The sequence below is a fragment of the Pyxicephalus adspersus genome, chromosome 2 (genome assembly GCF_032062135.1).
Source record: "Pyxicephalus adspersus chromosome 2, UCB_Pads_2.0, whole genome shotgun sequence".
NCBI lineage: Eukaryota > Metazoa > Chordata > Amphibia > Anura > Pyxicephalidae > Pyxicephalus > Pyxicephalus adspersus.
Window position 1 is genome coordinate 41,562,358 of NC_092859.1, and position 60,106 is coordinate 41,622,463.

General features: G+C 36.9%; 1 protein-coding gene across 1 annotated transcript; it reads right to left on the bottom strand.

Annotated features, from left to right (window-relative positions):
- Positions 1-6,217: 6,217 nt before the first annotated feature.
- Positions 6,218-40,907, bottom strand: LOC140325023 (neuropeptide Y receptor type 2-like). Its single transcript, XM_072403118.1, has 2 exons — positions 40,744-40,907; positions 6,218-8,967 (listed from the first exon to the last, which is right to left on the bottom strand). The coding sequence occupies exon 2, from the start codon at positions 8,956-8,958 to the stop codon at positions 7,807-7,809; it is 1,152 nt and encodes a 383-aa protein (XP_072259219.1). The 5' UTR covers positions 8,959-8,967; positions 40,744-40,907; the 3' UTR covers positions 6,218-7,806.
- Positions 40,908-60,106: the final 19,199 nt, after the last annotated feature.

The window sequence follows — 60,106 nt, forward strand, 5'->3', positions numbered from 1 at the left end:
TTTAATTTTATTAAAAGTAATTTTTTGTTTACATGATTGTGTGTTTCAAACATTTTTTATATTCATGATATCTACTAGAACCCTTGTTCGGACATATTGCTGTAAGTTACAGGTCTACAATTTAAAAAAAAAACAGAAATCTAGACCTCAGTATAACGCTCAGGTGGTTAATAAACATCAGGGTCTTTGGGGCAGGGTCCTCTCCTCCTCATTGTCACTGTCTTTATCTGTCTGCCATTTGCAACCCCTATTTAATGTACAGCACTGCAAAAAAATTGTCTCTATATAAATTCTGTTTATTTTTATTAATAACGATAATAAATCGTAACACGAGTTCTACTAAATATGATCAACATCAAGTAGGGCATGTCAGTAATCCAGGTAAGCAGTCAATATCAAGGAGAATAATTTTTAAAAAACTGAAGATTGAAAATAAAACTTGAGATGCACAGCCTACCTGCCTATTATATCAGTGTTTTATCCAATCTTCATTTCATGGTAATCTGGGAACCTTTTTAGCCTTTACAGTGCAAGACATGTATTTCCAGGAGGCCCCTTGCTATCTTTCACTTACAAATAAATAAAATATCTGCTATAAATAGTTACTTACAGTCACCAGATAGATTCCTATCTATCCCAGAAGCTTTGCTGTGAATGGTAATACAAGAAGCAGAAAGGGAGAGAAGTATATGTAACAAAAGTCACTACAAGGTACTCTCTGTGACCACAGGTTTAAACTGAGTAAATATTCTTATTTTAGCACAGATTTGCTGTGTAGTAGCTCACTGATTAGCTTTGTTTATAGTCTAGAATTGCACTTTAATTCTGATAATGATAAAGCCCATTTACTTAAACTATACTATTTAGAGAAAATATTAATCAGTGGGCATAAATCAGTGTTCTAAATAACTCCAGGCTCCGTATTAAAAAGAACAGATCTTCACAAGGATTATAAAATAATTCTTCCACTCCTCGAGGGAATGACTTTTTCTATGAAATTAAGTTTCTCTACTAGTTTAAGCCAAATAAATGTCATTGTTGTAATAATGAACTATTTATGTCTTTTTATGAGGTTCTACATATACGCACCCTTTAGCACATTCCTGCGTGGTCTGAAATGCTTCACCGCATTTCTAAGTGTAAATTGTAGAAAAGAGCAAGTTACAGAAACCATTTGCTGCCTGTGTTTGATAAAACTAATAATGAAAATAATTTGTTAACTCTGTACACGTCAGTGGAACATGAAAAATTTGTGTTTAATTTTACTCAGGGATTATGGCCTGACTGCTGAGCATCCCCAAATGTTTATCTTAAAATCTATCATACAGTTCCTTGCCCTGTAGGCTGTTTTACTTGTTAAATTGAAATTCATCTTCTTAAATGATACCAAATCTAGTAGTTTAAATGTTCAACCTTCACATACATTTTAAGGAATCTTGGACAAATAGAAGCAAACTTTTTAATAAATTTATTTTTATATTTTTGGTAAATAAAATGCTTATTTTTCCAAATTATTATCATAAACAACTGCTATATTTATTTCTTGTAGAAAAACCTGTTTTTCAGTATGAAGATAACAACAGTGTGGAATGAGTATTGGTATGGCTGCTCTTAGCCTCCACTGGAATCATATGTTATGAGGGACAACAGAGGACCACAAAAAACAGAAAAGTAAATAACACATTGGGCCTGATTTATTAAAGCTCTCCAAGACTGGAGAGGTTAGACAATCATGGGAGTACCTGAGCGATCCAGAAAACCTGGAACTTTTTCTTATAAATCATTTGCTCTTAGTTGGCAAATGTTTTAAATTTTGGATCAGATCAATACCCAGGTTCACCCATAGTCTATCTTCTCCAGTCTTGGTTCATTGTGTTCTCATTACAGTAAGTGCTTGAACAAGAATTGCCCAGCAGTATGTTACAGAAACTGAAAGTTACAGATTTATAAAAAATCATGACAACACCTTGACTGTTTCATATTAACAGTACTTTAGCAGTGTTGGGATGTGAATAATTTAATTTTATATCTTCCACTTTCTGAGATGAGAAAGAGGGACAACTTTTAGTATGAAAGTAAAGGACACACCACCTGCTACATCTCCGATGATATGGATAAAAATAATATTACACAAATGTAATTGGTTAAACACACAGATCTTCCTTTTGTACCCCATTTGTGCCTTATACTGGCCCTTTGAAATGACAAATCTGATAATTTAGAGGTTGGATAAAATGTTAGGTGCAGTACAACAATTTTGCTAGGTATACATTTTTTTGAGATATATACAGAAGATCAAAAAATGGATAACCAAGGTGGGAAGAGTGGGAAAGCGATTGGGCTTTAAAAGAAGGATTGTTCCTCCAAAGATATGTTATGTTTTTGCACGGTTTTAATGGACATTCAGTGCTCCCAGGTTCCAGGCACAGCTCTATCTAGTTCTTCAAAAAGGAAGTTCGACAATTTAGAATTGTGGGGTGGGAGGATGCAGGCCCACTCAGAAGTAAATAAATACACCTAAAAATAGATATAGAAAACTCAAAATCAATTTAAATCAAGTAAACTTTTTTTCTAAAATAATGCTAGCATTTTACTTTTAAACTTTTTAAGATTTAAGGATTACATAATCATAACAAATCCTTGCACTGTTCATCTAAAACTTTAATAGTTGTCCTTAGACTAGGCAGATTATTAATCTGAAGCCATGATAACTGTGCATGTTGCTCTCTGAATGATTACTTCATCTTTGTGATGTATGTTGACAGTTGTGACAGGTGAATTCTTGGACATTGTTGTAGTAAAACATTATGGTAAATCATGTTCCTAAAGTGACATCTCGCATACAAAAATCACCGGAGTGAAAGGTCCATTTCAGCAGCTTGTTCCAATCACTGTTCACTGAAGCCTGTTAAGACTTTAATAGACTCCATAATGATTGTTCTATTTCTGAAACCATTTATTGTATAGATAGAAGTCAGTTTCAGTGATGCTGCTGGTTTAAGTGGACCTGTCACCAACAAAAGCTGGAAGTCCTATTTCAAAACAATTTAAAAAGCAGTTTTAACCAACCAAACTACTGGTATACAGGTGAGCAAAGGGGTATATACATGATATATACATGAAAGTGTTCAATCCAGAACTTTTTTTAAGCTGGTTGGGAAGAAATTGTAGGTGGGTAGCAGCCCCTGTATTGTGACTCGACTCCTCGGTAACTACTTATAAACAGGGGGGGGGGGGGGGAACTGAAAAGTGCCAGGTGCTGTGCCCAGCTATGCACTACTGTACAATAAATTGGAATTGTAAACAACATAAAAGTCATCCACTTCTTTTGTGTGCCGCAATGCATTTGGCAGTCCATATAAATGTGACAATGCAAGGCATCCCATTGTACAAAGCAGATTGATGCAGCTGCTCTAATGAACTGGGCCTTGATCTGTTCAGTAAAAAAAAAATTTCCAAACATCTGTGACCTGCAAGGTATATACTGCCATTTAAATATGTGTATATTCTCTTTACTGTCAAAGTCTGGTTACAGCAGTGTGATAGAGCAGCAAAGCGTGTTAAAGCCCATTGCCAATCTATGTGCATTCTCCACATGTAGCAGCTATGTGGATAATTAAGCTCAGCATGACGAGAGAAGGTGTTGTTTGTAGATAGTACAGTTGTACTTCTTATCTGTCTGGGGTGTAGGTGTTGTGTGGGGGTTAATTCCAATGAATCAGACAATGTTCACCGTACACAATGTTCATGTGTGGTATATATACAAGGTAGACTTACCATGTAGCAACACTGTTAAAGTGAACCCGTCATTAGAATTTAGAGAACACGCTGACAGTAATTACAGGCTCCATAAGTGTAGCTAAACATTGCCTCCCTCTGCATCAAGAGAAGATTTGGCTAGGACTGCAATTGCTCCATGGGTGGATATTGCAGATATTTCACCATTCACACAACGATCCGATTGGTATCAGCAGTCAGTTACACATGTTGTGTAGTTAAACAGAGTATCTACCTAATCTGTGGGTGCAGACTCTTTAACTATCTTTTCAATGACTCCCTGGGTCTTTGTACACCCCTAGTGAACACAAGTTTCTTTCTCCCCAAGGAGCTCAGAAATGTGACACTTAATGAGCTAGTGATATCTGGGCACGTTGTCTCCAACCATATGAGTGGCTCTCTACCATCAAAACTGGCATGCAACTGGAAAGCCAAATAGCATGCAGCTTCATCAGAAGATCAAGCTACTGTTTGAAGTACATTTCCAGGAGAGCTTGATCTCCATCTGCAGGGGCGGACATAGGGAGGTGCGAAGTGTGCCACCCCATGAGGGCCCTGGACACTCCTTAGCCCCCAAGTCAATTTCGCACATTGGCCCACTGTTGGCAATGCCTGTCAATTTCCCTCTTCTAAGACAAACTTACAGTTTCACTTGGTCTCCCAGCTTTGTTTTGTGATGTGTGAGAAAAGTGCTTCTTAATCCTTAGCTGCTGGCCCCTGTCCCCATTATAGATTGGAGGAAGGAGACCAGGCCCATTGGTCACCCATATAGTCCATGGCAAATGTCCTTGTAGCTACTTTCTCCCCAATAAATAGCTAGTATATCAAGCTACCAGTATTAGAGATGAACAAAGGTAGATATATTGGAAGTCCAGTCTGTATGACAACCATGGCTTCTCCCATAGATGCCATGAAGAAATATGTGCTCATCAGGATGTTATGGATATACATGGAAAGACTATGGCCAGGAAAATGAAACTTAAAAAGTAATGCATTTGCCACAAGTTAAGCAGCAATGTCTTGACTGGAGGACTTTTTCCAGCCTTTTTATCCATCATTTCTGTCTTTGACCTGGTATTTTTATTCACTGTATAAAAGTTTGTCTTTATAGGTATGGAAAGGTTGTATTTAAGTTTTACATAAGCATGTGGGTTTGGGGACAGAAATCAGAGAAATCAGAGATTGCAGAATAGAAGAAGAATGCATGTAGGCTTCAAAATCAGGGTTTTGCATTTCTATAGTAATAAATTATATGTATTTTTTTAAATCAGTAACACAAGGTTAAAAATAGTCAGTAAAACTTTGTTTTATTAAAATTGACATATGACCCAGGACTTTTTGTTAAATGATCATCTGATATATATTTTTGTAAGATACACAAGTTAATTTAATATTTATACCAAAAATATTTTATACATGAAATGAAGAGATGATCAGACTGCACTTTTTTGAAACACACATTGTCAGTTTGCCTGAAAATAGGCATGAGCATGGGTAGACAATGTGCTAATCTTCTAAAAATGCTTGTTGCCTAGTTGTTATGCTTACCCATTCATTAGCAATGCCACTTTTTGTGTTATTGACTTGGAACAAGAATGTAGATCAGAAAAATCAGAAGTTCTTATATGTATCCTTGTTCAGTGTCTACTGGCACTGTCTGAGAGTCACAACCTCCATGTTTCTGAGAGTTTACTGGTATTTAGAGACAGAAAGTATGCAATGGGTAACTGCACTTTCACCCAATGGCACTTAATCTTTTTTTTACCTCTGTCCTACATCCCATGGCTCCAGCCCATGATAATTTTCTACAATCTAAGATTTTTGTGCTGGCTTGTTAGTGATTTCACTACTATGCTGCTCAGTGCATTGTGGTCTAACATACAGAAGCAAAATCCAACCTCAATCAAGATGGCTGTTTCACACAAAGTGCAGAACAAGTTATGGTAAGTAAGTAAGATATGTAAGTAAGTAAGTAAGGCAAACTGGGTAAAAAATTATTTGCCATCAGTCTGTCTTTTTGAACACAGCGTTCAGAGTTCAGTTTCTCTTTAATGTAATTATATAACACATTTTCTATTGCCACCGATGGGTGTACACAAGAGGCTTAATATCCCTGGCACGCTATCCTGCTATCAGTTCCCTGGGTTTTGCTGATAGTTATCCTAAGTCTAAAATTTCAGGCTGGCAAAAGGCCACCAAACATCTCAGCAATGGCACTGCTTCTATTACACCTAGTGGTCTATTTAGAAAACAGTAAATATAACATTCACTGAACCATTCCCTGGTGGAAAATCAATTACTGCCAACATGTGAATTGAAATATATATATATGTCAATGGCTCACCAGCTCATAGATGTGTTGGCTGCATTAAATTCTTATTTTTTAATAAAACATTGTTAGCATTTTGGGGGGGGGGGGGGGGTCAACCAAGAAAGGCAAAATAAAAAAAAATATTAAACCTTAGCTTTAAAACTCATACTTAGAAGGTTTCCTTTCATGTTCTGTAGATGCAACAGAAAATAGGAGGAGATCTCGACAAAGTGGAATGATTTCCATTGTCAAGAAATTGTCACAGAACCAGGTGCTTTGTTGAGGATTTTACCTTCAGCTCTTCTCTTGCTCTGAGGATAGGTGTACTTTAACAATTCAAACATGAATTGCACCTCAGATAACTATGTACTCCAATGATTGATCCAAGAACAGAAGTAGATTTGAATGAATTATTTAAATGCACTGTTTTTACTGACAAACATATTCACAGGTCATGTGTAGCGGTGGAAGTATGAACAGTATTCTTTTACAGGAGCTCTTTTTAACTAATACTAATTACTAATTTATAAAAGGATAGTATGTCTGCTTGCAGGCATAGACTTATTTCATATTGTTCTTGATTGATCTGCATTAAAGTGTGTTGGGAATAACTTGATTCTTTATAAAGAAAAAAAACCTATATAACAGTGAGTTTAATTTTATTTAAATGTGAAAATAGAGCAACTCTATCCAAGAACACATACAACTAGTAAAGGGCTGCAAGAGCAACTAGAGGAGCAGAGCTGACAGGTCCCAAAAATTCTCTTGCCGGCCAAATTTACAAAGGCCATTCTCGCCTACATGTTTGACAAGCGAGAACGGCCCAATTCGCTGCAAGACCGAATTTAATAAATTCACTCTCATCCCTAATTACCATCTGTCATGTCCAAATTTAAAGTGGAACTAAAGTCTCGCTTTGCAAAATATAGGCTCAGGCAGGTGGTTATTACAAAAAGGGACAGACGATGTCCCCTCTGCAATAATCTATTTTACCTGCCTGATCCCACTGGGGAACTGTCAAAAAACGCTGAGTATGCTCAGCACAACTCAGTTTAGCCTGGGATAGGTGAGTCTCATGAGTTTAGTTCCACTTTATTTCTCCATGCACATGCCACAAATCTTTTCCTCTGTTGCTGTCCAAAGAGGGAAAAGGATATTACGATGCTGTTAAGATCAACGTATTTTCTGTACTGTAAAAATGTTCTTAGCTTGAAAAATAAAAGCACATGAAGCAACCACATTAAAAGACTGGCAGGTTGCTATAACACATTTTTGTTCTTGGATTTAGTTATCCTTTAATGCTGTTTGTTCCGCTTAGAGCAAAAGTTGACATTCTCTATGAATTTTATAAATACAGTGAATGATCCACCAGCAAATGTTAAATGGTTTTAAAATACCAAATGTAAATGGTTTGTGACATATTTCCGGCTTTATTAATATGACCCTTAACCTTTATGTTGAGACAGATTTATTTCACTTTTACATTTAAAAAAAGTCTTATGTCATTTTGATATTTGATATGTCTTAAATATTGTAAGTTATATGAATTATTATATTCTTTTAACTTTTAAAATACTGTACCATTTTGGTAGGTATTACAAGTTTCCCATATTATATGCTATATACAAATACAGTGTAATACTTAAATGTGTACAGTACACGTATGTCAAAAATGTCCATCTTCCACTAAACAAAGAACTCCTTTCAACATGGACCACCTAGACATGTGTTGGCTGCTGTCCATTTTCTCCAGCATGACGAAAACTCCCATGATACGTTGTGGCACGAAAGGTATAGGAGTGGCCTCTCAGTGACCCATCGACTTGACTAGTTTGTAATTTGTCCTTACAGCCAAAAAACAAGAGAAATCCATTTCTGTAGTTCTTATTCATCCATCCATAAAGGAGAGGGTTGGCAAAGGTAGAGCACATAGCAATGACATGGAAGATGGAATAGAGAAGCTTGTACTCCTGGAAAACAAGGCCACATCCCAGGTCTATAGCCACCTGAAAGACATGGAATGGAAGCCAGAAGACTGCAAATACAACCACCATCATCACTAACATCTTAGTTGTGTTCTTTCTTCGTTGATGCGATTCATTTCTGGGTGTTGGGCTTATGTGATATTTCAGTTTTAGCCAGATCCTGATATAACAGTAACAGATTACCACCAAAGGCAGGACATATTGCAATAAAAGCATTGATATGCTATAAATGGCTGCATCTCTGCTGTTATTCGAGGGCCACTTTTCAGTACATACGGTTATTGTGAGATTGATGGTTGGTAATTCCTCGTATCTATACTCTCGGAAGATTGCAAGGGGAATAGCAAAGATGGAAGCTGTCACCCATGTAACAGTGATAATTAGAAAGCTAAACTTTTTAGAGATCCGACTACTGAGGTGGAAAACAATACACCAGTATCGATCCAAGGCTATGACCATTAAGGTGAGGGTGGAGACATTGACGCTCATAGCCTGGGCATAAGGAAACAGATGACAGAGTACTAAGCCAAATTTCCACTCATCCATCAGCGTGTAGACCAGAGTGAATGGCAGGCACAAACTGTCCACCATGAGATCCGCAACTGCTAAATTAGCTATAAAATAGTTTGTTACCGTCCTCATGTTTTTATATTTTACAATCATGTAAATGACCAAGGAATTGCCAACAAGTCCTAAGAGAATGATTAAGGAATATGCTGTTATGAGAATCACCTGAACTCCCAGGATATTGGTGCTGTCCATCATGATGTTGCTCCCATGCAAAGACTGTATGGGGTTAACTGTACTCTTTGAATGCCAGCTTTTTGAGACAAGCTTCTCTGTCATGTTGGTTTGCTTTAATGTTCCCATTTTTACCAAAAACATCCCTTGGTTCTACAAATAAAGAAAATAAGTTATTGTTAAACAACATATGAAAACCAAACAGTATTACCTTTCATTTCTACAAGTTTAACGTTGCATCTACTATGACAGCAAAACCTTTATTATTGTTTTTCACAGAAGTTTGGTTATAAATTGAACATCTAACCAAAGCTAACAAACAGCCATACAGATATGTCACAGACATGATGTTGAATTATGTAGAAGTGGTTGCATGTATTAACTATATATGTTGGCATATTTGGTTACTGTTTAACTAGATTTTCTTGAACACCAATGTGGCATCTGATTCTTGTTAACAAGTTGATTTTATTTTAAAATACTCATCAAAATGATATCAAACATTAAAACATGTCTGACCTGCAGGCTAATTAGGAATTGAGGGTAATCACTTTAGTGGGGAAACAGCAGTAGAAACCAAGAAGTTGAAGATACAAGGTTCTACTGGCCAGCAATCTAAGAGGCATTCTTCCCACTGACCACCACACTAATGTACTGTGAGTTGTGGATATAGTAATTATAGCAGAGGTCCCCTGAAGCCCTGAAAGGGGTTCCCCCTATGTTAAAAAGGTTGAGAAACACTGTGTTAAGGTCTCAAGGAACCAATTAAAAAAAATAAAATGTATAGAATTTGGTGCCCTTAGTATTTTTGCTCTTAAAGGCCACTTTATTTACAAAATACTTTTTCATTTAGTAAAGTAATTTAGGGTCTCCCACTAACAAATGTTCACTGTGCAAGAAATGATTTACTAAGCTTAGTAAATAAGATGCAGGTCTGCTGACTTCAGCTATCCAATTAGGTGCAAACAAAAAGTATTTTTGTTTACATTTACTTGATCCCAATTGGATGTTCTTTGTAAAAATGAATTTTCATCAAATCAAATTCCCCGACCTGAGTTTTGAAAGTGAACTATTTAAACTTTAATTTATCAGTCATATTTTGTAGAGTGGGAAAATGGGGGATATTGAACATGTTTTATTGTTATCTGTGCTTTTCTGTTTTGGCAAAGAATATCTTCACATACTACTTGCTGTCCTGCTCTCTTCATTTCTCTCTTGCACACACTACCTGTTGCCATTCCATCCATATTTATCTCCTGCATATGGTACCTGCTATCATACCATCTGCACTCCTCTCTTGCACATGCTACCTTCTGTCATATCCTCTACACTAGCATTCGCCAAACGATGGTCCTCGGCTCTGGCCAGTGCGCCCCACAGCGGGGTTAGGAGAAAGACCCTGGGGAGGCGCACCGGCCAGAGCCACAGACCATGTCTCTCATATGGATTGCAGGCTCCGGGCAGTGGGTGGGTTGTGTCCCTGGTGTTGTCCCACCCTGGGTAGTGGACAGGTTTTGGCATTATGGTGCCACTCTGGGGGAAGTGTCTTCCTGTTTGAGTGACACCCTCATATAGCTAACACTTCAGCTCACAACATGCTTTCTTTCCTTTCTTTTTTACTACAGCCTTAATACCCTCTACAATTCTTTACATTCTCTCTACATGCACCTAAACATCACTCAAGCTTCACCATTTTTCTCACCATGTACATGTCCACTTTGTACACTAATATCAGTTCACTACATTACTCACACTTTACAACTGATGCTATATATGTTTAATTCAGCCGCTCATATCATTCTCCCCTATCTGCACATGCGTGATCCTTAGCGCACAGGTTATCTACACTGCTCATGCATGATCCTTCACGCACACACTATCCATATTCTCCCATTAGGGGGCCAGTTCAAGGCGTCATCCACCTCCTATGCCCTAGAGCACATGCACTGCCTCCATTATTATCCCTGGCACTTTCATGGCGGATATCGCATTGCGGCTCGATCTGCACATGCACCATCCTTCGTGTATGCGCAACCCATACTTCCGGACGCCAACCATCCCCTTCTTAAAGCGCCATACCCACAACTCTATTTTAGCTGCATTTTCCAATACAGCAGCATCATCTGGCAATATACTTTTCTCTTTCTTCATACATCCACAGGGTAAGACACCTCTATGCCATTCCACCTGTCCATGACTTGCAGCAACATTATACTTACCAACCCACTTTACTTTTCTCTCCAGCTAACAAGCTTACCACCTTTGATGCTCCTCATTTCTCCAACCATTTATATAATTCTTTCAGCGCATACAGAACTGTAAGTACTAACCCATATGCCTGCACCTATGCTACTATATGTGATTAAAATGCAGTGTATTTCTATGAACCATTGTAGGTATGCACCCCACATGTGCAACCTGTTAACACCAGTTATACGATCTATATGCATATTTGTGCAAACTATTGTCATAAACACTTATAGTGTTTAATTACCTACACACTAAATCCTATTTTATACATACCTTATGTCAACTAATTAGCTCTCACTACTTCTCTCTATAGCATGTCAGATACATTACATCAGGCATGGCACTAACCTATGCCTAGCATCACTTTATTTCTACTATACCTATATCAATTATGACAAAATTTAGTTCTAATAAACAGCCTAATATATGGATGCATATCTGCCTAAATATATTAGTGTGTTAATTTTACCCCACACAATATCTCTCATAATGGGTAATAGTCAAAACTTCATTATTTTTTATTTTTCAACTAATGATTTACTTTGTTTATTCATTATTGTACTCTTTGGTCTATATTACTATTTCATTATTGGATACAAATCACATTGTCAATTTAGATTTATAAATTTATGTTTTTGACTATCTACTACCAGTGATCGTACAATCACTTTATTACTATATTTGAATGTTGTATTGTTTAGCATATATGCATTATCTTTACATACACTAACTGTTTGTGATACCTAAAATCCCCTGAAGAAGCCAATAAGGGCAAAATGCGTCGGGCAGTTTTACTCAAGCATTCCAAGTCATAGGATCATCATTGCAGAGAGCATCAGTCCCCCTTCCATTCTATCCTTCCACCTTCTGTGTGGAAGACTGGGACAATTTCGCCTGTAATTCTTCTATTATGATTACATTTTCAATGTTATATATTGTATGTTATATGACTCAAATATATTATACCCACAATATACATGTATATTATGCCAAAAAAACCCTGCCTTCTCTCGTTTTGTTATATTGGGGTTGGCAACACCAAAGATCTCTTTAAATAATGCTTGGTAATTCGCACGTCTATCAAATACTCTTGCACATACTCCATGCAGTATTTTCACATTCAGCATTTTTATAAAGAAGTAAAGCTTCAATCTTTTTAACTTCGGCTCTCTACTTTTTTACTAGGAGTTTCAAACAGCAATAGACAGATTTTATATAAATGGTAAGAAGATATAAAACAGTTCCTAAACTTGCAAACTTTATAACTTTAAAAAATAATAAAGAACTGAACTGACCCTAAACCCTTCCATTTTCTATTGATTTTCCATTTGCAATGTATAGCCGGGTACCCTACATTGCACTAATCAAAGCAGCCACCTAAGTAAAGATGTCTAAAGAATTCTGTCAGTATTCAGTCTAGTAGTTGTATTCATTTTGTATGCTTCCCCTTCCTCTGGTCTATTCTGGTAGTGTTTATTTTATTTTTGCTATTACTGCCTCTGTCCCCTCCATACCTTTTCTCATGTATTCTCTGTCTGTCACTTTTTAGGTGTCTACACTCAATCAACAAGTCCTAGTGTAATATTTATGTGTTGTTTGTTCTTATTTCCAAACATTCTTGTTTTGCAACTGATATATCTTTATGATGGATTTTGGCACTGCTAGTACCTCTACCTTGATAAAGATGAGAGCTTCTGCACAACTATCTCTATCTCTAATGGTTTGCAGTGATACAAAACTTCATTCTAGTTACTGTGTTTGCACTCCACCAGATGGGGCACGGTACGTGTTCGCCCCACTACACCCCTGCTTGTGTCACTCAATGTGGAAGACACTTTCCCCAGAGTGACGTCATGATACCAGACCCCGGCCACTCTCCCATCGCAGGTCTGAGCATGCGATGGGGGAGTGGGCGGGTTGTATTTAGAGAGACAACCTGCCACCGCCCGGAGCCTGCGATCAGTACAGGGGACATGGTCCAAGGCTCTGGCCAGTGTGCCCTCCAGCGGGGTCTTTATCCTCACTTCGCAGAGGGGGGGGGCGAAACGGCCAAGCGTGCCCACTCCCCAAAAAAGTGAGTGCATGGAATTCCCACCCCTACCCGCCCAACTACATCCTTGGTCATCCCTGAACTCAACACCACCCCCTGCGTTGTATCTCTGTTTTTTGATCCCCAGACACCTATCCAAGGAAATATACTATGGTTTTTTAGCTTGGTTCCTCAAATGATTAAAAGCCTCAGATATATCCTAATGCACAAAACAAAGATCCAGGAAATAAATGTGTAAAGACATCGTCACTTTTCACTCTAAATCACCTAAGGTTAGCTGCCAGAGGCAACAATCTCACATTGCAGGTACTATACCTATCTGTAGGCATCAGAGTGCCTTGGTACGCCAGGACATGCACTGCTGCTTTTCAGGACGAATACAAGATAAAAAGTTAGATGTTCAGAGTACTACTTAGACACAAACTTCTTCCCAATAACATAGTAAGTCCTCAACTTTAAATATCCACTTTAATATCATTTCATTAAGTGTGATGAAACTCTAGAGCTGTTTAGGCTGTTCTGCAATTTTTCTAATTTTCACATTTAATAGATCTGTGGACTAGGTGCTATTTTAGCTTTGAGCTATTAGGAGATATCAACGGTAGGAGATTGACCCATATATCTCATGGGGAAAGTAAAACCTTAGCCTTCTGGCTAAATATGCATTATTAAACCTATCTTCAAACATTAAAACCACCTGCCTATTTGTGTAGTTCTCTTTGTTCCACCAAAGCAGCTGTGTCCTAACATAGATATATATTCTATAACACCTCTAAAGGTATTCTGCGGTATCTGGCACCAAAATATTAGCACCAGAAGTCACAATACTCTGCCCCCCCCCATGAGCTTTATTAGTAAGGACCCTGTATCCAATTCACCAATTGTCCTTCCTTGGTCTTATTTAGGTAGCAGCTAACCACCGCATTTCAGAAAAAACCCACATGACTTGCTGCTTGGACATGCTTTGACTGAGATTTAACAATCTGCCTGTCAAAGTTGCTCAGATTATTATACCTATATATGTCTGCTTCTACATCACTTCACATCACATATATACTGTATATATACTGTCCATTATATTTCACCTTTTGCCGGGTGCCATTGCAACATAATAATCAATCAATGGCATTTACTTACCAGTGTAGTTTAACATATGGGATTGGCTAAGTGTAAAATAATATTGGTCCAATATCGAATTACAATAGATCCATCAGCTTAAGGTGCGTACACACTTCCAATTTTTATCGTTCAAAACGAACGACGAACGATCGATTGGGCAAAAAACGTTCGTAAAAAAAGTAACCAACGACGCCGACGAACGAGGAAAGTCGTTGGAAACGAACGACCGGACCGGCGGATCGGATTGGACGACGATCGTTGACCATCGTTCGTGTGTACGGTCGTTCGTTGATCGTCCATGGTCTGAGCATGCGTAATGAACGAACGTTCGTTCACTTTCCTGTCGTGCACATAGTTCCTCTATCGTTCAAACGATCGTATCTATTGTGTGTACAATATCTACGAACGATCGTGTCGTTATCTGTATGTACAGGATCGGTGCTATACGATCGTTCGTAGATATCGTGCAGGATCGTTCGTCGTTCGTTTTCCAACGATAATAATTGGAAGTGTGTACGTAGCTTTAGTCAAACTGCACAATCTGTACTTCTTCTCATTGGGATCAGATTCCTTACTACTGTCCAACTTCCCATGTGGCTCCCAGTGTTTGCAGATTTGACAATTGGCGGCAAGAAAAACAAACATTTGGGTTGCTCTGCTCACAGTTTGGTTCTAGTTGTTTAGACTTTGTAGAAGACTTTCAACTGAAAGACAGCAGGGCAGCAGTTTGGCATCTTTTATTATACAATTACCCCCCCACTCGCACACACACACACACACCTTATACCTTTTTTATGAAGCCACAGCGCCTCTCCTACAGTGGTCATGGCTATGGTCCCTACTTCACATCACATAGTCTGTTTCTGCTATAGTAGAGGGCTGTTACCTAAGCAATCTCTTTTACCCATCTTTCCGCATCATCTGTTACTATTGCTCCCCTCCTTCATTGTCTGTTAGCTCTTGTTTGTCTAATATTTATCCTGCCTTTGATGCAGACATACCACAACCCTACCCTCTCTAACCTCTTGTTTCTGAGCCTCCGCCATTGTCCTGTAGAGCACTCCCATGGCCCTTACCTTTTATCTTAAAAACTACCTAACTGCCAGGTCACAACCAAAACTTCCCTCCCTCAGTCTTTAGCCTACCTTCATGTATGTTATGTCATCCACACCCATCTCATTTTTAAAGTTTTAAACCAATCTTCCTACACTGAGAAGTCCATCTATTAACCTTATGTTTGTACATTTTTCCATTTTGTCCACTGAGCCACAGACAGAGGTGTGGGCATTGGTAGACATAGAACCTGGTACAAGGACTAGGAACAATTTCTAGTATTTTTCTGAACAACTTTTAAAAGGATAAAACATTAAAAATAATGAATGTAATAGAGTGTATGTTCTGATTATTAAAGGACAGCAGTTTTACCTACTCTTTTTGTTTTGGGTGGATGACAGCATGGTGAACCATCAATTGGCATCACATTTGTCTAGAGTTGTCAACAACAAGCAACATTGTATCAGGGAATCCAGTTCCACCCAGCTACCAGTAACACTGCATTAAAAATTATAGTGTTGGCTTACACTTTAGTTTTTTGATAATCTCTCAACTATTTATCTTAGAATTCTATAAACTATGAAACATTGAACAAATAGCACCACTTATTCACCACCTATGCATTTCTCAAAAATCTCCTACAGTTATTCTACAAATAGACATTCAGCTACTCTGGATTAATGATTTTGCTCTGTACTAAGCCGTCTCTATACAACATGCTGAACTTCAGGTCACTTTCAATGGCAGAAATAACTAGACTATTATCTGCCACCAATAGTCTTTTGTTTAACTAGCATTATCGCCAAGATCTTTAATTATAGAGGGGAAATGGAAAAAGGGTCTTCACACAGCTAAGGATTAAAACTATCATTGGCTTTCCTGACACATAACAGAAATATCTGTAAATTTTTTTACGATTGTATTTTAATGCTACTGGAAACATATTTTACTGTTGTATTTTGTCAAGATGTTGTTGTTATTTATTTTACCCATGTTTATTACTTTAGAATTACTGTTGTGCTATTTCTAGATTGTACTAGAATGACAATTGCTAGATACATTAGATGGTTCATAATAATAAGAAGTCTTTGCTTACCTTCTAGGCCCCTTTTATTGAAGCATATGCAAATGACATATGCAAACACACTGATTATCCTGTTTGCTCTACTGATTAAATCATTATCAATGGCGCATCAACTTGGCTACTGTTATAAAAGCATTTTCTGATGATTGTCTGTCACATTGAATCTCCTAGTTTTGCAATAATAAAGCCACAGCAACCTATTTAAGCAGGCTTCACATTCATGCACACATTCAGGGATCTATATATTTTCTCCCCTCTTATGCTTTTGTTACTTGGTAACTTTTTGCGTTCTAGGTGGTTTAAGTTGGTTGGGGCACACAAAAAGTATTGCCATGTCCCACCTTCACTAGCAGCCAATATACCATGTTTTTCTAATGTTATATCAATATATGTGTATGAAGAAGAGAAGTGTATATACTTGAGTATAAGCCAAATTAATATATATAAACTGGAGCAATGTAATTTTTAAATAATACCTTGTTGATGTGCTTTTTCGTGTCAACTTTTGTCTTTTTTTTTTTTTTTTTTTACTGCCTTGAATGTTAGCAATGACAGCAATTTTTTACCTTAGGTTTATACTTGAATCAATGTACTTTTCCTGTTTCTTTTCTAGGTAAAAGTAGGTGCTTCGGTTTATATTGAAATTGGTTTATATTCCAGTATATGCAGTATCCTACTTCAAGAAGATATTTTTGAGGTTTTTAATAAACCATAATGATCTGGCTCAAAAGTGCAGACCTGAAGCAAACAAAAAAGCAAACATAAAGGGATCCATAAAAAAATAAAGTGATCTGCTGGTATAAAATTCTTTTTAGACTGTGTTTTCCACTGTACTCAATAGTTCCTCCTGCCAACCATCACATAGCTTCGGAAAACAGCAATCATATGAAGGTGAACCAAAGGAGCCAATGAGCTAAATCAGGGACACAAAAAATCATTGTTGGTGTTGTTTCTAAACAGACTTCAGGCGATTAATTTTCACCAATAAAGTGGCTTTCAGTGGTGTAAGCAGCAGAAGTAGGTATTTACACTTTTCTTTCCAAGCAAGTTATACCATTTGTGGCAGGACTAAAGACATTAAAAAATTTACACAAAGTTAACAGGCTTTCATATAGGCTATTTTGGATATTTGGAGCTGCAGGCACCGTGGAACAATTCATCCTGAAATATTACAATTAAAGGGCTAGTGTTTGTTAAAGTCACCTTTTATTGCCTCCTGTTCCCAACGCTTTGAGTTATTAACATTCTTATCTAAATGTGAATACAGAATGTACTCTTGGGAACTATAGCTACTTCAAGCTTGACCTGAACACATTCAGTGCTTCTGCTGTAAATCTTCGAAGTGGAAGTTTGATCTGCTTATATTTTGTCTTCCCTGGTAAGTTCTTTCTCCCTTCATCAACTTTATAATGAAATTCAATAAATTATTTTAATCTTCACTACATGCCATAAGGCCCTAGTTGAGTGACATTGTTTACCCAGACAACAATCCTCCAGTCTAGCGCTGTACTTCTCACCCATTGACATAGTTCAGCCTCAGGTGGCTAGTAGCACTTGGTTGCCTCCACTACTTGGGTACACAAAGGATGGCATTTGACAAAAGGATGGAAAAAATATTGACATGGGACTACAAAGTCAGGACTGAGTTGAATGGAAGACAGAGTTAATGAGAAGGTTTATTTGAGTAGTTGACACTAGAGACATGGAACATTTCTCATTTTGACATCTTTTAACAGAAATTTCTAAACCATCTGACAGCAGTATTGCTAATCCATGTCATAAGATATTAGTATTTGTTGAGGCTGTCCTCACAGTCCTTAATGAAATGAATCAATACATAACGTGCAAATTACTGTTACCTTGTCAAACCAATTGTTTTTATAGTATACTATATGAAAATACAGTGAGAAAAGTTCGGGTTTATCGATCACTTACCTGGTCCCGCTGTGATCATCCAGCTTCGTTCTCCAGCGTCGTCCTCCAGCGTCGATCTCCCTCTCCAGCGTCGGGTGCCTTCTCCGAGAAGAAGAAGCCTGCTTCTTCTTCTTTGTCCGTAGCGTGTACGTGTCCCTCGGAGATGACGTCGGCGCGTATGCGGGAAATTCAAATTCAAACTCATTCAAACTCATTTTGTATTGGATTGAATACAAACTCCTGTATCCAATCCAATACAAAATAATTCAAAATAAATACAAAGTATGTAATTGGTAAATTCAAACTCTCATTTTGTATTGGATTGAATACAAAGTCCTGTATCCAATCCAATACAAAATAATACAAAATATATTTATGTGGTTTTGTCTATAGGTATGTGACGTTGGACGGTTGGACACTAGGGAGGAGTTTTAGAAAAATATATTACTATACAGTATACCGAATTATCGCATTTTCAGTATTTTTCATTTATTTATGTATTCTTGTTTAAGCTGATTTTTGTGTCTTTTATTTAATTTTATTAAAAGTAATTTTTTTTTTTTACATGATTGTGTGTTTCAAACATTTTTTATATTCATGATATCTACTAGACCCCTATTCGGACATATTTCTGTAAGTTACAGGTCTACAATTTAAAAAAAAAAATTTCATAAAAAACTGTACCGCTTTTGGTACAGAAACCTAGACATCAGTGTAATGCCCAGGTGGTTAATGTAGTTTTGGATGTGCTTTTATTATGCACGGTAGTTAATTACTGATTAAAAGTAGATAACATGTATTGTTTATCTACAAAATAACCTTTAGTATGCTGAAATGCTATATATCATAAACAGTCATGAAATCACTGAATCCTATTTCTTGCCATCATGTTCTAGAAGTATGTCTGCATGGTTTGCTGCACTGTTGAAAATAATATGCATGAATATTCTGTACCTTTTATTGGTTACCTGCCCCACAAATGTCAATGGCTTCACTGTTTGTAGTTATGTCATCTTATGTTGCTGCCTTTTAAGCTAAAGCCAGGTATAGCAAGGAGAGGTGTTTTTTTTTAGAATAATGCATTGATTTAACTGTGCGTTCTTGTAGTAGAGGGGCAGTGTCATGCTGATGGAATGAGATGATTTACTAAAAAACATAATTCACATATAAATAAAGACAAAAATATAAAGAAAGGAGGTTTGAATTCCCAATGATGTAAATAATGAAGAATCATTGATCTGGATGGCAGCCCGATCATTGCACCAGTTAATTGCAAAGTCCCTGAACACATGTTGTCACTAACATAAATCCCTTTCCTAAATCCATTTTTTGCATCTTATATTTCTAAGGATTTTAGAAATATTTGTAAAATATCAGACTAAATTCAGTTTTTTGCATCTGTCTCCAATATGTTTAGATATTTTTTTTCTCCCCAATATACTTCTTATCTTCACTGCACCCTGGGCAGCTACCTCTGCTACCTTTCCCTAATTACATCTCTGCTGACTGGAATTCTCATGTAAACCTGGTTGCCTGGCTTAAAAAGATTGTACAAAATATGGACAGCACAACGCTCCTCGGTCTTGGAACTGATGTCTATGATCAATTTGCTTTGCAAGCTACTAATAATCAGAGTAATGCTTAGGGATTCAAATTTGTATTTTAAATTCTGTGCTCTTGGCAGAGAAGGAAGTTAAACTCCTTCAACCATATTATGCGACTGATAATTGTCACCATGTAAATATTTACTTGAAGGATTACGGGGCCATGCAGGCTGGCCTGGCTGGTTAAATAATCTAAACAAAGTTTTCTGCTATTCCCGTGACTCTTTTTCCGCTCACTGATTACAGCAGGCAGGGAAAACAATTGCTACATGAATCACTAACACGGCACACTTTAAACAGAAAACGACTGTAGATAGAGAATATGTAGGTGTCTGTGTACATGTGTTCATATTGTTACTAAAAAGCCTCACCTTAATACATAAAGTGACATTGTTAAATTAGGTAAGTCACCTTTATGTACAACCCATACATGAAAGTAGATGCTATTTATCTGGGTTTAGCAGTGAGCAGTGCACGGAAGGTAAATTATGCCACCAAAGGCTGCCTGCTGTGCACAGGGGGTTATTTTGGTGTTTCTTTTTTTTTTTAGTTTTATTTATGTCCTATAGAAAAAGCAGCCAACTTTAAAGCCTAATGGCAGCTTCTAGTATTTCTCCACATTCCAGGATGTGGTTGGACATTTGACTGTTTCCTCTTAAGATGCAGGACTATTGGTCTTGCATTATGGGGTGTGTCAAAAGAGTCTGCCACTATAGATGACATTGGCAAATAGTACATTCTATGGAGAACCAGTTGCACAGAAGTGGGAGAATTAGGTAAATAAGTACAATTTAAATCACATCTAGACAAGCATTTATTCCTAATTCATCTCTCTCATCAGTTATACCAAAGCAATTTTGCCTTGCCGCATAGTGTCGACCAATTATTTATTTTAGTAAATTATGTAGATAAATGAACAAAAAAGTTTTGTGTGAGTCAGTTTCCTCCCACATCCTAAGATCCTCCAGTTAGGTTAATTGGGTCCCCCTTAAAAAATTGTATTGCCTTAGAATCTATTAGAGACACAGGACTATGGAAGGGACATTAGATTACTATCCCTTTTTAGGGACAATTTATGATTTGGCTATGAACTTTGTAAAGCACTACTGAACATGTCAGCACCATATAAATACACAGCAATAACGATAGTTACATTTTTTGATAGTTACATGCCATGTCAGCTATGCCAGAATGGATCACCTTTAGTGGTTGATATGATCAGAATGTAAAAAGGAAGTGGGATACCTGGCATGATTACCAGATTTTTTTATAACAAAGAGTAGATTTAAAAAAAAGGAACATTTATTAGATACCAATTAGTACATCGGTGCATAAATTTAGTAATATTTTGGGGTTAAAACATCTCTCCCTGAATAGGCTTTTTGAGTATCCTCTTAAGTTCCAAGTGTTGAAACGTGAGCGTTGGGGAGAGTTCAATGGTTCCTTATGCCCAAAAGCAACAGGTATTTCAGTGGGGAGACATATGGAGAACATTGTTCATGAGGGGGCAAGCTACCCATAAAATCGGTTGCTTTGCCCTAAATTTTTCAAGTAAGAATTTTTTGCCTGTCACAAATTTTATTATAAAAAAAAAAGGGATCTATTTACAGTATATAAGTGAATCTAACAATCAAATTGTCCCGTGGATAATCCATTACTCCAGTGGAAAATGTGAACTGGAACAATTTCAACCAAAAAATGTGTACTAAATATTTACAGCTTTCTAAATAGGCCACAAAGAGTTTCAATTTTACATAAGAAAATCAGAAAGCATTATAAAAATTATATTAATGAGCAAATGAGCTCATTATTGAGCAACTTTTTTACAAATAAAAAAGTTTCAGTCTCAAAATACAAGCTTTGGTGATGCTCTCGGTATGTATTTAATCACATTTCTCAGCAATGATGTTGACTGCTTGAAGTAAACCCAAAGGCAGGTGTGTGTTTTTTTCAACACCTCCTGCTGTTACTGCCTATTACTTGACAAAGATAATAATTAATTTGGCGACTCAAAGGACAGAAGTATACACATATTTTATACAAGGTAATAAAAAAGGAGCAGACAGTTAAAGTTATATTCAATTGAAGATGAAAAAATGATGCCAACGACGTCCCTAAAGGATATACAGATCAATTACCTAGGGCTTCTAGTTTTTATTTAGGCATACCTGTAAAGACCTGTGTCAGGTGGGTTTTGTGCAAGTCAGAACTTCTATTCTACGGATGCAGTGGAAACTCAGAGGAGGATGCTGAAAGCAACTTGATGCACTTTAAAAAGAGGTCAAGTGCAGGTCAAATGCACCTGTCAAAAACTATGAATAACTTTAGCAACATATCAAACTGACCTCATTTTTTTTCAAAATGAGATTAGCACTGTAAAAGGAAAGTACTATACTTCTTGTGGTCCTTTTTAAAAAAGAATGCCACTGCTGAATTCCATTAAGCTTGGTTTTAAAGAGAACAAGAAACACAATCAAAAAATGGATGTTGCGTCCGTGGACAGAAGCTGTGGACACAGGTGGCTCTTAGTCAAGTCTTTGGCCTACCGGACTCCCAAAAGCCACCATCTGCATTTATGAAATGTTTTCTGCAAAAAAACATTATATTAGAGTTAGGACAGAAAAAGTCAATCCATCAGCCATGTTTTGCAAAAACATTTTTAAGGCACCTGAGGCAATTTTATCACCATGATAGAAAAACACCAAAAGTTTATTGCATTAATTTCCTGCAGCTCATTGTCACTGAAGTTACATGTGTGTTAAACAATGTACTTATAATATTACTATGCAATATTGTAAATATATCATTTAATGTGACAAAGCCATTATGTTACTATGTCATTGTAATTTTTAAAGTAAATGACTAAAATGAATTAGAGCTACTTTATGATAATCAGTGGTATTATTTGTGTACTTGTTGAATGCAGTGTAATTTCCTTAATTTACATCTGGTTTCTGCCAGGACCACAGTATTATGCAGCTAATGTTTTACCTTGAGGCTGAGTGCACAGTTAATTAACATAAATTATAAATTGTGATATGATCAAAGATTGCGTCAGTTTAGGGTCAAGTTCTGTTGGCATGATCACTAACTGGTTTAGCTGGACAAAAAAATACAAAACTCATTTCTACAAATAGCATTTTTATTTAAAATGAACCTTATTATCAGCATATTTAATTGAAATATAATGTTGAGAACTGTAGTGTATGTATATAAAGGACATGTTATTACCAATATTGAGTTCTGGATTAGGAGAAGAGTAAGGAGAGTTGAGTAACACTGATAGTGGCCAGCGGAGATACATTTCAGGCATAAAATGTATTTCTGTAATGAGTTGTCGAAAAATTGAATGTCCTTCTAATTTAGGACACAATTATAGGTGTTATGGAATATTCACAGAGGAAGCAAAATAAAAAAAAAAACAGGAGTCATTTAATGGATTATCATAGTCGGGTAAACATATTAGATAACAGTGGATTATCACTGTTGGACTGTATCGCTGTTTTTACATTTATTTAATTTTAAATTTGATATATCCCAGGTAGAAGCGTTATATTATTGACATTTATTTATGTATTGGTATATTTTAATATGTGGAATGTACATTTACTGTGTATATATGAGAGTAATTAAAGTTCTGCAGAAATACTTAATACTTAATTTACTGAACTGCATTTCAGTTATTATCCCGATCCCATTATAATGTCTGCTTTTAGGAAAAACTTTTTAACCTAGACTAACATGATGACTTTATGGTGTACCTTCAGCCAATTCTTAATTTTCAGCTTGGGTAAGAGTTACAACCTTGGTCAGTTTTCACCGACCTTTTTGTCCTAGTTGGTGACACAACTTGTTCCACTGCATAACGTATTGGAAAATGTCCAACATAGAAACAGAAAACAGCAAACCATGTTTTTAGTTGAGAAGGTGAAGACTAAAATCCTATCAAATTTTTCATACGCTTATACCCTCTTTTAGATTTCTCTACCAAATGACAATAGCCATAGGAAGACAGAAATTGAGGGGAAATCTCCCAAAAAAGGCTGCAGGCTACAGTTTCATTGAAATGTAGCCCCAATAAACTTTAAAGAAACCCTCCGGAATAAAAAATATGAAAGTTTCCATTGCTGACATATTTTAAAGGATCAGACTATCATTTGATCTCTCCTTTACTACTTTATGTTGTACACATGCTTGTTCTAGTGAATAATAAAGCACATAGGGATAGCAGCAAGGAACCTGATGGTTATTCTTTACATAAAAGTGTGCAAATCATGAAAAACAATATTTTTAGATAATTGTTTATATATTTCTGAGAATGTGAACTAAAAATACCTTATAATAGTTTTGGTGGGGAGAAAGTTGAGGAAATATCTACAACCTGAGTAGGTGTCAGAACTAAAACTAAATCAGCTCCCCTTTTATAGGCTCTCCGCTCTGACATAGAAAAGAATATTCTCCCGCTGTTGTATTGCTTTCAGCTCCTGCATTCCAGTCTCCTCACCTGCACATGACAGCAGCAGTGATAATTTCTCTCATCAGTCCCATTGTCCTCTGACTAAATGAGCCATTTCTGTCAGTGCAATTACACAAGGCAGTGAGCGAGCTGCCGCTTAAATAGACACTGTTTCTGTGATCTTTCACCCTTTGTCTTTTTCCACTTGTCCATCATCCTCAGTGTTCTTGCCTTAGCAGTCCACATCGCTCAAATATTAACCGATCGAGCAATTTATTTCCCCCCTCCTGGTTGCCCTGAGTTTAAATGCCAGAGCACATAGATTTCAGAGACCATTTCGGATGTACTTAATGTATTTAAAAAGAATATCTGCAACTCTTGCTTTCTAAAGGAGGCAGCATTTTAGCTAGAAAGCATTAAGCCTACAGTAATTCTAGTTTTAAAAATAATGATGATTATATTATTTTATTATTGATCCATTATTATGTTACCTCCAGGCTTGGGATGGTATTTATCTGAAGGCCTTTTATGTCTTAAACCATATACACATGGTATATTATTGACACCTGAGACAAACGATTGTTATCTACTCTCCAAAAACATAGCATGTGTACAGCAGCTCCCAAACACTGATCAATTCATCCTGATGGATCAATGAACAACCAAGTGGGCACCACCACTTGGTTGGAGGAGGACACAGCAGGGTGCCACTTGCTTGTCCTTCACAGAACAGTAGAGCGCTCGTTTGTTCTCTTGTCGCTGGTAATCATTCACAAAAGATTGATTCCAGCACTAGAAATATAACATGTGCACAGAACTTTAGTGTATTTGTGGGCAGAATTATTATTCTGTGGAAATTTACAATACCCACTCACTACGTGGACTTCATTTAAGCCTGTATACAGTGAAAGACACATCTTACAGATATTGTCTATGGCCAATGGAGAAAGATTTTAAGAAAGAGACACCTGAGAGATGGATACTGAGGATCTAGGGTGGACAAGGTGTGTGTATGTTATCGTGTGTGTTTATGTTCCTTACTCTACATAGTATGGTGTGTTTCTGAGTGTGGTCATCAATCACAGCTTATGACATGGTCGCCCAGAGTAATAGACTGGAATCTGAATCCAACAACATTGATACCACTGTATTTCCTTTGTTTATACATAAAGATGTAAAAACTTCACATCAAAGGGGCTCTTTCCATATGGTAACTTCCTCCATTCCAGTGAGGAGCCCCATGGCCCCTATATATCATAAATACCTTTAACATTTGAGATGAGGAGGAACACCTTTTAGCACAATGTATGAAGGCAAAGACCACACTTCTTCTTGCCCATCTACTTATATTTCTTGAATATTCCATCACTGATAGTCTGGAGAGCAACTCATGAAACACATATTTTGAAAGAAGAAGAAAACCTGGACTCCACCAAGATGGCCATTTTTTCACAGAGAAAAGAAAAATTCCCTGTATCAAATGTTTTTTCTGGAAGTCAAAAAATCTCAGATATTTTTTTCTTAACCAGGGTTTAAGGACACTTAACAGTATACAATCATTCATCTCACTGTCCTTTGTCACTTTCTATATTCCTTTCTATTTATAAAGATATAATATGCAATCACTCCAGATTTATTTGTTATCAGTCAGTATGGAAATTGGTTCCATTATAGAAGGCAACTATATTAAATGGAGAACATGACCTGCTATATAAAGTTCATTGATTTTTCTTTCATTAGATTTTCATAAGTCATTACAAATGAATAGTAACCTGTGTGATATATGATTGGTGTGTAAAGTGCAGAGACAAGACCCTTCTGACAAACGGCCCCGGCTGATCTCCTTCCCTAATAATTCGTTTTTATGCTGGTGCCTGTGAGCTATCAATCCATTATCATTTCCTGGTACTATCTCTTAAAAATGTTCAAACAAACCTATTACTGGCTCATTGTTTGACATCCACTCATACATTTTTATGTATTCACAATAGATTCTGTTTCTATGGCTACATAAGTGTCCATTCTGTTGAGGTAGTGGATGGAAACATGTTAACTATAGGGGTCTAATCCAACAAGAAAACTGTCCAAACAATAAAAAAGATCAAATTGGTGCTGGCAATTAATCCAATCTCCAATGTTGATATCCTGAATCGTGCCAAGATGTGTTCGGTCTCCTGGTTTAAATGATGCCTGAAAAGGTAAAGAAGTGGGGGTTGATGTGTGTGGGGGTGCCACTTCAGAGCCCTGTTTTAACATACAATGGCACTCAGAGCAGTGCTGATATAGTTTTATAGCCACTGCTCTTCGCATCAATAGGGACTCCCCACCACTGGAGGATATCCAAAAATCTGCAGGCCATGTGACCAGCCTAAGGACACCTTAAAATAGAAATGTAAAAAGCAAGAAATATCACCGGGGGAAGAATTTCCAGGTGTCAGGGGGACTATAGGGAAGGCCTGGAGTGGTGCTCCTGGATTGATGTTTTCCTATTGGGCAGACTTGGCTATCACCTTTTAACCTCCTAGCTATTTTGTTATGTTAACAGTTAATGCATGTTGCAACAGTTGTTCTCTATGTGTTTATTACCAGTGCATTGTGTTCAATTTAAATACATTTGTTTTAGGATCTTTGTCTCACATTGAAGTGAATATATGCAAATATAGAATCAAATTACCACCACTAGGTATATGGACCTGCAAGCTAACAACAATGTGTGCGGTGCACCACTGCCCACACGGAATAACTAGTAGTTTGGACACCAAATGCTAGCTCAATAGTGGTGGACTTTCTGAATGTGCTTGATTCCAGTTGAAACATTCTGAGTATGTTAACATATAAATGACTACTTGTACATGCTAATTTTTGGGGAAATAATCTCATGGCTTCATGAATTTCAATTAACAGCTGTGATCTAATATAGTCGTGTAACGTGCCTGGAGGTTCTTTGCATCTCTTATTCTTATGCTACCTCTATATATATGCTATTGTTGGGCTCTATTTGTTGTTGATTTTAACGTATACATTTTCCGGATTTCTTAACTTCTTAACAGAATATTCCTGATCTCTTATATGCACAAAACAATTGAAGAAGCAGTTATTCTGTATGATAGTTTATGTTTAGTCAGAGGTTCATAATGCAGACAGCATTATATGCTAATATTTGATTGTATTGTGTTTTTCTATAAATTTATAGGTTGGGTTTAAGACAGCCTAGACACACAGTATCTAAGCTGAAGGATGCTAGACATCTGAATGTCTAATTTTAGAAAAAAAAGAGTACTGCTAAGAAAAAATGTTGATCATAGGTAAATAATGCAGAAAATATAAAAATCTATTTTATCTGATAATGAGCACATCAAACATATCTTTTGAATGGTAATAACCCTGAAAGGCTTTGAGTGATGTATGTCTAGTGGGTGCAATATTCTTGCATTAGCAATAAAATGTATTGCTAAGGCTGCGTAATGCGTGAATTTTTCTTTTCTGAAAAAGTATGTTTTGTGATCAATTCCACCAACAAAGAGTGACAGATGAACTAACAAGTGCTGTAGAACAAGTGACCAGCACCCAGCTGTGCTCTCTTTCCTTGACTTGTATAGCGGTCGTTCACCATAGGTTGTTTTTGGATCTGTCCTGATGGGTCATGCGTTGTACTCATGTCAGATTATCTCCCAAGACAGACATGACTGTGATTTACTGTGCTGCTTCCTCTCCCAGTCCAAGGCTACGTACGCACATGCAATAATTATAATTGGAAACGAATGACTAATGACTGATCGTCCGATAATCATTGACAAAATGCACAACGACTGGCCAACGATGCCAATGAACGAGAAATGTCGCTGGAAACGAATGACCGTCCTGAAAGATCTGATTGGGCGTTCTATTGTACATAGGAGAATTAAAGGGTAATTGGATAATTACACTGTTTAAAAAAAATGATGTATTAATATATATGAAGCTACATTTATTTGTATCCTTTAAGTCTGTGTTGAGTTCAGCTTTAAGAAAGTTGACAGTTTACTCTTTGTTCAATTAAATCTCTTTTTTATGCAGTTTGAAAGTTATTATAACGCATTATCACAGTCTGCAGGAATAACATCAGTATGACAGGCAGCTTCTGTACATCACCTGTCAAAGCCAAACAAATCTCAGCGTACAATTTCATACACTCCAGTGGAGAATGTTAATCCAGCCCTCATCTTTTTCCTGCCCCCGGGTGCTAGTACCATTTTCTGCTCCATCTCTTTCCCTACCCATTTAACGAACCACTGACTGGATTACCAGAGAAAAAAAAATTAGCCAGTCTCATGCAAGATGACTTGACTTAAGCAAACAAAATTGAATTTACCTGTTTCTTTTTGTAACAATTGCATTAAAGTCATTTATTGAGTCATGCTAAGCGATATACACAACGTTTAAAGCGGAGCGATAATGCAGCCTGGAAGCCTTTAACTGCGACCTCTGTGACCCGTCTCTATTGAAATCAATACTATGGAGGCACTGGGCATATCACCAGACTTCTTATGTAATTAAATGTCTGGAATGTACATTATACATACAATGTCTTTATTAACAAATGTTAGTTGTCATGTTTTACAGGCAAATGTATGCCAGTTATGCAGTAGGTGTTAGTAGGAGGATAACATTCCATATGCAAGACAGTCAGCGTGGGGTTGCTTTATCAACATTGTACCCAGCGATGGGTTCATTGTACCTTGGGCTGTTTCCAGTTAGTTGGACCCAAAACTAATTCATCAAGATCATGGATCAAGGTCATGCAAAGATATACAAAGTAAGGCTCTGTAGCTGATACCTAATGCAACACGTGGAAACACATAAAGCACATGCCTCGATGCACTGCAATATTTCCCAGCCAGGGATTCATGGAACCCTAGGTTTCTTCAAGAGGTTGTTAAGGGTTCTTTGAGCCATAAGTAGTTTGTATCTCTCTGGTCAGTTTAACCTGCACCAATGATCATTTTGGCTATCTGTAGGAGTGAAATTCTTCTAACTGCCCATTTATGTAAATGCCATTATTCCCACTAACACACACACTTATCTACTATATACTGTAAATTTAATAAATATAGCAGGGGTTCCCTAAAACATTTCAAGGGTTTCCCCATGTTAAAAAAGGTTAAGAAAGGCTGGCTAATGGCAACTATACGATAAAAGCCTTTTGTATCAATGAAATTAAATAAAATTATATTAAATAAAAAAGAAAATAAAGAAAAATAGCAACTTTATCAATGGATTTGTACCTGAGGTTTACTTCTCATTAGAGCAGTATTTCACAACCAGGGTTCCCCCAGAAGTTGCTAGGGGTTCCTTGAGCAATGAGCAGTTTGTGATTCTCAGGTCAGTTTGATAGATACCAATGATCCCAAACTGTGAATATATAATTGTAGCCGGAGTTCCCTAAGACCTAAAAGTTATTTCAAGGGTTCCCCTATGGTAAGAAGGTTGAGAAAGGCAGGTTCACCGGGTTGACAATATTGTTAATGACACCCCAAATGCACCTAGGACGATGTACGGAACAATTTAAATAATGCCGTGTTTACTGCACTTGTATAGTGCACTGCAACACGAACAGGAATGCATGTGCATTGTGTGATCAAGGCCTAACTGTGGGACCAATGGAGTTGTTTTACTAAAGGAATACAAGCTGTTCACTTAGGAAAGTGAAGTACATGGGATATTTCACTTGGCTTAGTGAATTAGGGTAAACTTTTCTTTGCAAGAAAAACTCTAACAGGTGCCAGGAAAACTCAATTTTGGTTTGCACATGAATAAACAGTTAAAATTAGCAAACGTTAATTTCATTTACTAAGCTAAGTGAAATAATACCTGTATGGAAATAGTTTACTTTGCTAAGTAAATTGCCCACATTAATTTATTAAGCCAACCCCAATGAGTGAGCAAATATACTGTATTGTGTATGATATCACTGGTACATGTCCAAATTATAAAGTATGAAGCATATTTGGTACAGGCCCACTTTAAGGAATACTGAGCTAAATATATTAGTCAATTCTGGATTGTTGAAAAAGTAAATATGAAGTCCCATTTTGCACTAGTACCTCCTCTCTCCCTCAGGATAATTTGTAGGACAGAGGTAATGGACCAGGATGACTGCTGAGCAAAGAAATATCCTATATTTATAACTTACTCTATTGGCTAGTAAGTCTTCATTTATTACTGGTAGGCAAATACAGACATCAGACAAGGTTTAGTAGTTAGCGCTGACATTACCCAGAAGTGTAGGAACTCTGCTTGTCAGTTTGGCCCAACATTCAGGCATGACAGAAAGGATCAGAAAGCAGCTGCAGATATATGCAGACACCTCATACCTGCAGTAGCTTACCTCCCCCATTCCCCATCAGTGGTTTAAACTGTTGAATGTAAATCATATGATATATGACTTCTTTATGGGGTAAAGAAAACTGCTGGCTGTTTTTGTATATGATGTAATAGTTTGGCTGTGAAATCTAATAAATGTGGTAAATTTGACTTTAAATTCAAATCCCCCTCCCCAACCTTCCTTTATGCAAATTTGAAAGAATGTAATTTAACATATTAAATCTGCCAATTTACAGTCAGAAATTAATGTTTGAAACTGTTGTGCACTGTGTTAGAAAGAAATGATGGCATGTCAAAATTGCTCCTCCATTTTCTGTTATTATGTATTATGTCCAACTCGTCTAATTTAAGTAAGTAGTGAGTGTCTATATAGAAATAAATATAGGATCTGATAGTTAAAACCCTCATATCCAGTCCATTATTATTGCAGCTGTCTACAAAGCAATTATCCAAGAAATGTCCAAAATCAGATATTGGTTGTTCCTTAAATGACACCTGCGCCTTTCTTTTTAAATCAATGTTATGATGATGTGATGATTCCTCCTGTGGAGGAATGATTGCACTGGAGGTACTACCCTAAATGCCTGAAGATTCCAACTCCACCAGCTTCCCCCAAATTTGTATCATTCGCCTGCTATCCACTTAAATGGCAGGCTTTATTTCCAACAGGTTGGGCTTTTTTCACATTTAATAATCCTAAGTACTTTGCTGAAAAATGCATATTGTTTTGAACATAGAAATAGTTGAAGCCCAAAATTACTCTACATCAGTGGTCCCCAACCACCGGGCCGCGGCCCACTACCGGTCCGCGGCGGTGTTTTCAGTGGGCCGCGAGTACATGATCCATTATTGAAAACGAAGCGGTCCTCAGAGAAATTTCCTTCCGTGAAACCGGTCCCTGGGCCCAAAAAGGTTGGGGACCGCTGCTCTACATAATACTACCCCTCTCCCTGCTCTGTACAACTCTGTGTGGCATTTTTTCTAGAGAGAGAATCTCAAAGCTAATGCTGTGCACGCTGATTACAATTCTTAGAATGTTTTGTCACACAAGTTGGATGGATTTGAAATAGAAAATCTCACAAAAATACAAATAAATGATCACTTAAAATATATAGAATTAATTGCAAAAGCTACATGATATGGTGCACTGCATTGTGGGTGCATTACATGCTACTCTTTTAGTGCATTGGGATGCTGCTATTAATATTTAGATTAATGTATTTTAGCCCTCCAAGCATTGCTGTGCACATAAATTAATCTCTGTGTTACAACCTAATGAAGTAAAAAATTGATATGGAAAAAATGGATATTCTTGATAATTATTCACAAACTGACTGTCTGGATATAATGATCTCACTTACTATGCGGTCTCTATTCAATTGCAAACATCTGTGCTGTGAAATAATAATTTTTAAAGATTCAGCTAATTGCCATTTACACACTATCTTTAGGCTTAGGGATATAATTAATTGCCCAGCATGCCTGTAGATTTTATAAGCAATTTAACCAACTGTTAAACCTCGAAAGTCTTTTCTACACCTAGTTTGGTATGTAGCCTGTAGACATAAATTGCAAATGGCTGGATTTGGAAAAAGAGCTATGGTGTCAGGCTAATGCCAATATTGGGAACATAGATTAGACTTCTTTGCCTGCACCATTTATTCATTTCCCCTTGCACTGGCATCAACATACTCTATTGACTTTCCATGTTTATGTAGTCATCTGAATATTTTGGAAATCAGCTTCAATGAAGATGGTTGGATCAGGTGTGCATCTCACTACTCTCTAATGTCTTGGACAGTCTGTTGGGCATAACTTTTCTTTTGGCAATTTTGCTTTGCATGCTTGGTCATTATGACAAATACTGCCATGGCCACCCCCATTTAATGTAAACCCTAACAATTAATAAAATTTGCTTCTTTTTCTTCTGTTAAATATACCACTAAGCAAAAAAAAAATACCAAAACTAGATCCCTTTTGGAAATATTGTCAGCTGATAACTTTCTTACTATCGCCAGTTACAAAGTTCTCAGCTATTTCAAAAGAACTCCTTTTTATGTTATGGAAAAGAAAAGATCTGGAGGCCATTGTCCTGTCCTAGGGTTACAATGCTGCTCTTCCAAAATGCAATACAATAAATGGATATTGTCATTCAAGGACAGAAAGTGTGTTATGGCAGACTTGCAGCCATGCCAATATCATGGACACAAAATGATAAGGCTGCATATTGTTGGTAGTAACTGTAAAAAAGGGAAGTGAGCAGTGGGATGGGTGCAATGGTGTGATCTGTGGAACGGGAATGCAAAGAGTGCTGTTGAGAAGAGGTGAGGAAGAGAGGGATAGAAAATGAATGCACAGGTAAACTGTGAAAAAGGGGTGCAGAAATAAACACTATATACAAAGAATGCACAAGTAAGTTGTATACAAGAGGGACAGAGATGAGCAGTGAATCAGGGGTGGATCAGGGAGCATGGAGGTGTCCTGGGAACAAGGAGTGCAACTAACTAACTAACTAACTAACTAACTTTGATACAGTTAGTGAGATTTTCGTTTCTTAAATAAAGTAACTTTATTTTTTTTTTTTTTAGCTTAGCAAGACAGGTTACTACAGAAGGCACATCACCTGTCCCTTTCCCCAATAACCTGTCTGGTCCTTGCAAATGGGGGTTAGCAAAGGAAGTTTGAAAATGACTGCCTTATGTCAACATATATCAAATATGACCGCATTTTTGTGAACAGATGACCATCACACCTATATAAGTTTCTTATATATTCCTTCCTAAGCCATGAACAATAATACCATTCTACACTGGAAAGACTTTCTGCATAGTTTTTGGAATGTAGTTAAAAAGTTGTGCCCACTTCACCAAAAGAACCCTTGTGAAGTAAGTTACTGATGTTGAATGAGAAACTGTGAATCACAATTGGTAATCCATTTTATCTCAAAGGTGTACAGATCAGGGTTGTGTGCAGGTTCTCAAGTTCCTTTATACCTAACTCATTGAACCATTTATTTACAGTTTACAGAGTCACTGTTATGCTGAAGTGCAAAACTGAAAATGGTTGTCACTAGCATGGAAGTACTCAAATGTATAACACGTCTCTGTATACATTGGCATTAACAGCAAATTGCAATGCAATAAACTGATTTCAATAGTTAGTCATAGTAGTTACATGCTTGGCTGTGAATGTGATACAAAATCACCAAATTTGGCCCCTATAGTACATTTTAGGGTAGATTTTATAGACAAACTCTATACATTGCCTGTTTTCAAATACAAGTGTCCACATACATAATCCATATCTCAAGTATAACTGCAAGTAGAAACATATTTTGTCTAGTTTTGTCAGTGTTAGGCAAAGGTTAAAATCAGGTTTAGCTATGTTTAACCGAAACATTATGCTATTTCCTGCTGTGATGGTCTTCCATTAGAGTTGCTAGGCACAAATATTCCTGGTAATCATGCAGTATTTACCTGCCCCTGTGTATACATAATCATGCCCTGCTGTTCTCCCTCCAGGAAGCTTCATATTTTGACATACATAATATGTCATGCCTAGGCACAGTATGAAGCCCTAGCAAATTTGTGTGTAGGTTTTTTTCAAAAAAGTGTTGTAGGTTTTTTGCCAAGCAGGACTATGGAACTTTAGATATAAAATGTGTGATAACGAAAATTCTTTTCAACTTATTGACAATAGCAGCCAGCCTCCGTATGTAATTTCTCCTGTCCAGAATTAAAAAATGTGAAAAAGGTTTTTCTGTGATTGCTACAGGCATCAAGAATTGTTAGCACACAATCTGTTTAAATATGGGAATTAGAGTCTTAATAAAAATATTGGTAAATAGGTATTGTTTAATATTTTTCTACATGACTTAAGTAATGACTTAATATTTGATACTGGAAATTCATATAGATATGATGCAGTCTGCAATATATCACACATGATAAAACCTTTAAGCAAATGTAGACTCTGCTGCTGGTACTCAGGGTTTTGCAATAATGTGTGAGTATTCTCCTCATATTTATATGTAAGCGCCCTTCTACATGATGCTGTCATCTCCTTCCAATCTTCAGGATTCTTCTTTAGTCATTTTCAATGGCCAGGTGGGGATGGCATGCACACGGAAACTATTTACATGGTGCATGTATGGCTCAGTGTACATGACAGAAAAAAATCTGGAAAGACATATGTTTCTATGAAAGAATCACTGCTGCCATTTGTATGTCAATACTTTTTGTTAAAGCAGACCTAAATTAAAATGTTAAAATTCAAAGAGTAGACAACCTTTTAATACAAAGTAAAATTGTTCTTTTTTTTTTCTTTTACTGCAATATCCTTTGTTTTAATGGGTGTTGCACTGTTGCTGCGATCAGGACAGAACGGGAGCATAGAGCCTTCAAGTATACCTACGACACGCACCCTGGGAGGGTCCTGGCTGTTTTTTCTGCACATGCCCAAAGTAAGGCATGCACAGAAGGGGCATACACTGAGGGGAAAGAGATAATCTCACGCATGTGCAGGGTTTACAGCAGGCTACGTTACTCAATTTTGCACCTGCGCAGTGTGAGATCGGTTGACGTAGCCAGAAGGAAGAAGAAGGCAGAACATGGCAGTGCCCAGAACTTCCTCCGCGAGTTCCGGGACCTGATCAAGGACTTTTCCAGCACAACCAAGGCATCTGTGGAATTAAAGGTAAGTATGATTTTTTTTTAAATTTCTGTTCATTTCTGCTTTAGGTAGAGTTTACAAACACAACATTTTGTTTTTTGTTTTTCTGAGTTTCTTATAAAACAGTTGTATATCCTGAAAACCATTGGTTTTCCACTTCCTGTACTAGGCCAAGCTGTCTTGGAAAAGTAGTAGTTGGAAGGTTTGGGGAAAACCATATTACACTTGCAGGGGTGAATAAAATAAAAATTCCAAGGCTTACAGTTGTTGTAACTGAATAAATATTGTTAGCTGAAGCTGGACTTAAATGTGTTTGTTTTTACTTAAGGATCATTTAAAAATCAATTTAACTAATTTTATTGCAGGATAAACAGTATTGTCACTATGTTAGTGGAAAAATAGTGGGTCAACTGTCAAGATCAGCAAATATTATGTCGAATGTAATCCAAACCAAATATAAACCAAGGTATTTATTTTTACTTGAGAATACAGGTAGCCGGCTTTGACTTGAGTATACAGTAAATCTAGGGCACAAACACGTCTGTCACTGATGACATTCAAAACAGTATTCAATAGAAATTCAGAAATGCCATGAAATATAAAGAAAAAAAAACTCATGGTGTGTATTTTTAAACATTTTGTTTAAGGGTGGGGGTAAGGTCCTATGTACTCTGTATATCTAATCTATAGTCTGTATTTCTTTTTTTCTCCTCTTTTTACAGGTTAAAGTATTTTGTACTTTGAGCTGGTTATGATCAGTCACTTGCTCCTAAATGATCTTTTGTGCCCTATTTTGGCCACCAGTAGATGGTGCTGTGTGCCAATGTAAAGTGTGTAACAAACCCATGTATCTAACAGAAAGAGTTTGTTACATATTTTACATAAGGACACAGTGCCATCTACTGATCTAAGCACAAACTGTGTTCTTTTTTGTGTTTTGTTTTTTTTTGCCCATAGTTATCTATTAAATTAAGCTTTTAGGATCATTCTCCTTTCAATATATATTTCATGGCCTTCCAGCACACATTCATATGTCCTATGGTACACTACATAGGACCTATGCATAGTTGCCAAATGACTTTTTTCAATTCTCCCTTTTGCAAGCAGTCCTGTGATATACATGCCTAATGGAACCACACCCTAGACTAGGGTCTGCACCCAGTTTGGGCACTAAGAGCACCTCCATTTTTATCTATGGCAGCAAAGAGTCCTTCCAATTCTTCAGGAAAAATGCTACTTACTTAAGATTGGTGAATTTTCTAACAAAAGGATAATAGTCAGCAATCATTGTGTATCACCCCCAATAGAATTTTAGAATACGCATAAATTTAGAAGCCAGCTGCAAGAAGATGATACTTTTGTAGGAGTTAGATGGGAACTATGGCTGTCAATTTATCCTTTAAAACATACACCAGTTAAAATGAACAATTAAGTATTGAATAACAAAAAGCAAAGATGCTTAGAGCCTTTGTTTATTCCAAGGTTAATAACTCACAGCAGTTAGACTTTATTTTATGATATAGAAATAGCTTTATGGCTGCCTTGGCCTACTGTGCTATCATGGCTGATCTTTGCACTCTTTGTCAGTACATCTACATCCACAATAATATTTCCCCGGTCACATAGTCAATGTTTGTGTACAATATTGCTTACCTTGTCATGCTTACACAGCTCAACACCTTGTTTACAAGGCCCAAACATGTAATTACTTGTTCTATTGTGCTAACATAAACCAATACAAATATTATAATTAAAGAATAAGTAATCCAAATATTTTGATACAAAATCAAATCTAATTTTATTAATTGCATGGGTTCAGAGAGCAAATGTTATATAAGAAAACATAGCTCTTTAATTAAAACATTTCATTTTGGAGATTTACCCGTTTAAATTGTAAAGTAGGTTTATGTAATTATATTTTACAATAATGTATGTCTTGGAATAAAGATTCATTGCTCCATAAGTAAATTATTATTATTGTTTTTAATATAGCTATTACCTTGTATTTATATAACCCTAAAATAGAATAACACGCTTACATAGTAAAGTTTATAGTTCTGTCTCTAACTGTCCCTTAAGGGGGGAAATTAAATGTAAATATGATCTGCAGACAAACAGCTAAATACACAGATGAAATACTATACATGTATAAAAAACTGTTTTTTCTGCTATATAATTTGTATTTGTGCCCATTTAATCCTGAGATTTACACAGCTCTGTCTCAGAGCACAGTTCTGGCTCATAGGGAAGGGGGCTGATCTGTCTGACTTGCTGCATGTCCACTTTCACTTACAGGTCTCTACAGTAAAATGAGAAGCAGCGTACTGTTGGACTCATCTTTCTGTCACTCTATTCTCATATCAGCATGGCTCCCTAAATTATCTTGTGCTGTCTCCCTCACAGTTTCTGAGCCTATTGTACAAGCAGTACAAGGTAATGCCAAACCGAATACCATAAATTCCGTAAAATTCAGCTAATAAAAATACGTGCATGCAAAAATGATTACAGAGCCACATAAATGTGTGTGCCTTTATATTTGACCGACGTTCAGTTCTTCGGTAGTTTACACTTAAAGGGCTTAAAGTTCTCCAAGGCTGAGGAGGATACACTTTCATCGGTAAAGTTTGGTGAACAGATCTAGTCCATAATTCAAAACATTTGCTAGCAAATAGCAAAATACTTTGAAGAAATCCATTCCAGGTTTCCTGGATCACCCAGCTTTATTGATGAAAGTGTGTCCTCTCCAGCCTTGGAGAGCTTTATTAAATCAGACCAAGAGTGTACAAAGTCATAATTGCTAAAAACCTATATTGGATAATTAATGCAGTTGCTAAAGTAATTTTCAATATTTTTTAATCAAAGGTTTTGTTTTATTTATTCAAAGCCTAATGAGCCTACCATAATGATCTTGTACAAATTTTATTCGTAAGTAAAATCGAGAATAGGGAAAGGAAGTCCTGCCGAACTCTTTCAAGTGAAGCTTTCACAGTGCAAAGAAATGTCCTCCCACCCCATGTGACATTGTATGGCCAATCACCAAGCCCCAGTGCTTCCATGTGGAAGGAAGGCAAGTGAGTCACATGCTCCTCCATGCCTTTGTTATCATTTCCTGCACAGATCAGTGGGGGATGTAAGGAAAGGTGAGTATATACCTTTAGATAGAAGAGTATTAAACAAAACTATCCCTTTGCCCTGCATGAGTCATAAATGTTGTAAAGAAGATAAATATACATTTGTAATACATAAATATAAACTACTAAATATAAAGGTTAAAGTATATCTAAACCTTTTTTTAGAATAATAACACATTAGGAGCACTGTCATTTTTATGCTATGCATGACTATAACATTCTGGGCCGGGGACATTTTAATATAAAGGAAGGGAAAATAAGCAACAGGGTAACTGACAATAAAAAGCTTACATGTGTTTTCTCTTCCCCTAATACTTAATATCTTTAATATATGCTCTTATGTGTATGTTTGTCTGTAAATATATGTATAAATACAGTATACATGTTTGTGTGGAAGGATACTGGTATTGTCGAAGGTACAGCCATATGACCAGCAAAGAATGTCATAGTGAGAAGTAGCAGATAGAAAGTTGAACCCTCTTATTATCATTACCATAAATGAGAGAAGCTAAATACAGGTTGACAATCAAAAATCTGGCAACCTCTAGACCTGAGATGTGCTGAATTTTTGAAAATTTCAGATTTTATTTTTATACTTACCTCCACACAAAGACCAGCCTTCTTTTCGCAGCGCCGTAGGCATCTGGTACAGTTCAAGGGAGCAGGCAGCAGGGACCTCTCAACATGTATTTAGTGTAGCAAGCAAGACCTAACAACTGTTTCTGAAGAACAGCGTCATCAAAACATTAGTGGCTAAACAGTGTACTGCAGTCCCTGTATTGAAAACGCAATCCGAAATTCATGCCGGGAAACTGAAGGATCCGAATAATTGATGGCCGGATTTTCGATTGTCAACCTAGAGTATTACTGAGTAGAAGTATTGTTATTATTTTTTCTTACAGGTGTTTAGCAGGTAATGTGGTTGCTTTGTAGTTTTGGTCAGCACGGAGATGCGACATCTCATGGTTAGTCACCTACTCAACTGAATACTTTCTAAACACTTGCCTAGAATACTACTGCTAGAAAATGCCTCTGGCCAATCCTGGGTATCTGGCAGTTGAAATTGGGCACCTAGAAAACAGTAACCACCCCACAACTTTACTGTCTGTCTGACCAAGCCCATACTAACCCAAAATATTTTTATCTTTAATAGCTAATCAGAGTTCAGCTTTAAGCCACTGACCTGAAATAAATATGCACATCATACTTTCCTAATTTGTATACGTATTTCCATCAACAGGTTTAATTTGAGCCACCCAGCTTTGGGCAAAGGTAAGAACCCTGGAAGCAATCCAATATTCAATCTTAAAATCAAACATGAATTTCACATACACATACACCTAGTCCACAGAGAGTTAATCATCTGCACCGTGGGTTACATGTCATTGAAAAACTGTAAACTCTATTCCTTACAGGATATATTAGTGTCTCATCTAATACATGTATGAAGAAATGAAATGCTAAGAATATATAAACCCAAACATTACCCTTTTAACATAAACCCAACGTGAGTTTTACACATGTACTTTTCTAGAGTAAAAAAGGAAGGCAGGAAAAAAATCATAGCGTGATATGTATTGATAAGACATTAGGAAACTATTGATAAGCTGATTTGTAAATTCAGCATATGCATAAATGTTGTATTTATTAAAACAATACATAGCACTATAACCCCTAACAATCATATTACAATTTAGTAAAGTCAGCTCAGCTAGGACAATGCTGATTGATTGCTCTTGGTTACAGCTCCCAATTTAAAGCTGCTTCACTTTGCAGTGGGTTATTTGAAAAGCCTAAACAATTATGTACCCACTGAGTAAATACAACCTTATCCACAGCATCTTCCCATCTGATCCACATGCTGGAAGTGCATTGTTCAATTATGATACACAATAATAAATGTGAAAAAAATGTTCCCTTTATTATACTGTGATATCCTCCCTAAAACACACTTACTCAATAAACACTAACATGTATTGTCTGCCAATATAGTAATAATAAACCCTAAATTTAAAAAAAAATAACCCAGAAGGTAGCTGAACTCTTTTGGAATAAGGAAACATTATACAAAACAAAATACCAAAAAAAAATCACTTACTATAACAAGTTAACTAAATTCTCTGATCAAAAGTGTCTGCATCCTCAGCTCCATGTGACAAGAGGTTGTAATTTGGTATTCCTAGAAAGATCTGTCTATATAAATTTGTATCAGAAAGAAAAAAGGATGCAGTTACCTGTAGAAATTCACATTCTTGTCTCCCTGGACCACACTGAAGAATACTTTGGCTGCAGCTGTCCAACAGAAGTGCACTCCAACAAACGAATGCATGTATAGATGCTTAGAGAGAGCATAATTGAGAAGAGGGAGGTGGACTATCTGGTGATGCTGCCAGCACACAGTACAACCACGCCAAGGGTTTTTTCCTCCAGGGAACACATTTAGATACTTCTCTCCATTGTCACCCTCTGGATTTGCAATGGTTGACAGGTGTAGAAATAATGGAATAAGCAATGACGCCTTGGAGGGAAGGCGTAATATAGATTTAGCACAGTGAGGGGCTGTGCAGAGCCCCCTAAGCAGCACAGCTCATTTCACACTCTCTAAAGTCTTACTAAAAATTCTGTCTGCTCCCTGCAGTCACATTTATTTAGAAAGATTAGAAGAGGGGGATTGGTAATGGCGATTGACATGAGAACCGCCAGGAGGAAAAACTAAACATAGAAGGCAATGGTGGAGATAAGGGACAGCTCCATGGAAAATATAAAATCCATTCACTTAGGAAAATAAAGTAAAAAGCTTTATATCTGTGTGTGCTAAAATTATTTTCTATTTAGAAAAAAGCTATAATAAGCTTTAGGGATGTAGGAAATTAAGCCTGTCCATAAACTGGGTGATGGGTGCACAAGCAGGTAAGTGATCAGTACCGTAATGTTGATTGGTATCGTAATGGTATGTTCATCTAGCATAACCATTGTGCACCCATCAACAAGCTTTGTTTACTATAACAACAGGCAGAGCTAGCAGCGCTATGTTGTTATAGTACACGTTAGGGAGCACTCTCATTGACTGCTGGTTCATTGGAAGTGTTTCCTGTTGATTTACATTACCCTGTGAGAGGGAAGCAGATTTTAGGGTGCTCAATAATAACTCAATGCTATTGTACTGTGAGTTATGGTAATTATAGCAGGGGTTCCTTGAAGACCTGAAAGTTATTTCAAGGGTCTCCAAATGGTAAAAAGGTTAAAAAACATTGGTCTAATCAATTGAAAGTATAGGATAGTACATGGTTGTAGTTGCACAATTATCTTCTCTGGATAACAAGCAATAAATAAATATATAAAACAATGCAATTTCATGCAGCAGTGAGCACCATTGTAATCTCTTTTTTGAAGTGCTGAGATAAATTGTCATTGAAGCTTACAATTATAAAAAAATAAAAGGACAAAAAATCATCATATTTTATAACAGATTTAAATTTTAGGTAGATTACATTTTGTTTACTCAAGCAGCAGTCCTCAACCTGTGGTCTGCCGCTCTGGTGCACCCCCCAGCGTGGTCAGGAGAAGGACCCTGCTTGGGGTGGTGCACCAGCCAGAGCCGCGGACCATGTCTCCCATATGAATTGCATGCTTAGGGCGGTGTGGAGATGGCAGCAACCGGATCAAAAGAATATTTTTTATACATGGTGTGGTGTTATTTTTAGAACTATTGAACCTTTTATGGGAATGGGTAAGAGGTGCTATGAACCCCTGTACTCAGATATCTGGGGGCCTACTTAATAAGGGGGTCTTCCAGATTTCAAAAAGCTCCCCACCCACAGACCCCCACAACACCAGGCCATGTTGTAGGGAAAAGGCCCTCTCCCCAAAGGTTTGTTTCTTGCTACTGTTGGGGGCAGGTGGGTTTGGTTTCTCCAAAAGGCAGGGGACTAAATGCTTTTTGCCCCCTTTGTTTTGGGAAAAGCAAATTCCAGGGGATCATTTATGGATAGGATAGGGGGCACACAGCGTCGCTGCCCCATTTCCTATCCAGGAGGCTCCTGATGCTATTGAAGGGTTTGGTTTTATTATCTTGGGAAACCCGTGGTCTTTTTGACTGGTTAAAAAATAATTGAGGCATTCAAATTGCAGCATTTTTACTTAAAAAATGCATAATGTAACAAAGTTATCTGTTTTAGGTGTGTGTGTGCGTTAAGGTATTTGAAGCAATTTTACATTTTTCAGATGTATACAATAAGGGTAAACAAAAATAATAAATTAGCCTGCTTTAGTGAAATTTTCTTTCGAATCCCATTCCTAAAAAGGAAATTTTGTTGGCTAACATACAATTATCAGATGGCCCTCCTTGGTCCAATTTATTATAATAGAACCACAAATAGTACAAAAGATGATTGATGGTTCACCTGAAAGATGCAATGGTTTTATATTTAGTGTATATTGTGTAATTGTAGTACACTGAATAGACTCTGAGTTTCCACTTTAGTACTTTAGCCACACCTGGCCATGCCCCACCCACTTGACCACATCCAAAGTTTAATGTTCCTTTTTGGCCCTCTGAAATGTTTGGAAAGTATGCTCAGTTCTCTATGATAGCATGCTTATACAGGCCTGGTGGCGTCCACATTACTGGACAGGGTTGATGTGCCCTGTACTATTGCACAGGTTGGACACGCCAAACACAGACACTGTTTATACACAGACTGCATGTACATATATACATATACACAAATAGGTGTACTACACCTCTGGCATGGAGAGGAGATGAAGCATGATTGCATGTCTCTTCTGCAATAAAATAAACTTGCCTGCCCAATCACAATTTTTTTAACTATACTCAGCTTTATCACTTCATCACTGGCGCTTTCACCTGGTCCTCTTCTGGGTTTGGGATTTTCAGCCATCTTTATTGTCCAGGCTGGAATGACATGCACATAGGAGTTTAATGACAGTCAGCAATGCCAGGATCATACACTAAGCTGCCCATGTTATCAATGTAAAAAAAGATTAACAAAGGGCAGTCAAGTTGCTTATTTGCAGAAGAGACATTGCCTGCTACTTCTGCAATAAAAAAACTGTTTTTTTTTTTATTTTATTTTTGTTTGCATTTAGTAGTTCATCTTAAACTGCATTAAACAGACATATTAACAGAGGGACTGCATAACAATGGTAAAATGAAGAGTATTTGCTCTAATCAATCAGCTCAGTGATATATTGAGGTTTTGGAAATATTCCCAAATTTAGATGTCTGAGAGGATTAGAGAATGCTGTCCTGATTATCTGTCTAGCATAAACGGAAAATTAACACCCTGCTTGGTTAGAGAACTGTTTGATGGAAGAAATGCCATCATGACTATAGAAATTCAGCAGCTCTCAGGGTGACTGCAAGTCAGGGCCCTGCTGAGAAATAGATCAGACTAGAGACAGCAACCTGTCATCTGTTGTCAAGTCAGTAAATATTAACTTTCTTTTTTATATTTTGAGCCTGACTCACTGGTACTATGACAAGAGAATTAAAGTGGAAGTAAAAACAGGTCTTTATTGCAGAAAAGGACAGGTGATTTTCCTTCTGCAACAGGTATTCCTGCCTGACTGATTGTCACCCATCTGTCAAAATTTGCTGAGCTTCCCTTGCTCATAGCTAAAAATCAGTTTCATTCACAACATGGGTACAGGGGAGTATCCCCTCCCCAGGGTTTAGTTCCACTTTAATTGCACACACATATATATATATATATATATATATATATATATATATATATTTGTTTTCCCGTGCGGAAAACCTGGTGCGTCTTATAGTCCGGAGCGTCTAATGGTCCGAAAAATACGGTATATATATATATATATATACATATATTTATTTATATATATATATATATATATATATATATATATATTAGACAATTTTCTTGGGTTCATTGAAAATACATTTTGAACATAGTGTCTGTGAGCCAAACACTACAATAGTGGTAGTGGTGGTATTTTCCGGCATTCTGGCAAAAAACTTCCTTGAAGTTTCAATGTTCGGCGAAATTTTGCAAAACCATCGGAAATCACTATAGGAGGATTATTACGGCTGAATTCATAAATACAGCCTTGGGAATCCTCCTGTCAGTGAGCGATCCCCGGGAGAGTGCCCGGGGATCTCTCACATCTTTCACTGAGAGGAGGATTATTGCGGCTGTATTTATGAATGCAGCCGCGATAATCCTATCAGTGACAGATCTGCATTCATTGAGAACAGTGTGCGATACCCGGCAATAGAGGTTATTTAACCTCTAGTGCCGCAGATCGCACACTGTTCTAAAAAGCGGGGTTTTGTTTTTATAATTTAAAATTCGATATTGATATGTGAATTCACACCGGACATTCTTGCTTCAAATTTTGTCAGCGAGAAACAGCCAAATTCGCCACAAGATCGAGTTTTAAATTCTCGCTCATCCCTATTTATTAACAGAAGGGGTTTAATAATAAAACAAGTGCAACATTTACTGTACATTCTTTGCAGGTATACTATCCTGATTTATGTATTTTAAATTATAGTAATTGATTCACCTGCAGTTTGGTGAATGTCCCATTCACTGCTTTATAAGTAAGCCAGATATGCTACAGTAATAATTCTAATTGCTTATTTTGTCAATATGCATAATAACTAAACAAAACCATCACACACTGGGGTAACCCTGCAATGCTTTTGTATACTAAACTTCACAAAAAATGACTTCAAAGGTATCACTTACCTACCTAAAATGTTACATTTGAGTAATATGTGTATATGAACCCAACAATCTGTTTCATAGGACCTAGAGCTTGTCAGCTGTTCGATAGACATTTAGAGGAGACAGGAGGCTAAAGATTAGGAGGTTAGGAAAAAGAAGATAAAATTCAATAAATATAAATGTTAAACTTTAAATTGTTTCCATGGTAGCTATAAGGGGATGCAGAAATCTTTGCAACATCAGGAGATATTCATAGGTAAATTGCAAGCTAATAGGAAAGTTTTGGAATTTAATGTCACTCAGTGTGCAAACTTGACTGTTGAATGGATCTGCTTTTCATCCTACAATGAAACTAATCCTACAGGCTGAACTGCATCCCAATGGTTGCTTGTGTTTTATTCACAAGCATAAATTAACTGACTGATAATAAAAAAGACAAAATGCAACTTTTTAATTTACCAATTAGAAAAACTAAACACATTTACATAAGTCTTCATCTGCCCCAAGCCAAATTTTTTAATTCTTGCAAATAGTAAAGCATATTTTTGATCAAGTTTTTGGAATATGGGAGCCCCTGGTATTCTACATCAAATGTGAAAAAAGAAGAATAAAAGCCAGATCCCAAAGAATATCATATGCAAAAATGTTCTTGATCAAGAGAGTTAAAAAAAAGTGGGACTTTCAAGGACTACATGATTAAAATCAAATTCAGTACATTTTATAATTCAATGAATAAACTTGTTTGGCGATCCACAGAAAGAGTAACCATCAACAGTTTTAGATCATTTCCAGAGTATCTCAGATCACCAATAGCAAAGTATCCCAGGTAGATCACAATCCCGACCTTGGTCTCCTCCAGGAGAGGGATAGGGTTTAATCATTGGATCCCAGTTCTCCCGTCTTTGTGTTATGCTGCTGGCATCATTCCTGTTTTGGTGTTGCGTGCAATGGGTACAACCATATCTCCTAGTTGTAGGAGAATATATATTTGATCTCTGCTACTCATTCCTGAGGAAGGAGCCATATTGTTTTGAAACGCGTTGATTGAAAATTCCTCCCTCTATTGTAGAAACCAGCTTGCATAAGAGACAGCCTCTAGAGGGTGATATTTATTACAAATATTATTCTGCTTTGTTATAATATTGAGATCAATTTATTCAGTTCAGAATATGACAAACTACTCTTTGCTTTTATCAATTTTTTGTTATGTAATAATATTTTTGTATGAAATAAAATGTACTGAACTTGATTTTAATCATGTAGCCCTTGAAAGTCCCACTTTCTTGAACCTTCTTGTTCAAAAAACATTTTGATATATAATATAATATTATCTATAGGTGGCTAGCAATGTCGTTATGTACCACATTGACTATCTAAGCGGGAAAAAAGGAAATCTACAGAGCAGGTTTGGATGCATAATTCAAGCACTACACACATTAGTGAAATTGGCAGAATTGAGTCATGGGAAAATTAAGGGACATGGTTCACACAACTGTATGTATTGTAACAATGTTAACCAGCTACGTTAGACATACTGCTTGAGTGCCACATTTGGAACATGCTTGCTTTGAGAGTTTAAAAGTAGGTGCAAACTATGTTTCTGTGGTTTAATAACAGCCATTTGGTTCATGTTAATAAGGTTAAACTTATATACTTTATATAGCCTTTGGATGAAACGCGTCAAGGACACTAATGTGGCAAATGTTAGAGATGGAATTGGCAAAGTGTTTGTATATGTAAAATATAGTGGAAACGTTGTTGCATAGGTTTTTATTGTGTTTTTTAAATTTACGTGGAACCTAATAAAGTAATATAAAAAATATTTTTTTTTAATATTGTGATTGTTCATTGGTGAGCACCTTAAAAATCCAATGGGAAATAATATTGTAATAATCTAGAGATATTGGGGATGTGGTACAAATTTAATTCTCCCAGATAGAAATACTTTTTGCTTGTTGTTATTATTCTGCTTTGTTATAACATTGAGATCAATTTACTCAGTTCAGAATATGACACACTACTCTTTGCTTTTATCAATATTTTTGTAATATATTAATATTTTTGTATGAATTAAAACGTACTGAATTTGATTTTAATCATGTATCTTTTGGAAGTCCCACTTTCCTGAACTCTCCTGTTCAAAAAACTTTTTGCAAGGTTTTGGTCAAGATAATAATAGCACGATCAAAGTATTAAATTGCAAACATTTGGAAGGCGTTTCCTCATAAGTAAGCAATTACATCATTGTCAAAAATATCCATAAGCAAATGTGGTGGTTGACACAAACAGAGAATCAGACATCCCTTCAAACATTCCCTCTTTAAATCTTCCGGGTTCATGTTCAGTAGTTGTAATTGATTCCCCCAGGGAATGTTTGAGGGATCCTCAAATTCCCTGTTATATAAATTGAGCTCTAAGTAAATATTAAGGGATCGGGTTAATTTTACTCTTATCTTCTTGTGCTCAAACAAAACTACTACTTTATTTTCGATTGTGTTACGATCAAGGACGAATTTCTCACAAGGCCGCCTAGTCCTTGACATAGGGTGTTATGGTCAATAGGGGTGACATTTGTTCTGCTACTATGGCTGTAATATTATCACTAGGGCAGTTCTGGGCATACCTATCATGGTTCCCACCAATGGCCATGGAATCAAACACCTGGCTACAATTTAACAAGAGGATACATAAAATTAGATCACTATCTAGTGCATGACTCTAACACATGATTCACCAGCTTTAAACCTATAAGAACTAATACAAGAGCAATACATATTTAAAATTGCAGTTTAATTTTTTTCTCCTCTTTTTATGGTTTGAAAACCAGATGATAGAAGCTTTAATTCCCCTTTAATTAAAAAGAAAATAGACCCAGCACAGATAAGCATTCCTATTCATTACTCATTTACCATTACCAATCAATCAAAACTTTAATGTACCTACTTTTCTCAGGTTTGCATTAAAGAATTTGCATATATCAGTCTTAAACACCATTAACTTTGGTATCCTTACACTCATCCTAATTGTATTTGAATGTTTGCTTGATGTATCTGCCACCTGAATAAAAGAGAGAATAAATAATACTGTTAAGAGTGCAAGTCTCCTGGCTTACCTCCCTGAATGGTTGATTATTAATTACAATAAATAATTTGTATGTAAATGTCTAACTTTGTGCTCTGGGTATTTTAGCTCATTCATTTTCAGATTAAATCAAACTATTTTACTTTCATGCAGAAAAGTCAGACTGCAAAGCATATTCCCCTGGCTGTTACTAACTGTCTGATGGAGCACGCCACAGAGGGCAACTTCAAGCAAATCTTTTTTTTTTCTTGATAAACAGTCAGAAGTTTTTTTTCCCTAATTTCCCTAATATCCCATTCCAATTATGGGACACTCCAGATTTCATCGTAGTTCAACTGCCATGGCACAATTACATTTTCAAAGAATGAGGATGGGTTATTGGAATAAAGAATGAAAATGGAATTCTATTGTATTTCCCATCCTGGAAATGATGATCATTAGTAAAAGAAGTGCAAGGCACTTCCCCCAGAGAGTAACAAAAACCTGACCCCAAAATAAGTAACTGAAAGTGTTATTTCAGGATAAAGAGAAGCTAAAAACACTAAATGCAACAAGATAATGCTTACTTTTCATATGTTGTAAAAATGCATTCTTTTCAGTGTACTGACACCATCACAAACCTGCTCTTCATATATACTTCCTTCACTGTATCATGTTAATATGGAGCACAGGAGTTATAGAATAAATGACAGGTTCACTTTATAGGAAATGCTTTGGGAAGGCATTTGTAAAATGTAAAATAGACTCATCACTGCTTCTTTTCCTCAAAGCAAACCTATCATTAAAATTCATAATTTACATAAATCAACCAAACATGCCAGCACTACTAAGTTACAGATCTGTTTAGGTAAAACAGTTTCTTGCCATGGAGAAAAATAAAATAAAATGTATACTTTATTCACATGATACAAATATTTCTGGCTAATAGAAGCATTGCATGTCTTTCATGGAAGTTAAAGTGTATTGAAAACCAATTATATAATTTAATGTATTGCAGCTTTTTAGTTCCCAGATGAGGTAGCCACATTAACTTTCTCTGCCACTGGGGCATATTTTTTTCTCAATGACCAGCAATGTCAGATGGCCTTTTTATTACTGCACTCTGTACACTGGGCATGATTTATCAAGGCTCTTCAAGGCTCAAAAGATTGTCATGGGCGAACCTGGGCTATCCAGTAAAGCTGGAATGGATCTGGTCCAGGATTGAAATCATTTGCCAATTGAGAGTAGTTTTGTGGGATCACAGGGGTTCCCTCATGATAGCCTATATACTCCAGTCTTAATTAATTATTAATAGATCAGGCCCACAGTTGATGGTTGTTGCTGGGTTGTCTGCATTACTGAATTTTAGGTAGACTCAGACAAAGTGTTAATGTTCTATGTATATATTCTTCTTTTTGTTTTGTAAATGGGACTCTCACAGCACAGTAATTATCGGGGCATCAGTCTTTGTCAAGTTCTAAAATCAGGAATGTCCATAAAGAGAGCCATGGTCATCTCATAGGTTGAACTTCATACGTGACATCTCCATTACATGTGGGTTGGAAGATTAGTCGTTTATGCAAAAAAAAGATTTTTTGTTTAAATTTTTTCAGATTACGTCACAGAAGGTAGCAAAGACACTGCAAGTCAATAGTTCTTTTCCATACATTCTGAAAATTGTATTAGCCTAAAGAAAAGAAAACACCTTCTCTTTGTAATGAGGAGGAGAGGGGGAATAGTTTATTCAATTCAAAAGAGCAGTCTAGGGTGACAGCTAGAGTACAGTGAATAAATGTTGCCACCCTAGGACAGAATATGTGTTACTGGAAGGATAAGCAGGTGAAAATATAGGAGAAAGAAAGCCTGAAAAAGAAAATTCATGCAGCCATCGCTTCTAATATTTAGTAGGCTGCAATATATTACATTTTTGCTAATGGATTTATAAAGGGTTTAAAGATTGCAGAAGACCTATTGTTTTCAAAAAGACACATCCTGTCTGGTATACTTGCAGCCAGATAAAAAGGTAATATTTTCAGAAAAGATGACAGTAATGGCAGTTTGCATATTTCCTCAGTACAGGTTTCCTTCTGGCTCACATCCCCATGAGCATAACAGCCTATTTTCAAGTAATTATTTTTACAATGCTTTAATACAATTTTAAAGTGGACATCTATTTTCATAATTACTTTAAAACGTTGAGGCACAGTCATGTTTTATTACAATAAATTAATAAAAGAAATATCAATAAAATAAGTATCATTTGAGATTTAATTTTACTTAACCTGTTCTACTACTATGCCTTACCATAAAATAAAATGGAAAATTGTTGTCATACCTGTAATTTTCCATTCCTGTAAACTTCTCCTTATAGCATGCACACATGAGTTAGCTTTGCCCCTTGCTCTCCACAGGACCACTTTACCAAAGCAATAGAAGTTACCTCCCTCTGTCCTGCAGGATTTCTGTAACAAGGTCACAACAGTATAAGAGAGGGAAACATACAGGTAAGTATGACAACAATTTTCCTTTTTCCTGACGCTCCTCCTGACAGCATGCACACATAGGATGTAGCAAGCAATAATATAAAAGCAGGGAAGAAACTAACAAACAATGTCATGGAAACCAAGTTACTCTTTAGAAAGAGCCACGTGCAAAATGGTAGCCCCAAGGTGGCTGAAGCTCCAACCTATAAAGCTCAACGAATGTTGGAAGAATTCCAAATGGTTAAAACAGATCACTTCAGTAGAATGTCTCTTGACTTCCTGCAACAGAATCAAGCTCTCATGATGTAAACATACCACATGGTATTAAAAACCCTAGGATGCAAAATCTGTCAAAGATACTGCTGTTCTCAAAATCTGTCAAAGGACTGCTGGAGAGGCTGACTAGAACATCCACAACTATAAAATAAATGTTTCTCTGAAAGTAAATGGAGAAAATCTTTTTCATTTTCATGAGAACCTTCAGAAAATGAGTGTCTCCATGCTGGGGAATTACTTCTCAGTTGGAGTGATACACAGGATACACCTTAAACAAGACATTCAATGATAGATGCATATATTTTTCTGGAAGATAGGTGCAATCTGGCTCCTTTCCAAGAGAGTGCATAGCTCTGAAACCTTGCCTGTCATGATCACACTAAGTCAAGAATTTCATCTTCCAAGTCCATTTTCCTATTGAGCAGACATAGCCTGGATGGAAGAGAGGTTCCCTGAGAACTTGTAGGACCAGAGGCAAGTCCATGGCCATGGAAAAGTTAGTCCTGGCAAGAAAGAATCAAAGGAGTAGCCATCATAATTAGAGTTACCTCTTTTCCAAATTCAGCCTATGGGAAATAATTACCATTGCTTTTTCTGAATCCTTCCTTATTTTCAGAAGACCTCCAAAGATCAGTGCTATTGGTTCTAAAATTCAGGAAACAAAAATTATAGTAATACTAATTATTCATTCGCTGGCAGTGTCGACCCCTCTAAAACTCTTTGAGCCCACACCATCATTTGTGCCACTTTGTACGAAGCAAAAATGTTCTAGATTTCAACATAATGAATATTATCCTCAAATTTCTATTCCCTGCATTGGCCCTAACTGACTCCTCTGATAGTTCACCAGAGTCAGAGTTAGCAGAATTGTCTTCTTGTGACTCTTCACTTTGGTTTTGGATATTGTCAGCAAAGAACATCATTCAAATAGTGACATAGGCTAACTCCCAGAATCACAGCAAGGTTATCACTGTGACATCTGTTTTATTAAACATCTTTGGAGCTGTGGAAAGAGTGAAGGGTAGACAGGTGAACTGGAGCTGTTTGAAACATAGCAGGAAGAATGTCTGGTGGCATTCCCCAATTGAGACAGGCCTGTAAGCCTATGCTAGAACTATTAAAATCATCCAATGAGCCAGACAAATGACTGACAAGGTCATCTGCAAAATTATCATACAAAACCTTCTAGTGTGAAGGGGATTTAAATCCTTCAGGTCCAGAATTGACCTATATCCATCAGAGATCTTCTTACTATGAAAAGTTTGGAATAGAATCCTTTCTAGCTATCCTATTGAAAGCAGCACCACTGCTGTCCCATTCCTTGCACATAAGATTAAAGCACATTGTACTTTTATGAATCGCTTGGAAATGTTGTCTGAACGTACCAGGATCTCAAAAACTCTATCCGGTAAACTTGTTATCTGTCTGAAATTACACAGGGTGTCTGCGTGCTTTTTCAAATGTCGGAAGCCTGGACAATCTTGTTTCTATCTTTGATGTCTGGATGAATACACCCTCAAAAGGCTTTCCTTAGGCTCTTTGTAGAATATCAGACTACAGAATCTAGGATTTTTAGATTCCATTTACTGAGGGTTAACACATTTCTTGACAGAAAATCTTTTGCCTCCTGCACAGTCATGTAAAAGAGCTACTGATGCCCATGCCACACCCTGGTAACTTGCCCCCTGTGATCCTCTGTATACCTTCTTCCAAATAGGATCTGGGCAGCATACAGGACTTGTGTATCTGCACACCTCAATATGGTGACACCAATCCTAATACTACTGCTGGGCAACAACCAAACCTGGTTGTTGCCCAGGCTTCCCTTCGAGTCACTATCTAGACACTGACCCAGAGGATCCTAAATGGAACATAATTGGACTTTCCTTCTAAAATGTGGGATATAACCTCTTTAGGTGAAGAACGGCCACTTCTTACTTGCCTTGATTCACTTTCTTTATCTCGATCTGCTTCTTTAAAGCATATATCACACTTCTGCTTAGATGGTAATGTTCTTGCACCACATGCCCAACATGATTCACTTTCCGGGTGCTCCACTGATTTGCTTCTGGAATGAGAGGGTGACCTCTTTCTATTAGTAGTTTCACAGGGTTAACTTTCTCTTGCCCCTCGTCCTCTTCGAGAGGATCGAGGAATAAGACTGGGAGAAGCCAGGCGTCTTGTCTTACTGAGATGCTTTTTCCAGGGCTTTTTTCCCTTTGCCATTTGCCATAATGCAGGTCTTGGTTGTGCTTCCTTATCTTTATTTGCTTCTTTAAACCAAGATACACAGACAAGTTTTAAGGGCAAGGCCTATGTGCCACACACCCAGCATACTGCAATGGCAGAGTGACCTGTGGACTGACTTAAAATGGGCAGGAGATTTCTCTTTGCTTGATGGCCTAAATCCATCTTTCCAAATCTTTTAAGATGGAGAAAGCCCCTGAAACAACTTGTGAGTGTTAAGTGTTATTGAGTGTTGAGTGGTAATGAAAAAATCATTCTCCCTCCACTACACATAAAGTTGTAATTAGAGATGAGCGAGCGAGTTTTTAAAACTCCATTTCACAGCAAATTCGGCCATTCTCGCTTACCGAAATTGTAAGCGAGAATGGCCAGTGTAAATCCACCGATCGAGCTCAAATTTAAAAAAAACAATTGCAGGCTGTGCTGATCAATGAATGCAGCGCCGGCTGCATTCATTGATCAGCTCAGTGTGCGATCCCCGGCACAAGAGGTTAAATGGAGACAAGTCTCCCCATTCAAAACCTCTAGTGCTCGCTGATTGGCTGAGGAAAGCTTTGGCCACATTCATTGAGAACAGTGTGTGATCCACTGCACTAGAGGTTAATAAACCTCTAGTGCCCCGGGGATCGCAAACAGGAGGATTCCCAGGGAATCCTGTGAATCCTCCTGTTATATTTTCCTCGATCTTCCGATGGTTTTGAGAAATCGGTTCACAGAAATTTTGCTGAACCATCGGAAGTTCGAGGAAATGCCTGAGGCATTCTTGCTCATCCCTAGTTGGGATTACTGAAGTGATTTTTTAGAGCTCTGAACAAGGACAGTGATTGCTTCAAATACATTTGTAGATTGATACTGAAGCTTCTGCCTGGCACAGCTATGTCATGGTTGTCAAGAACTTCTTGGATAATCAAAAAGCACAAAATTATGAAGAACTGGTACAAAACTCGCTCCTAAACTTAAATTAAAAATTTGAGTGCTACTATGAGCATAAAGTACACTGTCTCCAAAACCATTTGCAAAAATTTCCAAAACCTTGACGATTTCAGTGAGGAACAAGGGGAGAGGTTCCATCAAGATATAAAGGTGATGGAAAAAAGGTATCAGGGCAGATGGGATAGACACATGATGGCAGACTACTGCTGGAGCCTTCAACGTGATTGTACTGATCATCAGCATAAAAGGAAATCGTGCAAACTGGGTTTTTTAGTGACTTCTTTGTGATTAGTTCTGTAAAAATACTGAATATAGAATATATTGACAATAAGTTTTTCAAAAATGTATATTTGTATATATGTATATATTTGGCTGCTTGCCACACCTGCAGCCTCCAAGCTGTGCCACACACAAACTCCAAGTTTATGTGGGAATCCTGTGAGTTGGTTTTGATAACCAGTGTAATACTCACATTGAGCTTGAGCCACAGAACTAACAGATCAAGCTAAAGTAGACTGTTATTCCTTTTTTAAGGGAGGCTTTTTAGCTTGGGTGTCCTTGCTCTAGAGCAGACATTACCCTGTGACTAATATTATTGTAGCCTTTGTGAGCCTTCCGATGTCTTCAGTAAATATCACTTACTATAGGACAGTACATGGCATTTGGCTTGGGTTCCCCTGCTCTCATAAGGACTTTGCTCTGAGAACAGTGATGATGTAGCCTTTTTGGGCCTTCCCTTCTTTATCAAGGATGACTAATTACCCCAGAGATTCTCACACATTTTCTGCACAGTGCTATGTAGAAAGGATTCAACCAAATCTAGCCCCAGAGTTCAGAACATCTTTAGCAATCCCCTCAGACCCATGCTTGCAGTTTAGCGCTGACTTGTTACTTCAAACCTGGGATAATGTTTAGCCTTAGTCATCTGCCAACACATCCAAGTCACAAATTTCTTCCATATTTTGCTACTCCAAACTTCTGAGTTCTGAGTAGGTTCTTGTGTGGTGTCCTGCTAACAAATAGAAAATTCTACAATTGCTCACCACTTACTTACCTGCCACTTCCCACTGTTCTACTTCCTCGTGTATACATATGAATTCCAATATAATGCAAAATTCTGGGAAGTATAGTCTGGCATCTTCTAGTGCTAATGTACATCAGTTTATCACAAACTGTAACATGTGCATAATGCATTCAAAAATGTGAAAATCACAATTGGTCAAAGCTATACACTGCTTAAAACAAGGCACCATCCAGCTTATAAAATATTTATATTTAAAATTGAATTTAAAACAATAATAAATACTTGAAGTAAACAACAACAGACAACTAAGAATTGTTGAAAATAGAGATCTGCGGCAGACCTCAAACTCCCAACACCCCCTACGCTCTTGACAAATGTAAAAACAAAAAACAATTACATAAAATGTGTTTCTTTGATGTTACAAAAAGAACAAACAATATCCTAAAGGTATTTATATGGCGAGTATAATAGAGTCCAGAAAAACCTTTTCTAAACAATAAATGTCTACTTTCTGGACATTGCGAGGGTCTTAAAATAAGTGTTGTACATGGCCCTGCTACTTTTATACACAGTGCTGAGTCTGATATCACAGTAGGTCTCAGCTTATTAAACCCCGGGGCAAAGACCACTGGATTTCATATTGGAAGCTACAAAGAAGAGAACACAACTGAATTGCATGTCTGTAATTGGACCCAAATGTACTTTATTTAGTGTGAGATGACATTTTTATTATATGTTTCTGTTAGATGTATATGATAATGTTACAGCATGATACAGAATCCTATTTTTTTTACTATGTTAGGAAGAACAAGCATTTAGACTTTGCAATAATTTACATATGGCACTAGCCGGATAATCAGAAATACACCCATACAAAAAATAAGGGAGGGGAAAATGATTTTTTTTTTTTAACAATGTGGTATATGAAATTAATATGTCACATTAAAACACCTATTCTTTGATAGTAGTTGCTAACAAGTTGCACTCATCAGCTTGTTGCTATGTCATTCACCTACAGGCCAAACTAACTAACAAACTCTTGTAAATCTATACACAGACTCCTGAAGAAGCCAAACTTGGCGAAACGCGTAGACAGAAAGTGGCACTAAACAAGATGTAGGAGATTAGAACCAATAAAAAAAAATAGGTAAAATAACTATTTTCAATATCTCCATCTCCCCCATCTTCTCATCTCAGAAAATTGGGAGGATTGGTTTATCGTTCACACAGTGCCTTCACAGACAAAATATCAGTTAGAGTTTACATCTACTTTTAAGGGTCTTGCAGAGATCTTGCTTCCAGCATTTTAATAGAAACCTTGCACTAGAAAGAGGAAAATTCCACAAGGATATAAAATATCTAAATATTTTTTTTGAAAATATATTCCCCTTTATTTGCAAAAAGAAAAGAAAGCTTTTCACTTTCTCTAGCTCTGCCACTCCCCCACCACCAACCCCCACCACCATCACTACTGTCAAATTGGAGAGGAAGCAGAGGAAAGACCATGCCATCATCTAAATGACATGTAGGTAAAAACATATTTATAGGGTTTTTAAAAAGGGGCCATTGCACTATGCAAATTATCTTAATCAAGAGAAATTTATTTTCCAGCTTCCAGAGCAAAATACAAAAAGAAAGTAATGGTTATTATCTACAGATCATGCCCTAAAGGTTCACAAAAGCTTGATATATTTTCTAAATGCACTGATTCTTGTAATTAATTTTTACAGTACAAAGACAACAGAATTTAACAGAATAAGAACAAGGATGATCAGTGTCTATGATGTTTTAATGAATAGCTCCTGTTGTATACTAATTCACAGATTTATATTGTATGCAGCTACTTCCACCAGTACAGCTGAGGTTTATCTAGGCTCAGTGTGGAAATGTCACAGCACACAGACAGGTTCCATCAGGTGTGGAAAATGCTGATAATCTATGCATAGAAATCAGGGTTATTAATCAAAATGCTACATACATTGTGTATAGGGTAGGATCACACCGAAGTCCAAGATTTCATTTTCAATCAGAAACAGAAAGCTGTACGTTGAATATAAATTAGAATTTGCTAAAATACTTTACTTACTTTAATACTTTTACTAAAACTTCAGCATTATTGATTATGTAGGTCTTAAACATATATAAATATATATAAAACATATATTTACATACAAATATATGCTGAATGCCAACTGTAATGCTTTTCTTTGTAAAAGCAGTAGTCTCTCAGCAGAGATCTGACAAACCCTTGTTAGGTCAGAGCTAGAGGTATCCAATTAGCAATCCTCATCTTACCTGCTGATTGGATTAAATCACCTCTAACTCAACAGGGGAGTGTCAGACTTCTATAGCGTAAGCATCACTTCCACAAAGACAACATTTTCTGAAGCATTCTGGCAAAAAGTATTTTGCTTTTCCACTCAACAAATTCACTTACACCACTTTTGTTTTAATGCTATTTATATGTGTTGTCTGATTTAAATTGAAAGGTGGGCTAGGAATTAGGATACCTTCTTTTATGTAATTTTTGGATGTGTGTTATTTGAACAATTGTTCAACTGTCCCTTAAAGCTGATTTTCAGTGGCTAAATACCTGGTTGGAGTGCTTAGATCATAGCACCCTTCCTCTTCTACCAATATTAATATTGCTGTATAGGGTACCAGTGGTACTTACCAATTCAAATAAAGTAAACTTGTCATAGGAAAATAAAGGGCCGTCACTGTTTGTCTCCAAAATTTAAAGGTGCCTGCCTGGCGTCCTCTCCACCAACCTCAAATCTTTTTGAGATACAGACCAGAAAAAAGTTTGGAGATCACAATTCTGACTTGCATACATTGCTTTTTCGTGTTATTTAAAATATTCAACATGCTCTACATACTGTATATGTGTGATGTTCTGATGTTGCCAGCCTATTCACTTAAATGAGTTGCTAAATGTGGTGCATTGCAAAACAAATGGCAAATAGATAGTCTTTAGTAAAATATGCTGCATGTCAGGAAAATGGACAATCACCTACCATGTACTGTGATATGCCATTAGATACTTCATGGTGCAAATAGAACAAACTCTTTTCACCACTTGCCTTGCATAAAATGTAACAAGCAGACCGCATGATCCAAATGTAAATGGTGGCTGATATTCTTCTCCAAAAGATCTAGTCATGGCCACAAAATATAGTTCTGTTCATTCAGTACTCATGTAAACTTCCAAGATGTTGGAAGTAAAAAAATAAAAGTTGCTTGATGTTTCCATACTTTTCACAGTGCTCTCGCCATGTTAATAGATTTGTCTTCTCTCCAGAATAAAATGTATGTGTTATTGGGGAAAGGTAGTGTCATAGATGGATCAGATATTGGCCTGTTCTTACATCTCCACCTGGGCTTAAAGTGTGTATGGCGGATTTTCAGAAAAAATTCCAGTGATGAACCTCATCTATTGTTCATTCTGCACAACATACTGAGCCTCACAGATTGAGTTTCCCTAGCATGGTACATTTTTATAATTTATTTGGTGATATATAGCAGATAAATATCCTAAAATAGTAAGCTGGAGATAAGTTTTCTAAGACTGTGTTTATTGATAATAAACAATAACAGCTCATATGAGGAATGAGGAGAAAATGTTCTACTATACCGAATCACTGAAAACCATTTTGATGCAATTTTTTGCTTGCAATATCAGTTTTTTTTGTTTAGAAAGAAAAGAGTAATAAATATTTTCCAAAAGAGTATTATGACTGAGTCATGAAACAAAGAGATGAAAAAAGCAGAAATAACAATGATAAAGATACATTGAAAACTGCTATGTAATTTGATAAAACAAAGGAGCAAAGATATGAGTCAGACAATGCAGGAAAAGAAACAAATGAAAGCAAGTCAGATGTGCCAGAGTAAAATCAGTCACTGTCTTTAAAGGAAAATGTTAGGTCTACTTTGAAGGGAACTTTTCTGGTGGGCAAAGCAGAGGGTGCTGTTGCTGATCTCCTAAAAATGTTTTTTTTCTGTAGTTTTGGACAATACATCTATCAGATTTTGATTGCTGTCTTTAACTTTATCAGGAACATTTAGTCTTACTTTTTTATTTTGGTGCTTGTTACCAAAAAGTGAAGGGAAATCTAAATTTGAACGTTTTCACCAGAATAGGGCTACAGAGTTTATCCTTGTACGGACACTTCACATGTGTCCTGAATGTACATGACCCCAGTAGCCTGCTCATTTTCCAGGCCTGGTGTATATTTCAATTTACATGTGAAAATATTGTGACCAAATATAAAAACCAGTGATCGCCAACGGCCGCCAGCGGCACTGGCAGGAGTGCACCTGCCAGAGCCGCAGACTGTTTTCCCTGTATAGAATGCAGGCTCAATAAGGTGGGCGGGTAGTATCTCTCACATTGCTCAGACCTGTGATGGGAGAGTGGGCGGGGTACTGGCATCATGACGTCACACCCGGCTCCACACGCGTGCATGGTCCGTAGCTGGTACATTTAGTGGTCCGCGGGACCGAAAAGGTTGGCGACCACTGATCTAAACAGAATTATCATTTTGTCTTTTTGCATGTAAAACAGTTCACAGATAAATATTAAATAAAAGTATTATAAGCAGTCTGCCTGTTTTTAGCTTTGATATTATATTGTCAATTCTGCCTTCCTGTGAAAGCTTTACTTGGATTTGCTTAAAATTATATCTTAGCATGTAAAACAGAAATGATGCTGCCTTCTGTAACACTTACCGTATTTTTCGGCGTATAAGACGCTCCGGCGTATAAGACGCAGCCAATTTTAAAGGAGGAAAATCTAGAAAAAAAAGATTCTGAAAGATTATTCCCCTTCTGATCACTCATGTGCCAATTTATC

What these genes read in the sequence shown, in the direction of transcription:
- LOC140325023 (XM_072403118.1), bottom strand. Translation starts at nt 8,958, where the DNA reads ATGTTTTTGGTAAAAATGGGAACATTAAAGCAAACCAACATGACAGAG.